Raw genomic sequence first — 72,089 nt, forward strand, 5'->3', positions numbered from 1 at the left:
ATTTGTCATTTTTATAGTTCTGGATTATGGCCATTCTGATGAATGTATTGTATGAATGTATTAGTATTGTATTTAATTTTTATTTCTTCTTAGCGGCCTCCAATTTTTAATAGTTGATCTTTCATGTTTTGAAACTCCTGAAGAATTATCAGTTATTTTCCAGACTATTCCTCAATTTGGTTTTCTCTGATGTTTGCTCATGATAGAATGACATGAAGCTATGCCGTTTTAACAAGAAAGACACAGAAACAATCTGCATCTTTTTCACTGTATTGTATCAGAGCTTGGGAGGTTGATATAATGGACTTATTACTTGGGATATTGATATTAAACTTGATTTATTCATTATAATGATGTCTGCAGAGTTTGTTCACTGTATATTAACAAATTAATCTTTATAATAAAGAAATATATTTTATGGAAAATCATTTGAGGCTAGTCAAAGCATTGTTTTTATTTCTACTTCAATCTTTGTAGTAAAGAAATACATCTTAGAGGAAAAACTCACAAGCTATTCCAGCCATATTTTTCTTCAGCCTTTCACCTAATTTTAGGATCTATAGGTGGGTTTATATATAACAAACCAGTATTTTCAGTATTTACTTTGTTGATCAAATTGTTCAAGCTTTGGCCCATTGTGAACTCCTTTAGTTTGGCTCCCGTGTTCCTTCAACATTCTAATCTCCATTTTTTTTATGTCACACATTTATTTTTTGGCAGCACAACTTGTTCTGGGCCCATTTACCTTAACAATCCACCTTAAAATATGACAGATTATACTCAGAGATAACAACTATTTTTTATCCTGAGCAGTTGTATGAATCAGGGGATTCTTTTATTTTTATCTTACTCCTTTTATTTTTCCTGAGGAACATGTGGGTGTAGAAAAAGTTGAGAATTGGAAATTCATGTTTGGATATTGCACATGCTTAACTTTAGCTTACTATTGATCAGTCAAGTAGAGTAGTTAAGCAGGGAGTACATTATTAATCAAGTTCTCATGGAGATGTTAGGGCTGCAGATAAACTTTGGAGTTATCGGCATATAAATGGTACTAATTGTAGGACTATGGGAGAGAATATTATTAGACAAGAGAAAACAACTGTGGATTAGGCACATAGCAATTCAATGTTTAGGAACTAGAGAGAGAAAGAAGAGGAGATAGCAAAGGATGATGAGAAGTTACAAATGAAACCTGAATAAAATGAAAAGTTTGATATACCAGAGCCAAAGGAAGAAAGGATTTCAATAGAAAATGATTAGCTTATGTTGTCAAATGCAGTTAAATGTCCAGCAAAATGAGCTCAAGGATAGAGCACTGGATTTAGCAAGATGATATTCATGTAACTAAGATAATATACTACAGAACTTATTCTAACTTTTTCATCTTTCCACTATCACTCTGATGTTCTGTTCCTTGCAAAAATAGCACATTATTATATTTTCACTTTCACCTCATTTTCTCTCCCATTTAAAGATTTCAAGTGGACTTAGGGATGTGCTGATAGGAAACCTACGTTCATAGCTCTTGGGGTGATAGGTTTTGTCCTTGTGGAAAATACTATCTCCTTTTGACAAATGCATGTTTCCTGAAAGCTTGAAAAACATAGGTCTTCTCTCAAACACCTACATAAACCAGGTTTATTTTTCCTACATTGGACAGCATTTTTTCATAGATTTTGCTTTATGTCTGTTTGTATGAGGAAGGACCCCCCCCCAAAAAAATGGAATTATTTTCTGGAGGTCAGGCCCCTTGTAGTGCAGGCTTGCCCTGCTAGATGAGTATTCTAGGAACCCAACTGTATCAGTGTACCAGCTAGTGTTTTTGTGACAGGCTGTGTTCAGCTTCAGTGAATCTTTTCTGAAGACTTTTTTAACATGTTTGCCCATTTTATGATGCATGATTATAAACACAACTGCCCACACCGTGCTGAGTGTTCAGGAGTTTATGACCAAAAAATGGCATGACCCATGTGCCCCACCCTTTGTATTCACCTGATCTTGCCCTGAGAGACTTTTTTTTGTTTCCCCCAATGAAAAAAGACCTCAAAGGGAAATGTTTTTGTTGATGTGGAAGATGTGAAACAAAAAAATGGCAGAAACACTAAAAGGCACCCAAATTGATGAGTTCAAAAATTGTTTCGAGCAGCGGGAAAAGTGTCTTGATAGGTGTATTGCATCAAATGGAGAGTACTGTGAAGGTGACTGAAATTTGAACATGTAAGAATAAATACACAATTATTTATAAATAAATTCCAATTTTGGGGGTCTTGCCCTTGTATTTCCCAACTTTATTGAGGACTCAGTTTGCTTTTCTGTTAATTTTCTTTAGCCTTATTTCAAAGTAGGTTTCAAAGAAAAGATAGTGGCAAAGTTTTTATAATGTATCATAGGGAGTGATAAAGGAAGCAAAAGAAAATTGTACATCAAACTTTGTCATGTTCATCTTCTACCTGATCTTTTTTTAAGAGTTTTACATTTCTATAGCCACCTGACATATCAACAGCTGTGACATGTCAGATCATTTATTACTTACACATTTTATTTATAAGAACATTATGATATATTTTAATATCAAGAAAGGCACTCATTTCTTTTTTATTTTAGTTTCCATAAGTAGAGTTGATATTTAGTTGATTTATCATTATCCCAGAAAAATGTTAAAATACACTTTTCAATTTCAAAGTAAAAGATATTAGGAAGTGCTAGAATTTAATAAAGCTCCATAAATATCATTGCTAGTGGTAAAAACACATTAGGTAAAGTTAGATACCACCTTTATTACAGGTAAATAATAGATGGAAATGTATGGCTTTGATGTTATAAAATAATAAGTTTACTAAATCCAGTTCCCAGAATTAGGACTAGCCTTATGTAGCTAGTCATTGATGGTGCTGGACAACTACATGTGCCCCATGCACCGCAAATATTCTACTTAGCTTCTCACAACTAACAAATCAGATAGCATACTCTTTAGGCAAGCAGATTCCACAGAAAGAGAAAGGGAATATGAGGGAGCTATTCAGGCCTATTTCCTAGCCTACACTCACTGAACAGAAATGTACTTCTCTTTCCATGGGTAACTGAGGTGGCAGATTGATAGCAAGCCTGTTAAACTAGTAATTATTCTTTCCACATTGGAGGACAAAAGAATAGAAACTATGGTATTTCTTCCAATAATTGAACTATTGGATATATATTGCACTTATGTGTTGATTTGAGATGATTTTAAATTTTTCTATCCTGTTTTTCTATCACATGATATTCTATCTCTTAACCTAACCAAATTATAAGACCTAAAAATGATCTAGAACATGTTTGTTAAACCATTTGGATCTGCCACCTATACTGACTTTCATTTTTAACAAATTGTGATTCTTTCATGAGCAATATGGTTTAGCACTTTCACCCTTCTTGAGTCATTTGTAACTTATGTTTTCTAAATATTTCCATCCATCTTGATACTAAAATCTATTGGCACAGAGTTGTACATAATATTTTCAATAATTCCTTAAATTCTTCCATATCTACATGCTATTTATTTTATTCTATTTTGAATTCCCATTGTTTAGGTGCTGGCATATAGTAGGAGATTAATAAATATGTATTGATTATATTTGCTTTTAGATCCCTATTCCAGCATCAGTCAAAGGAATGGTACACTTTTGATCTGTATGCTTTTGCATTAGCAGAGTTCTCAAAAAGGAAACATAAGATTTCAAACCTGGTTGTTTATCCTGCATTGTATTCCTGCTGAGTACTATGGTTAAAGGAAAACAAATTTTAATAACAGTAATTGTGTATAAGAACATAGAATTTAATAATAAACTATTTATGAAACCAATATAATTATGACAATACTAATAATTTATTTTCTGTCTACTTTATGTATTAGAAAGTAGTATTGAGGATAGATTCTAGACAAATGTGGAACATTTTTCTCTCTACCTTCAAATAAGAATGTTAAAATAAAAGTCACCTAATATTTTATTTCAAATACACTTTTTTTTGGAATTGTAAAGTTTGAATTTACTAGGTAGGAGAATATTTTTCTCTTTCTCTCTCTCTCCCTTTTTTTTGAAATTTTGTTTTACTACCCACTCCTTGTAAACCATAAATTGATACTGCAGGTGATGAAGATCAAGATAGAAAGGAATGCAGTTGAGATATTAGAGGAATAAGAAGTAGAGATGGGGAAAGGATGCAAAAAAGAAAAATATAATTAAGAAACCCCAAATCACTCAGATTTAAGCACAAAGTTTGTCCCATAGACATGGATGTATGAAGGGCCCACCCTGAAGTACTGCAGATGAAATCCATAATAAATTTTTAACATGGCATCAGTGATTAAATTATTGTATTTCACCTCCAAACTCACATTCTAATCTGTGCTTTTTGAGGTTTAATCTGGGGCTCCTCAGTCCACATTTCTTCATCACCAGTTGGCTCTAGTTAATGATGCAGACACCGTCTCACAGTGTCTGCGTCATTATGGGTGAAATGAGACATTCACATGGACTACCAAGTCCAGTAGAAGAAAAGGGACAGCATGGCTTTTCTCTCAAGGGGAGCAAAAGCCTTGGCCCTTGCCATAACCGGCCTTTATTTCTCTCCTCTGCACATTACATGATGGTCCTCATTTACCATGCACAGGTTCCCTTTAAGTGGTTACCTTTTACAGAAAACAAAGGAACCAATGCTGCTAATCACATCACAGAAGAGAGATATTTGCAAATGAAAAGGCAAAAGTGGTTGAACCAGTTACACTCATCCTTGGAAGGTTTAGCATGAATTTTAGGAAGTTACTTTGCAGTGAATGTCCTCAGTTCAGAGTGAGGGAGTTTTTAGCAAGAGCGAGACTCAAAGCGGCCTAGGCACATTGCAGGCCTGATTCCCCATGGGAGAACCTATCCATGGGCATGGGTCCTGTGCATATCCGAGTGGGAGCTGGGCCCACACCATGCAGAATGGTGTCCTACAAGATCAAGGTCTGGCAGGGTTCAGTTTCTGGTGACTTACTTCCTGGCTTGCAGGTCTCTTAATTGTATCATTCTCTTGTGTGCTTGCTTTAATCTCTTGTTTTGTACAGTAACATGCTGTATGGGCTTGTAGCCTAAGAGCAGAAGACTCTAGCATGTAGCCTAGGTGTGCAGCAGGCTATACCATCTAGGTGTGTATGAAGTGCACTCTGTGATGTCTGCACAAAGACTAAACTTCCCAGACACAGGGGTGGGATGCATAGTTAAGATGATGCTAAATAAACCAGTGCTAAACAAAATGTTTAAAAGATCCATGCATGAGTGGCTCACAATGTTGCTGGAAAATTCAACCAGATTTTTTCCAGGAGCACACCCATACCCCTAACCACTAGGTCTTGGCAAGATTCTGGAATCTCATGGAATAGCAAGTCCTTGAGAAGGAGCCTCTTTTTTTCCTTAGTCATCCATGCACACATGTTACCTGAGTATAGCTAAAAAATATTGGTCCAAGATAATGTTGGTGCTTTCAGATCCAGCAGCTCCAAAGCTTTATGCCACACTGGAGAAACTGGGATCTTTAACAAGATTGAGAAACCTGGTGCTTATGAAACCACCTCTCTTAAAACTTCCCAGAAACAATCCCCTTTCAAGCTAAGCATCTTTTTTGCATGGGAAAAGTGGTATAGTTTTCTGGGAAAGTGGTATAATTTTCACTCTTCAGGATACCACATAACACCCTTTTCTCTATCCTGGCGAAATAGTGTAAAGCACTCACCAAGGCACATCAAAATTATATTACTCAAGATTAAAGATAAGGAGAGAATCTTAAAAGTATCAAGAGAAAAGGAGACAGTTACTTGCAAAGGAGTTCCCATAAGACCTTCCGCTGATTTCTCAAAAGAAACCTTGCAGGCAAGAAGGGGCTGGAAAGGAGTATTCAAAGTCATGAGAGGCAAGGATCTATATCCAAGATTACTCTATACAGCAAAGTTTTCATTTAGAATGGAAGGGCAGATAAAGGGCTCCCCAGATAAGGTTCAAGTTAAAGGAGTTCATCCTTATCAAGCCCTTATTATATGAAATGTTAAAGGCACTTATCTAAGAAAAAGATGATCAAAAATATGAATAGTAGGACCTTGAGCCAAGATGGAGGAGTAGTAGATACACTGTGCCTCATCACACAACCAAAAGAAGGACAACAACATATTTAAAAACAAAAACCAACAAGAACTGCCAGAAAATCGAACTGTATGGAAGTCTGACAACCAAGGAGTTAAAGAAGAAATATTTACCCAGATTGGTAGGAATGGAGACACAGGCATCTGGGGCAGAGAGGATTCACAACAAGGTAGACCTGGAGGACTGGGATGGGAGAGGCAGCAGCTGGTGGAGCAGGTGGTCCCACACTTGGGTGTGGACAAACTGGCAGGAACAACTGGGGAACGAGACAGATTATGTAATTCGGGGTCCAAAGTGGGGAAAGAAAGCCTCAAAACCTCTGACTGAAAAAAACCTGTGGAGATTGCAGCGGTGGCAGAAACTTCCAACCTCACAGCAAGAGTTTGCTATAGAGACCCACAGGGTCCTAGAACCTACACTGTTGGGAGCCGACCAACAGCCGACCCTTGACACAGTCAGGGTGGATGAGATGCACTGCACAGCAGAGGCGACTGTGGCTGGATCTCCTATCTCTTCCTGTATGCCTGTCCCTGCTAGCAATAGGTGGTGGGATTTTTGGACACCTGTGCTTTATAACAAAAAATCTGCACGATGCTTTTGATTCTGTGCAAAATGACTTATTGACCACAGAATAGAAGTTTCTAACAACCCTAATGCTGCCTACTTCCCCCACCTGGAAAGTTGAAGACAAAATAAAACTATGAGCAGATCAGCTGCCAGAACACTGGAGGAAGCTGTTGCTAGGAATGCCGCTTAAGGAGTCACCACTTAAAAGCTCAAGATTTATTAGAACCATTACTCCTCCCATACCCTGGACAGGAATGTTTTTTGATGGGACCAGGTGGATAAAGAGGGAAGGAGTTTTAATAAATATAATAATCTCAATACATGGAAACAAATACAAAACATGGCCCCCCAAGATGTATAAGTCAACAGACCTAGGCAAAAGATCATTTATCTTACTTAAACAATCTAACCTTAATAAACAATAACTGACTTTTAAATCACCCCTTGAACCCTTTTAATTTAGACCAATTTATAGAACCTTAGTAGACATTTAGTTATTAATTGGCACCTGAAAGTTTGTGCCCATATAGCTTTGTTGGCTATCTGATTGATAACCCTCTTGAACAAAATAACCTTTGTTTAGCATGAGTGATCTATAAAACCTTCTGTACTTTTCAAAGTTGTTTCTTTGTTTAACATGTTTGATCTGTAAAACCTTCTGTACTTTTGAAGTTATTTCTATGGTAACCATTTCCGTTTTAATAATCACACTATGCACCTGCTCTATCGTGTTGTATGATCTCCCCTATAAAAATAAAGATTGATTCTTCTCAGGAGTCAGTCAGGCCTAGAGAGCCTGGCTGTCCTCCAGCACCCCACCTGGTGTCTCACTCCATTTTCTTCACCTGAGCCGTTCCTCCTTCAGGGACCCTGAGACCCGCCGAGGCTGGACCCTGGCACTACACAAACCCACCCACTTGGGAATCAACACCAGAAGGACCCAATTTGCTTGTTGGTAGCGGGGAAAGTGACTGAAAGTCAGCTGAGAGCCAAGCAAATGGCACTGTTTCCTCTTGAACCCCTCTCCCACATACAGCATCACAATACAGCAACCTGGATTGCCCTGCCCTGGCAAATACTTTAGATTCCTCCTCTTACTACATATGAGGTGCACCAAGACAAAAAAAAAATATGGCCCAATGAAAGAACAGATTAAAGCTCCAAAAATAGAACTAAGTGATAAAGGGAGAGCCAACCTATCAGATGCACAGTTCAAAACACTAGTAATCAGAATGCTCACAGAAATGGTTGAGCATGGTTGCAAATAGAGGAAAAAGCGGAGGCTATGCAAAGTGAAATAAAGGAAAATTTACAGGGAACCAACAGTGAAGGGAAGGAAACCAGGACTCAAATCAATGATTTGAACTAGAAGGAAGAACACAATGAATAAACAAGAATTCAAAAATATGTAGGAAAGGCTTAGGAACCTCCAGGATGACTTTAAATGTTCCAACCTCTGAATCATATGGGTGTCATAAAGAGAAAGAGGAAGGGCAAGAAATCGAAAACTTATTTGAACAAATAATGAAGGGGAACTTCCTCACTCTGGCAAAGAAAGAAGACTCCCAGGAAGTCCAGGAAACTCAGAGAATCCCAGAGAAGTTGGACCCAAGGAAGCACACATCAAGGTACAACATAATTAAGTTACCCAACATTAAAGATAAGAAAATCTTAAAAGCAGCAAGAGGAAAGGAGACAGTTACCTGCAAAGGAGTTCCCATAAGACTACCAGCTGATTTCTCAAAAGAAACCTTCAAGCAAGAAGAGGCTGGAGAGAAGTTTTCAAAGTCATGAAAGGAAAGGACCTTCATCCAAGATTACTCTATCCAGCAAAGCTATCATTTAGAGTGGAAGGACAGATAAAGTGCTTCCCAGATAAGGTCAAGTTAAAGAAGTTCGTCATCATCAAGCCTTTATTATATGAAATGTTAAAGGGACTTCCCTAAGAAAAAGAAGAAAATCAAAACTATGAATAGTAAAATGACAAGAAACTCACAGCTATCAACAACTGAACCTAAAAACCAAAACCAAAAACAAACTAAGCAAACAACTAGAACAGGAATAGAATCACAGAAATGGAGATCACATGGAGGCTTATCAGCCTGGAGGGAGTTAAGGGAGAATGGGGGAAAGAAGTATAAATGATAGGTACAAAATAGAGAGGGGGAGGTTAAGAATAGTATGGGAAATGGAGAAGCCAAAGAACTTATATTTATAACCCATGGACATGAACTAAGGCGTGGGGGCAATGCTGATGGGAGGGGGGTGCAAGGCATAAAGGGAAGAAAAAAATGGAACAACTTGTAATAGCATACTCAATAAAATATACTTTTAAAAAAGGAATATAAAGGCTTACAAAGTAATGGTAAGAACAGGAACTTATTCATAAAAACAATAATTAAAGGGATTTAGATAATTTCCCTTTCTTTAATTAATGGTGTCATTTGATATAACCTAATTACAGAAATAAAGTTCATTACTATGCACAGTCCCAGATACTGTGCAGCGTGTTTATGCCATGGGATGGCTATAGTCAGGTTCACCAGAGAGTTCTGTCATCTACACAGTTTCCCCATTTAAACGGAAAAAATCAGAGCATTTATTACGATGTAATCTTATGGTAGGTGTCAATGGAGTGCTTTGTGCAGTGACTGGTAGTAAATATTCAATAAAAGTTACTAATGTTTTTGTAAACACATCAAGGATGGTGAATTAATCCATAGATATTCAGGAAAGTTTCTCTTACTTTCTCAAAGAGTCAATTTTATATAAACATTATTAACTCTGAAAACCATGAACTAAGTCTTCACATGCTCCTGGTATGTTCTTTAGAGGCTGTTTTAAGTAATTCAGTGATATCCCTAGCATAAGAGCTCACAGAAGAGAATATAAAACAGTGTTTATACACTCTGTGAAATACAGACAACTAAGCAGTTGAGACCAGGTGCTAAATTATGTTGACAGGTGCCTTAGCAGCCTTTTCTGTATTCCATTTTACATTTGGCTTTGTTAACCTAGTTGAGGCTTTGTTTATAGAACTTGGGCATTTGTTTTTATGTGCTTGTTTGTCTTTGCTTCCTGACGCTTTTTCTTAAGCTAGGAGCTCTAAAGAGAATGGCACACATTTGCCCCACAATGAGGCATTTAGGACAGATAATAAGATATTGGTTAGTAAAATAGAAAAAGCCTTTCCCATCTTAGGCAATCAAGATGGAATTTCAAAACTTCTTCAGACAACAGAAGTTTGCTTATGGAATCAGATAACTTTTCATTACATCCAGCTAAGCTAGTACCCTAATCTTTACTCCATCTAAATATATTTCATACAAACAGCTAAACTTAAAAATGTTATGGAAATTATAACTTTCAACACAGTCCCAATGTTTTACTCAAAGGTGACAGTAAATTAGAAGGAAGTGAGATTGGTATATCCTATATTCAAAATGTAAAGAATGATTTTTCAACTTAAACTAGTATGTTGACACTTAGCATCATTAAAGGATACTTTTAAAAAGCATTAAAGGAATCTTTGCCTTAAATTTAATTAGATATTTTAATGGTTCTCATTACACATACACACACATTAGTCAAACTACCCATTGTTTACCCATATAAACATATATCCAGTGTGTTTCTAGATATTCAACAATGCTAGTATTGAGGACATTTCCTGGTGCGGGATCCAGGATGCCAGTGTCTCCAATATCTTATACTTAATGCTAACACAAGTATATCCAGACATCCCATTAGAAAAAATAAATTTTTTCTAGAGAAATAATCCATAGGAGAATAATCTTTCTGGACAGATTTAATTCAAATAAGACCTTAGTAAAGAAAAGGCCAATTCAAGATGTCAGATCACCAGAAATATTTAATTGTCTTAGTATATGGTTACATAGATGATTAAAAGTTCAAAACATTATCTCAATGAAGTTAATTATATAAAACTACATTTGACTACAGGAATAAAATAATTAAAGCTGACTTAGGCAGGTCACACCTAGATAAATTCTTCAGTGACCCATTATTTTACTTTGCTGTTTTTAAAGGCTTTCTCTTATTGTAATCTACTTAAATATTACTTTAGCCAACAATCCTTACTCACAGAGTGATAGTGCATCACCTGGATTATCATATATGAACAGGTTCACTTCTGATAATTGTTTTTCAAGCACAAAAATAGGTTTGCAATAAATCATGCACAATCTGAATTCCACTCTAGTTATAACTTTGGGCATGGCTTTTTGGTGCAACTAGGTAAAGATGTTAATGGCTGAAAACAAGTAAAACTTAACACATCATAGAGAAAGTTTTTGTTTTTAACAGTCTTGTTTTCAAGTCTGGTTTCAAGGGACATTTTCCTTAATAGATGCTGAGTGAAACTCACTGTCTTCAGCATAACAGCAGTGTATGTGAACAATGGAAAATATTTTATATCTAACATGGAGTTATGGCTCTGAATCACATATAAGAGCATCCTTCTTGGAACAATATAATGAAGAAATAAGGTTCCTGCCTAAATGAGGAGTGACCTGACATTCCCCCATCATCTCATGCACACAACTTTTTGCCTAGTGCTAATTCTAACAGTCTTAGTGAGAAATTCATGTATGCCTTCTTCTTCCTTAATCTTTATTTGAATGTAAAGCATGAAGAGCTCTGCTAACTTCAAACCCAACCATCCCTGTTTATAGTGCAGTGAGAACACTTCAGTTTTGTTTCTTAAATTAAATCAGTAGTGAACAGAATGTTAGTTTACGTATATTAATTAACCCCAAATTTTTGAGAGAAAGGTGAAGTCCAATAAATATATAATGGCTTATTTAAAAGCTCATAAATATTATATGCTATATTAACTATCATTAACTTTTTAATTATTATTTCTCTATTTTATTTATTACTAACTCTTCCTAATATTATTATTTAGCCCACTAAACCAGGGTCTTTCCAATGATGAGATGTGAAGCTGGCATCCTCAGGAATTCATTATTTTGTTCCCATAAAGAAATTTGTAAATGGATTATCTTTGTTATTTTAATGTCACCAATATTTTTCAGGTTATTGCATTGGTAGATTACAAAAAAACATTAAATGTGGAAGTTAGTTTCTGCATGAGATTATTCTGCAAACTTGTCACTTAACACTTCCACTCCCAAATTTCGTCTGTAAAATGTGATGTTTGGTTTAGACTAGTTCTGGGTTTCCTTGAGTGCTGCTCCTACCTTATTCTTAGGAAATGCAACAGATACCATTACTTACGATCTAGCTTCTTTCTTTTTTTCTGTTTTCATAATTATATTTTCTTCTTTATCCTTTTGCAGAGCATTTACTCCCATGTATGCTAGGGCTATATCAAAAAATTAAAAATTCATGTCCTCACTTTTCTTATAAAAAGGCAAATAAATCTAGTGTCCTATGATACATGATACAAAGAAACTCTGTAAAAAGAAGTGTAGTTATTTCATCTCATTTCAGAATGAAGTGTACAAATAATTATTCATAGGTAAGTAAAGACATACTAAGAACTAAAATGTAAGATACTATAGTATCTATACTTATATGTGCATATTTATCAGTAATTTAAATTAGTATACTTTTGTTTTATTAAGAAAACTCTTATTTACATCCCTGAAAAGTGACCCATTTTCAAAATTAGTTATTCATCTAGTCATCAGTCAACTATTAGTTATGCCGAACCCTGTGTTATATGCTCTTAATAAAGTATTGAGATGACCAAGCATACTCTCCATAGTCAGAGAATATTCTGTCTAATGGACAAGTAGACAAAATCAAATGAGAGTAGACAAAACCAAATAATCAGACAAGGAAATGTAGAATTAAAAACTATAATAAGACTCAAAAGACAGGGTACTATAAAACCATGAAAATTAGGATATGACCTACAACAGAAAAATTGGTGAAGATAATTCATAGTAGGGACATTTTACATGATCTATAAAATGTGAATAAATAGTATTGAAATAGGTGAGCATGTGTACATGCATATTTGGGGGATGGGGATGGGTTGAGGCCGGAAAGAAAACTCTGCAGGACTCCAGACCATATGGCATGCCCATCGGTCATGGGGCAGAGAGAGTATGAGGCTCCATCAGGCAAAGTTGACCTGGCCTGACAAAGAACAGTGAAGGCAAGTTTGGTGTAATATGCAAGAACTGCAATCAGAAGAAATTCAGAAGTTCCTTGCAAGAAAATAAAATATTTTTGATCTTCATTCCAAGAACAATGGTAATCTATTATTAAAGGATCAGAACCAGATGGGTGACATGCTCTCAATTTTGCTTTGAAGAGGATATTCTACAGTATGGAGAACTGATAGAAGACAGTAGAGAATGGATGTGTGGGAAGTTACTGGAGTAGCTTCGGTAAAGAATAATGGTAGCCCAAACTAAGAAGTATTTATGTATAAAACTCACAGAACATGAGGATGGTCTTGATAAGGGACAGGAGAAAGAGTTTTTAGAAGAGGATGGATTTTGACACAATGTTGAAGAATTAAACAAACAACCTATTATCACAAAATAATCAAGTAATCTTAAAGATTTATAAAATAATGGTTCATAGAATATCCCTAGTATTAATACACTATGCCCCGATTTTGTGTGTATGTGTGTCAAGATTTGTCAGTTTACTCTATTGTCAATTTCTATCTCCACACAGCTCTTCATAGATGTCATTAATATTAAAACAGATTTTAAAAGGCCATAAATGTACATAGTGATACAACAATTTAATCGGGGTGGGGGGGCATTTGATGTCACTGTGAAGGTTTCCTCTGAAACAATCTGCATTTGCATTTTAGAGTAGCACGCTTTTCCACATTCCCTAAGCTACTGACACCAACGTTAATTAGCCTTAGAACATCTAGATTGAATTACCTCCATAAGGCTAATGGTTCAGAAGAATTTTCTCTAGTAGTTTGCTCATATATAAGCTTTTCTCTTATTTCTTCTTTTTCTCTTTTCCCTTTTCACTTCTTTCATAGGAACTGTAAATCTGGCATAAACATTTGGGACACACATCTCATTTGGAAGCAAGAGCAGTTATCTGTTTAGATTCACTTCCTGATGTGCAAAATGTAGATTAAAGCACAGTAGTGGCTGACCAGCCAGGTCTAAAATTACAAAATATATTTCTCTGTTAATCAGAGGGAGGAAGGTGACATAGGATGAAGTTTCTTCTTAAAGTTGTAAGGTATTCAGAAATTTACATAAAAAAGCAGAAATGAACTGTACATTGAAATTTAGTTAATTCATACAATAACACACAACCCCTTAATATGTCAGAAGAATAGCTTCAATCTTACTCATCAGTTTCTTTCTGTTCTTTCAGTCACCTAACTGAAGAAAACAAAGGCAGACTTTGCCATTAGGACTCTATCAATGTAAGAGAGTATTCATAATTATTGACCTTAAGCTAAGAGATACTTCTTTCAAAAAATTTAACTAGTGTGAAATGATCACTGATGCCATATGTAATTCTAGTTATATTAAGTGTTTTTTCAGTTAACATTTATAGTGTGAGTTCCAACTCTGAAGTTAAGAAAATATTAAATGACTAAGAATTTAGATATTAATCAGGAGTAAAAATAAAATATGTGCACATATACACATCATAAAAACATAGACTTAGCATTTCAAGGATCAGTCCTCCCCCAAATAAATACTAAGTAAAGAAAATCAAATCTAGTAAGTTCATTTACTATTTCTACAACAATAAAAATTGATTTGCATTTACTCTTGTCACAACCCTTATTTTCCAAACCCAAAATTCTAATCCACTCAGTTATGTAGAGTCTAACCTGAAATGTACCAAAGTAGTAGCATGAAGAATTTTGCTTCCCCTTCTTCACTATCTCTTCTTAACACAAAGGCAAAAATTAAATTAGCCACCAAGGCCTGTTAATATCCCATTTTATCTTTACTGAGAGCATTCTATTCTGTCTTTTCTATTGCAACTATGTTGTTAAGATTATCAATTAAATTTTATTTATTAGAGAAAACTATAATTCCTAACAGTTTATTGTATTCTTCTGTCTACAATAGTATTTTCAAAATAAATGTTTATAATACCCTTTTATCACATCAACACTGTGCTTTATTAAAAAGAAGAAAACAAACCATGAACAAAAAAGTATAAACAAATAAATAAACAAAAAATCCTTTAAAAATTCTCACCTTTATAGTTTAGGTTCTTAATCTAAAACAAATTTTAGTAAGCATAAGAAATACCTGGAGATTTTTGATTTTTTATTTTTAAAAATATGTTATTGTTGTTCTATTACAGTTGTTCCAATTTCCCCCCTTTGCCCTCCTAGACCCAGTGCCCCCCCCCCACTCCCACAGTCAGTCACCACACTGCTGTCCATGCCCATGGGTCATTCATACATGTTCTTTGACTAATCCTTTCCCCTTCTTTCCACCATTATGCCCCTCTGTCAGACTGTTCCATGTTTCCATGCCTTTGGTTCTATTGTGGTCACTAGTTTGTTTTAGAGATGGTTTAAAAATCCAGAATCACAGTTTCTCAATAAATTGATCTGGTGAAGATCATAGAAATCTATACCTTAGCAAATACATTAAGAGTTTCTAACACAACTGGTGGTATTTGTACTGAGAAATTCAATTTTAAGTCTTCTTCTTTTCAAGTTTTGTTGAAAATATGCTCTAACCTAGCTAATAAAAATGCATTTTAATTTTTCTAACAGCTACCATGCTAGTCCATTTTCCTAGATTTTACTTTTCACATGTCCTAATCCCCTGACAATCTCAAAAACCACTCATTTTCTTTCTTTCTTTTTTTTGTAATCCTCACCTGATGATATGTTTATTGAGTTTTAGAGACAGAGAGAGAGAGAAACATCTATCTGAGTAAGCAACATTGACCAGCTCCCTCCCAGAAATGCCCCACCTGACTGAGGATGGAACCAGCAATCTTTTTTGGTGTACAAGAACACTCTTCAACCAACTGAACCACCCGGCCAGGGCACCACTCATTTTCATATACACTATAAAGCCATCCTTGATTATCCTCAACCAAAAGGAATCTTCCTCCATTGTACAATTGTAGTTGTAGTTTCATATGCACATTATATACTGCCTGCATGGTTTTATCTTACAATGTAACAAATTACCACAACCTTAGCAGCTCAAAACAGTATCTCTTAATAAGGCACAATTCTATAGGTCAGAAATCCAGCACAATGTCACTGGGTTCTCTGCTCAGGATGTAATTATCAGAAGTTCAATTTCACTTTCTAGGTTCACTCACATCATTGGTAAAATTCAGTTCCTTGCATTTTTAGTACCAACATCCCCATTTTCTGCTGGTTGCCAACCAGGAACACTCTTGATCATAGAGGGTGCACTCAGGTCATTGTACTGTACCTTCCTCCATCTCAGCAATATAGAACCTGTTCATGTCAAACCCATTTCACTCTCCTAATATCTCTGAATTTCCTCTTCTTTTAACAGTTGGAGAAAACCATCTGCATTTAAAGAGTTCACATGATTAGGTCAAGCTCACCTGGATAATCATCCTTTCTTAAGGTCAACTATGCCATATAATATAACCTAATCACAAGAGCAGAATCCAGTAAATTTATAATTTTAGGGATAATGCAGGGCATTTGCACCAAAGGGCTGGGAATCTTTAAGGACATCCTAGCATCCTGTTATTTGTTTCCCTGAGGCATATTTGCATTTCTCCTTCTTAAATATAAGTTCTTGGAGAGCAAGAATGATGCATCATATACTTTTGTATATCACAAATCACTTGCCCTAATTCTTTACAGAAATAAAGATTTAATAAATAAATGTTAAATACATGAGCTTTTCCTGTGATAACCCTTTTTCTGATGCATTAAATTTAAATTAATGGATAGCATTGGGCCTCACAAAATTAAATGTACAGTCACTCTCTTGAAGAAATTGAAGCAGTTAAGAACTCAATGTACTAAGTTCTTTATCTTCTTCATCTTAGTGAAAAATAATATCTTTCAAAGTTCCTTGGCATCTGAAGACTGCAAAAGAAACATAAAAATGAAACAGAGAAAAGACTTTTTAAAAAATGAACAGCTCATTAGAGTACTATGGGGTGATTTTTGCAAACAACATAATATATGACTAATTGAGGTTATTAATGGAGAGAAAAAAGAAGAAAGAGAAATGATCTTTGAAGTAATAAGGAGCTGAAGTTTCCTAAATTTGATGAAAACTGTAAACCCACATAATCATACAATTTCAACAACATCAAGTATAATAAATGCAAAGAAAATCACACAAGCCATGTCATAAAGGCATTTCTTATAATGAGTGGAAAAATAATGAAGAAAAGTATTGAAAGTATTCTGAGTATTACATAAAGTGGTATGAAATGAAATTTGTACATAAAATCCTTTCAACTATGAAAACTTGAAAACAACTTCACTGACAAATTTTACCAAACATTTCTGGAAAAGTACTCAATACCAATTCTGTACAACTCAATATAGAATATTGAAGTGAAAGAAACACTGGCTTACTCATTTTATTTTTGTGGCCACAATCAACCTCATATCAAAACCAGAAAAAAAGATATTGAGAAAAAAGAAAACAGTAGATTATATAACTCATAAATAGATGCATAATTTTTCAGCAAAATAATAAATGGAATCTAAAACATCTAAAAATATAATATCTAATGACAAAGTGAAGTTTAATCCTAAGAATAAAAGGTTGGTTCAATATTTGAAAATCAATCAAGTTAATAGTATATAATATCAGTAGATTCAAGTAACAAATTATATGATCACCTCAGTATATGCATAAAAACCCTATGACAAGATTGAATGTCAATTCATTATAAAAACTTTTTGTAAGCTGTAAGTAGAAAGGAACTTCTTCAACCCAATCACTACAAAGCAATTATGAAAAACTTACAGCTAATATCATACTTAAAGGCAAATGATTGAGTTCTTCCTTCTACCATCAACCACCAGATAAATGTTCACTCTCACCATTTCTATTCACCATGGCACAGAAGGACCTAGTGAAAGAAATAAACCAAGAAAAAGTAATAAAAGTCATTGACTTTGCAAAAGAAAACAAAATTTATTCACATACAGCACTATCATGTTTAAGGAACTATGAAGAATCTACAAAAGATTATAAGAAATAATCATTGAGTTTAGCAATGTAAGAGGACACACGATCAACACAGGAAAATAAATTTATTTCTGTATCTTGACATGAACAATTAGAAATCAAAGTCTGGAACATATTACCATTTATAATAGGATCAAATTATTGAATAAATCAATCATTGAATAAAGATAAATCTGTTAAAAATTGCTATTGCTGGTATGGCTCAGTGGATTGAGAACAGGCTCCAAATCAAAGGGCCACCGGTATAATTCCAAGTCAGAGCACATGCCTGGGTTGCAGGCCAGGTCCCTAATGCGGGGACCACAGCAGGCAACCACACATCAATGTTTCTCTCCCTCTCTTTCTCCCTCCTTTCCCCTCTCTCTAAAAATAAGGAAATAAAATCTTTAAAAAATACACAGGATATACACACTTAAAATTACAAAACACTTACAAGAGATATTCAAGAAGACATATAAAACAGAATACTATAATTTGTTCATGGATCAGAATACTCGATATTATTCCCATATCAGTTCACCATATACTGATCTTTAGATACAATAAAATCCAGATCAACTTTCTCGTAGGGTCAGGGTTTGTTCCTCCCAGAAATTGAGAAGCTAATTCTAAAATCCATGTGGACACACAAAAGACCCAGAACAGCCAAATCACCTTGGGGATAAGGACAAAACAACAAAGCTTGGACTTAAACTACTATATTTCAAGGCTTAAAAAGCTGCAGCATAAATAAGTGTTGTATTTGTATTAAGAGAGAGAAATAAATAAATAGAACAGAACAGAAAGCCCAGAAATAGACCCACATATATAAGTTCAAATAATCTTTGATAAGATGTAAAATTAATTAAGGGGAGAAAAGATTGTCTTTTCAACTTATAGTATGGAAAAAAGTTAAAATCAATAAGCAAAATATAAATTTCTATTTATGTATTACACCAGATACAAAGTTAATTTAAAATCAGTCATAGACCTACATATTATACATAAAACTATTAAATTTCTACAGAAAAATTGGAGAAAATCATTGTGACCTTGCAGTAGGCTAAGATTTCTTACAGTGAACAACAAAAGTATTACCATACTTATGGATTACCATAAAGAAAAAGCTGAAAAATTAAACTTAATCAAACTGAGAACTTCTGATCTCAAAACACACTCTCAGGAGAATTAAAAGATTGGAACATAAATTTGAAGAAAATATTTCCAAATCATATATCTGCTAAATTATTTTTTCTAGAATATAAAACTCTAAAATCAAATATCAAGAAAATAAACATGATAATAATAAAATGGGCAAAAGATATCTTAAGAAAGAAATAAGCACATGAAAAGATTTGACATTACTAGTAAAACCACCTGAAATTAAAAACACTCACAATACTGGGTACTATTGAGAATGTGGAGGAACTTTCATACACTTATGGTAAGAATGTAAAATGGTACAACCTCTTTGGAAAACAATTTGTCAGTTTCTTAAAAGGGTAAATAAACACCCACCAGATGACAATATATGATAGATAGATGATAGATAGATAGATAGATGATAGACAGATAGAAGATAGTCAGACTCCAAGAAAATGACAAGCCTACGAGATATGTATACAGATGTTCAACGTAGATTTATTTGTGGTAGCCAAAAATTGTAAATAATCTAAATTTTCAGTAACAGATCAATGTACAGTATTAAAAAATTTTGGCATCCCCATACAACTTACTACTAATCAACAATTAAAAGGAAAGAATTATTTATACATGTAATAACATGAATAAGTCTTAAAATACTTTTTCTGAGTGAAGAGGCTGGACTCTCATGAAATAAAAAGAGTAAATATTATATGACCCAAAGTATATAAATTTGTATAAAATGAACGCTAATCTATAGTGATCAAAAGTAAATCAAAAGTAGTTTTCAGGTGTAGAGGGGCAAGGAAATGCATGAGATAGGAAAACCCAAAGGGCACAAAGAAACTTTTAGTGATAGATGTATTTGTTATTTTGATTGTGGTGATGGTGATTATTTTATTCCCACATATATATATCAAAACTTATCAAATAGCACACTTTAAAGACAGGCATTTTAGTGTATGCCATTATGTGTCAATAAAACTTTTTTAAAGTGGGGCAGAGATGGAAAACTGAGAGAGATGGCCCCGGATGTGTGTGAAGTTCCTTCCAAGTGCGGGTATCCCTCAGAAAAGCAGGAGGACATAGGATGTAGGTTGAGTTGAAGAAAGTTAACTTGAGTGATCAATTCTGGGAGTCCCAGGGAAGGTAAAAGATATTAGAGAAACTTCTTGAGAACATCCAAGCTTTCAGCCATACAACATTAAGTTCTAACAAGTGAGCCAAGAGAAACTTCTGTTAGGCATTCAAGGATTTTAGACTACAGAGCCACGACCTGCTCAGGGTAGAGGGAGCAGGATTAGTGCTAAGAAGACCGCTCCTGTGGTACAGAAAGTAGGGAAAACAAGAGAAAAGCAAAGACAACACACCAGCAAATGAAAAACCAGGCAGCTGGGTTACAATACAAAGAGAGATCCCACAATTCCAAAAATCAGCAGCTTCTCTGTGAAGCTCCAAAAGATCTCTGGAATCTCAGTAATGCTTAGAACCTAAAGCTTCTGTATGGAAAAGTCCTGATCCCACTCTCAAATCATTGAAGCCAACGTTGAAATAAATCAAACTAAAACCTGATAAACTACTTTTTTTTCAGATCCCAGTTTAGCTGTGTGACTATGGAAAAAATGCATTTCTTCCTGGAGGTAAGTAAAATTCATTTCAGTCTCTAATCTACCTTTTGTTGTATTAAATACGGATCTGAGATCTGTAGTATAAAATCAAAGAATTTAGTAACATATTTTAATTAAAATACTGTAAAAAAAAGAGAGAATGTAGCTCTAGAAATATTTGAAGAGATAATATTGATCAACTTAATAATTTGATAAATGATATGAATTCTCAAATCCAAGAAGCTCAGCAAAGTTCAATCAGAACAAATAAAAAGAAGATCACACTTAAACATGAAAATGTCATTGTCACCATAATGAAAATTACAAAACTGAAAGAAAAGGTAGAAGTTAAAGCACCTAGAATAAAACGGCATACAATCTACAAGGGAAAAATAGTATGAATGATAACTTATTTACCCAAATAATGGGAGTAAGGAGAAAAGACAATGTAAATAAAATTTTAATGGGGTAGGAGAAAGAAAACATCAATCTAAAATTTTATATCCATTTTGAAAAATATTTTTCAAAAATTAAGATAAAATAAACCTCGGAATGAAAAAAAATTTGAGAGAGTCCATGTTGAGTAGACATGTTCTAAAGAAATGCTGAAAAAAACATAAAACTTCAATCTGAAGATAAATAATACAAGATGGAAACCCAATTCTGTAAGAAGGATAAGGGAAGGAGAGTTAATAAAATTATACTACTATAATGTTCTAAACTCTTTATGTAATAGTTTATTATTATTGGATGGTAGACTGCTTTAACTTAGGGATCCAAGAAACTACTAAAAATAAAACACAAAGAGGTATCACTAGAAAGTCGATACAAAAAACAAAATATTGTATTATATTCAAATCATCTAAGAAAAATATGGAATAAAGTAATAGAATAAAGAACAAATAGGGTAAATATACAACCAATACCAAGTTGAGACTCTTGAACCTGACACATTAATTATTAAAATAAATGTAAATGAAATAAAAACCCAATTAAAAGTTTAAGAGTATCAGACTAGATTCAAAAGTGTATTTTGAAACAAGGACATTGTTTAAATAATTCTGTAATAAACATAGGGGTACTTATATTCTTTCAAATTAGTGTTTCAGCTTTCTTTGGATAAATTTCCTGAAGTGGAATTTCTGGGTCATTAAGCATTTCCTTTTCTAATTTTTTGAGGTAACTCTATACTGCTTTCTACATTGACTGCACCAATCTGCATTCTCACCAATAATGCAAAAGTGTTCCCCTTTCTCCACATCCTTGCCAGCATTTGCTCTTTGTTGGTTTATTGATAGCCATTCTGACCAGTATGATGTGATAGCTCACTGTGGTTTTAATTCACATTTCTCTGATGATTAGTAATGTTGAGCATCTTTCAGTATGTTTATTGGCCATCTGCATGTCCTCTTTAGAGAAGTGTTGTTTAGGTCTTTGCCCATTTTTAATCAGTTTTTTTTTGTTGTTTCTAGTTTGTTTGTTTTTTTTTTGGTGTTGAGCTTTATAAGTTCTTTATAAATTTTGGACATTAACCCTTTATCAGATGTATCAGCAAATATGTTTTCACATTCAGTGGGTTGTCTTTTTATTTTGTTGATGGTTTCCTAAGATTTGGAAGCAGCCCAAGTATTCATCAATTTATATGACCTTATAAAATGAAAAAAAAAAAACACCCACAGTGATAGAAATCAGAAAGTGGTTGCTCTGGGGGGTATAGATGGTGAAGGATGGGGAAGTATTGAGCAGAAAATGCATTAGGGGATCTTCTGGGGCATTAGAAATGTTCTGTATCTGATCTGTGTGATGGTTACACAGGTGTCTACAATTGTGTAAGCTTATTTTATGTTAATTATACTCATTTTTAAAGGAAGATAGGATGATATAAAATGGCTAAAAGCAATGTAGATGTCTTTAATTAGAGAATAAATTGTTATATAATTATACAATTGAAAATGACACTACAATCAAAAGGCTTGAACTAGACCTACATGTGTGAACATGGATTGATCTCAAAAGCATAATGCTAAGCTATGAAGGGAGAGAGGGGAAGGGGGATAATTCTGTTACCTCTGTAAAGAATGCAGGGAGTCCGACATCGCTTCCCCAGACTGTGAAAGGATGAAACACACCATGTGTGAAAATGTACTCATGTGGATTCACAACCACTGGGTAAGCAAGGAGGAAAATGGAATTGAGAAGAGTTCACAGATAACTACAATGAATTTTTTAAGAAAGAAAAATATGATACAAACATAGCTGTTAAATATTTTAAAATCTTTGTGGTATATTTGAAAATAATGGAAATGCATGTAATTGGGGATTTACCAATGTAGGATTTAATGTTACTGATTTAATTCATATTTAACAGATAGCTTCTCTCTGTTTTATCTTATGTATTAATGAAAAATATTGCAGTACACTCTTTCCTTTGTATTTGATTAATTCATTAAATGTGCCTGTCACAGGAAACAACCTGAAACAAGTTATATGGCCAGCAGCTCACTAAATTAAACTGTGGTCTTATGAAGAGTGTGCTCAGTTTCTTCTAAATAAAACAAGACCAGCGGGCAGCATGAGTTTCTCCTAATGACAGAAAGTCAGTAACCACCAATTAATAATAACAGAACAGAAGACTGAAGAGTAGAATATGCCATTCATAATTCCTGGATATTTCCAACCATCCACCCTCAACAGATAATATCACCAAAATGATTCTTAAAGGGGTCATAAGACCATAACTGGAGGGTATATTCCAATTATAAACTAAAGTAATAAACACAAGGACATTTCTGGGAACATATCCCAGTCAATCTGAATGTAGCAGAGGAAGAGCTCTGCTGAAAATGCTTGCAAGGCTTTCACAGTGTTCAAAATAACAATGATTAAATAGGGCTTCCCCTGAGCTGCTTAATAGGTAAGGTGGAAGGAGCAGGAAATGGCTGTTTAATAATGTCACATAGAAATACTGGGCGTGAATTAATTAAATAGCAGTCCCTGCCCTTCTGAAAGTGCCACAGTGCTGCACCATGTAAACCTGTTTTCAGCTTGAACTCCAAAAAGAAACTGAATCTTTCTACCAAGGAGAAGCAAGAGAATTTTCAATAACCATTCTATTACCTCAGCAAAAAGTGGTGATTGAGCCAAGGTAGTGTAACAGCAGAGAGCACAGGAACAGTCTTCAGATTAGAGACACGGAGTGTACAGCGTTATGGGGCGAAGGGAAGACCACTCATTGTGGGTTTGTACCTCAGAACCTGCTCAAAATGGTCCTGTTCTATTGAACAAGGATCTGAGTTTCTTTTAAGGGACAACAAACCAAAACTTCAAGTCATGCAGTCAGGGCAAGCACATAGAGAGAGCTTTGGCCTCCAGCTGCACCAGAAACAAAGCCAAGTCCGGCTGTGCACCCCTTCCCTGCCCCCCAACGCACACATGGGATCAAAGGACCAGGATATAACTGGAACTTGAACACCAAAACCCTTTTAGAAGCAAGGGTCTGTTTCCAGGAAGACCTTGTGTTGATGTGCCTTTACCATAAATAACCAAGTTTCAAGGTCCTGCCTTTAAAATTTGCCCCACCATGATTAATAAATATTTGTTGATTCACCCACTCAGTTTATGGTAATTTGTTACAGCAGCCTGCACTGATGAGGACAACTAACATGCAAATAACGAAGTTACAATGGGACAGTATTTAAAGCTCTCTTTATCTTTGTTCTGGCTACATTTGTAAAAGAAGAAAACCACGACAATCCTGGTAACTTAATTGCAATAGGAGTCCATGAAAGAGAGAGAGAAAAAGAGAGTGAGAGAGGCTGTTGCAGTATATCACATATGGAACACTGACCTTAAAACTCAGGAAAATATTTTTAATCTAGGTATAGTTCTTCTGATCCATCATTCTGGCTATAAAATTCAAGGACTAACAATAGTCAATGTTGTACTAACAAAGTTAATAAAATTTTTAAATAACAAATAAGCTGTTGAGGAGAAAAATAAAATGCTATGCAAATGGAGAGCTTAATAATCATCCTTAGCTTGGAGACTAGCAAAGAGACGGAATGAAGCACTCCTATCTGAAAATTGCTGGAGACGGGGCACTGATATTAGCAGTTGGAGAAAACAATCTACAATTATGAAACTAATCATCCATATCAGGAAGCAGAGCTCTGTGGCCAGATGCTGGGTTTCAAATCCAGGTCTATATCTAGGCTGTTTCATAATTAAGGCACATTACATTGTCTCCCAAAACCTATTTTCGCCTCTGTAAAGCAATGTTAATGATAATATATCCTTCTGAGGGTTGTAACAAGGATCACATGAAAGCACATGTAATGTGTTTACTGTAATATGTGGAATATGATAATTGCTCAATGAATGTTAGCTAATATTAAGAGCAGCATGCTTGGCTCTCTATATCTTTTGAAATAATATTAAAGCGGCTCTCTCTAATTCTCTATGAATATAACCATTACATACAAAAATGCCAATATCTTTGACATGAAAGAAAATTAGTGGTGGAAAAAATCTAAGTAACAAAACACTAATTTTCTTCTGTCTCACACAGTTTAACAATAGGTAATAAGAAATCAAATTTAACAGTCTGCAGTGATCCAAAGTTCATACTTATATATAATCAACTTTAACTGCATGACTTACAACAGTTGAGGGCTTTTGTATTCTATTTTCAAGTTTTATAGTAAGTGTGTGTATGGAGGGTGGGGGCAGAGAAGGAGGAAAAGAGCCAGCAAAGAACAAACCGTAGGGACATTTCTGGGAGGAACGTGTATAGTTTTGGAAATGGAGTGTAATTCCCTCCATAGCCCCTTTTGGGAGTGGCTTCCTATCCTGTGACTGCTTCCTGACCTTTTCTTTCTGCAGGTACACACTGAAGTAATGCAGTTTAGAGTCATGCGTAGGACACATACCTCCTTTCTCTAGGACATGGGACCCCTTAAATAAGTCTGGGATCCAGGGAGGTGCAGTCCTGCTTCCCTGACCTGCTGCCCTGGGTGCTCCCCGTAATGTAATAAAGGCTATTCCACTCCATCCAGTCATCTTTGGGGATTTTGTGGCTTATCTGAATGAGCAGTCGAGATCCCTGGATTTGACCTCCTGTATTACACCTGTTAAAGTCATCCCACTGGAATTATTTTCTATCCCTTTTTCAACTTTTTCCTTTGCAAAATATATATTATAAAACACATTCTAAAATCAAATAAAAGGCACAGATGAAATAGAATGCCCATGAGCACCTGCCTATAAGCACAACAGGCCACATTTCAAGTAATACCTCAGATACCAAAGCAACAAGCTATCTTTAACTCGATTAGCAGGAAGACAAATGCTTTCCCAGAATTTCCTCCTTCTACCTTCTTATGTTATTCTCAGAAATCTTAAGAATAGTCACTGCAAACCTCTACAAGTCTCTGAATCCCAATTAGAATGTTTTTCTCTCTGGGATGGAGGGACAGAAAGATAGAAAGATCCTAGATCCCTCAACATGTCAGTGGGCCACTCAGTCCTGAACTCTATAATCCAAGACTACTCATTGCATGGGACCAATAAACCTTTTCTTGTCAGATTTTTCTATTGTTTGCTGCCAAGAACATTTCTAACAGGCAGAGCCTTTAATAATAGCATGTGTTCTTTTATACCAGAAATCTCTCCTTTCCAAAATTAGAAATGAGCTACTGCTTGGTCAGGAGGGTATTAAATCATGTGGTCACACAGGTGGCCAAGGTACAGCTAAGCACAACTTAACCTGTGTATTTCCAGGGAACATTCCAGGCCATGATCTGAGCTGGACTCAAGCTTCCATACTGCTTTCCTTACTTGAGGAAACAGGTTTGTAAATCCCAGTTTGTTGGGAACCGCCCTGACTGGTATCAGAAAACTGAAACCCCCGCCTAGGCTAGGCTAAGGGAACGCCCTTGGAACCCTGAGCCGGCAAGGAGACAAAAGCTTATCTTCCTGGCAGGAATGCTGTTTCTGCTGCTTTGTTCATAACTGAACCCCCAAAAGCTTGGTCGGTTAGCCAAAGACGGGTAAGATTCCCCACGGGGGAACAACCCAAGCCAGGCACGATCACTTTTGGGAGGCCCCCAAAAGAAGGACTTGGGGGGCTGCAGCAAAAGGGGGTGATGGACCCTCACTCCTCGGCTTTGACAAAGTCTGAGTTCTCAGCGTCCAGAAGAAAATCTCCTTATCTCTCGGTGGCCTTAGTTCCCGAGCTCCACCTAAGCCTGAAACAATGACGGGGAAGTACAGCTCGGTACTGGGAAGTGCAGATTTCCCAGGGTGATCAGGCCTAAGAAAGAACATGTAAATTACTGTGAAACCTTCTTTGTTTAAGAACACTCTCAGTTGAATGAGGAGGGTCTTAGGAGGAAGCTAGTTTGTTCCTCAGCCTTACAGCTCTTTGACCCCCAACTCAATAGACCGGCAGAGCTCTTTGTTTTATATATTCCTTACTTCCCCTAATGAGTATTGTACGTTACCTGAGTTATTATGCAAAATGAGCCTAATAAAAGCAGGTATGGACGGTGGATCAGCGCGCTCCCCACTAGGGGGGTGGCCATTCTGTCCCTACTTCCCCACAGAAACTGGTTTGTCTCTGTGCATGTGTGTTTTTTCTCGCGTATTGTCGAGCCATCCACAGTGTGCCGTGGTCACTGCTAGCCGGTGACCCACGCGCAACACCAGTTGTCCCTGTAGCAAATGCTGTCATCTAGCACCTCACTTCCGTCAAAACAGATTTTATAAACTAATCACAAGTATGAACAAGGTTCCTGGGACTGTAACAAGGTAGCTGTTTAACGGATTCCTGAACCTTCCATCTCATGTAAACAAGCTTCTCCAGTAGTATTGCTGGCTTGTCTCCTTCTAAACCCAAAGGGTTTAGTGGTAGTTTTAAATGACACCAACAAAGCAGCCTATTAGAATGTCAGTCTTGATCTTGCCTAATGAGAAGGCATCAAGTCTTCTAGGACTGGCAAGATGGAGAATGGCAGATAAAACCATTATTATAAGCATGTTTTTATTATACGATTGCACGTACTTTTTGATTCACATAATTTGTAATTATGGCTATAGTAACATGTTTTGCTTATACTTGATTTCATTTAATATTATTTTAGAAATATATATATATACACACACACACATACACACTTTAAGTATTACATATTATTTACAGGTGAGGTCTCTGTTAATCCAGAACATTTAGATCTTTACTTTGGAAAGTAAAGAAGCTAAAATTAAATACAAATAATAATTTTTAAAAAAACTTGTGACCTCTAATTCCCCCTCTAAAAAAATAGTCATAGGGTTCCCTCTTTCTTTTTCATTTTCTTATATAATAGGTCAGACTTTCCATTCCCCAGATAGTTGGTTTTTAAACTTGTGAAAATCATAGTTACTATTAATTTTAAATATAATGTTAGACTCCCATGCTCCAAATTAAGATGAATTATTTTAATGTAATTATTCTAGTGGTTTCAATATGGGATCAGTCAAAAAAAATAACAAAATGCAAAATTATCAAAATACTTGTATTTGGGCAAAATAAAGACATTTCTTAAATTTCTGTCGCACATTATGCACTAAAAAACAGCACCTATAATTCAGGGAGCACTCCTACTGATTTCTAGAGGAACACTGAAAAATTAATTCTGCTTCAAATAGAGGTAATTATTCAGTGATTAAGAGACAGAGCAATTAGTATAACAGAAAATTGCCTTTGTTTGTATAAGAGCTGCCAGTCCAGATTTAGGATTTAGGAAAAAAGATTTAGGGGAAAACTTTTTTGAAAAAAAAAACAACTAAAGTTTTAAGGTTAATTGATTCTAAAGTTAAAAATTCAAATCCATCAGCAGAAAAGTATAAAGTAATGCATCATAAGTACATCCTTCATTGTGTGGTTTGCACTGTGTAGAATAATCTTCCCCACATTCTCACTTGTCTGTGTCCTCATCATTCAGACTTAGGATTCACAAATGCCTTCTCTTCAGAAGGGTTCCCTGATCATCCTAGCTCAAGCAGATTGCAGCTCTTTACTTTGCCTTCTCTTACTTGTAGTATTTAACAGAATCTAAAATTGTATTATGATGCATTTTCTGTTTTAATTATATTTTATTGAGTGTGTTATTTCAGTTGTCCCAATTTTCCCCCTTTTCCCTCCTCCACCCAGCACCCCCCTTTCCTCAGGCAATCCCCACACCATTGTTCATGTCCATAGGTCATACACGTAATTTCTTTGGCTATTCCATTTCCTATACTGTACTTTATATCCCCATGGCTATTCTGTAATTATCAAGTTGTACTTCTTAATCCCCTCACCTCTGCACCCATGCCTCCACAGCACCCTCCCATTTGGCAACTTTTCTCTTAAGTAAGTCCCTTTAACATTTCATATAATAATGATTTGGTGATGATGAACTCCTTTGGCTTTTTCTTGTCTGGGAAGCTCTTTATTTGACCTTCCATTCTAAATGATAGCTTTGCTGGGTAGAGCAATCTTGGCTGTAGGTCCCTGCTTTCACGACTTTGAATATCTCTTGCCCATCTCCTCTAGCCTGAGAAGTTTCATTTGAGAAATCAGCTGACACTCTTATGGGAACTCCCCTGTAGGTAACTAACTTCTTTTCTCTTTGCATTCATCTTGTTTGGGACTCTCTATGCTACCTGGACTTGCATGTCTATTTCCTTCACCAAAGTAGGGAAGTTTTCTTTCATTATTTTTTCAAGTAGATTTCCAGTTTCTTGCTTTTTCTCTTCTTCTTGTGGCACCCCTATGATGCATTTTATTTTGGATTGGTTATTCATCTCTCCCACTAGAACATATGTCTCATGAGGACAGAGTATTTACCATGCCCCCAGCTGTATCTCCAGTACAAACATCATGCCTGACATACATTTGTTGGTCAGTGAAACATTTGTTGAAAAATAAATACCTAATACCAGAAGGAGCTCCTTTGTTTACCACGGTCCCTATATATAACTGAATTTTCCAGGGTTGTCTGAAAATAATGCATAGAATCAACGTGTATTATTTTACTGAGCCTCCACTAATAAGCCCAAATGAAATCTCCTAAGACTTTATTAAACATAATCTATTCTTCAGCTGTGATCTGAAAGACATTTGTTCATTCATGTCTCCTTAAAATATTTTGTGAACTTCTCAGTGGTAAGGTTTATGTCCAATTCATTTTTATGTCATTTTTATTTCATTTTTAAAGTAAAATTATATATGTATAGGGGATACAACATAAAGCTACGTACATATATAGTGGAATAATCTCTACATTGGAGCTAATTGACATATCTTCTCACATAGTTGCTTTGTGTGTGTGTGTGTGTGTGTGTGTGTGTGTGTGTGTGTGTGTAGGAGAGCACCTGAAACCTACTCCTTTAGCAAATTTCCAGTGTAAGTACAGAACACTGCTGTTGGTGGGAATATAAATTGCTACAGCCATTATGTAAAACAATTTATCCTTATAATTTCTTCAGTACTGAGTACTGCATGTAATATCAGTGCTTAAAAAATCACATTGAAAGCATAACTCAAAACATTAGAAGATGAAAACTCCAATGAAAAAATTCTTCTGTCCTTCCAAGAATTTAATATGGGCCTTTGTCCAGCATCGATATTGCCTGACCCTGAAAGCCAAGCACTTTCATATGCCCCACTGTGCTTTACAGTTCTCTGCCTGACCACCTCTATACCTGGGTACTCAATGCAGTTAGACTACTTTCACAGCACTATTTATAAAGCAACAGTTGCCACTTAGTATATTTTCTGTCCTTTTATATGTGTTTCTTCCTCTCACTGCCCACAAACCAATGTTGGTAATACAAACCACCTGGACCCCACTGGTGAACCAATACAAAATGCAGTCCTTTCCCTTACATCTGCCTACCCCCATACTCTAAGCTAACAAGCTTACTCTTCTGTAGGCCGCAGAATGTGACACTTGTGTAAAGTCCTAGCAAAACCCAAAACCTTTCTATATCGAGAAAAACACTGAAGGGAGGAGTTAAGTAAAACTCTTACTATGTTAATCCATTATGAAAACAAACTAAACTCTTAAGATTTTAATTGAATTTAATATTTACACATTTCTATGTTGTCACAAATCTGAAACAAAGCCACCATAATTAATCTTCCACCACTTCTTATACTCTATATTATATATTATCATAGATAAAAATGTACTTTCTGAGTGAAACCATTTCACATTTATAGTGTATGCCAGAACTACAAACAGAAGTTGGAGAGAAAGTTTCCGTAGTGACTTATTAATGTATAAAAGATATTCATATTTACTTTATAAAAGCCACATACCTAGTCTGTTTGGTGAATGCTATCACTACCTTTCAATAAACTTATTTTTCTGGAGAATAAAACAACTCTTTCTAGTTATTCAAAGAAATATTTTTAGTATATTACTATATCAACCACCTTTGTTCATACATGTATAAATAACCTCCACATAAATACTATCTTATTATCGGGACATGATCAATGTGTCACTGTATTTTGAATGATAAACACTATCTGAAAAGATATTAATCTGAAAAGCCCCATATTAACCTCACATTTCAATGATAACAGCAATTATATGTGTACTGAAAACAAAACAAAAAATAAATATGGCATAAAATATAAAATATATAATAAAATTAGTGTTCTAATTTTTTTCCATTTCAAACACAAGTATTTTCAATCAACTCTATAACAGTATAGGAGAGTGGGTGTAATGCAGACCAGGGGATTTTTTAAGTCCAATCTAACATCCACTCACAAGAAAATCATGGGCCACATACTTGACATCAGGTTCGTAAAAAATGGCACAGGAAACACAAAGTGTCAGGAGAACCATGACAAACATTCCACACAATGACAGTAGGTGTCCTCACAGCAGCCTATACAGCAGTCACGGCCTCCAAAGTGACAGTAAGATTTGGAAGGAAATGTTCACCTTGGTCAAGTACAAGAGGCAGCCTGGCTTAAAACCACATGTCCTACTGGAAACAATATATCTTGTAACAACATACAGGCATAACTTATAGGGGCTCCAGAAGCACATACCAGTGACAAGAAGCACCACACTGAAGTAAGCCCCCAAAATAGAATTCCCTTGTCAGTAATTTATAGTTCATTAACAGTTTCTCTTACTACAAATGTTATTTGCCAATATGTGGTCATTTTTATCATAAGCAATGTTGCTAATAATACAGTTTTTCTATCTCTACCAAGTTCCTAGGAGAAAAACTTGATAAACTGAATCATAATTATTCAAACAGGAAAAAATCAGACAATGAAATTCTATAGGTCAAACGCCCTCAGTTCTTCAATAAATACATCACAAGGAAAATTAAAAATTATAGATTGAATAAGAATAGACATTGATTCTTTAAAAATGGTCAGGACTAAAGTAGAATCTAGGGAATGCATACTATATTGATAGAGCATTAAGAAATGTTAAGTTATTGGCTACTACAAATGCCAGGATTATGGTTTATTGGAGGGGGGAGAACCATTTGCTATTGGCTCAGAACACAAAAAAGGGCTTTTAGGATGAGTGGAGAGTGCTACTTCTTTTTTTGGTAAAATATATGTCACAAAATTGATCATTTTAACCATTTTTAAGCATACAGTTCAGCAGCATTAAATTATGCACACTATTGTAAAGTCATCACCACTATTCACTTCCAGAAGTTAGCATTCCAAACTGAAACTCTGTCCCCACTGAACAGTAACTCCTCGTGCCCCCCTCCCCAACCCCAGGTAGCCACCCTCCTCCTTTCTCTCTCTGTGCATCTGACCACATGTAGGCAGCATCACACAATATTTGTCCTTTAGTGTCTGGCTCATCCTTGACGTTCATCCATGTTGTAGTCTGTACCACGATTGTGTTCTTCTAAAGACAGGAAAATTCCCTTGTGTGTATATATCTCATTCTGTCGATTCATTAATCTGTCGATGTACATGGGTTGCTTCCACCTTTCAGTTATTTTAAATCATGCTCTTGTGAACATTGGCTTGTGTAAATACCTGTTCAAATCCCTGCTTTAAATTCTTCAGGATATATACCCAGAAATGCAATTTCTGCATCATGTAGCAATTTAATGTTTAATTTTTTGAGGACCCATCGTGTTTTTAAAAAGTGCTATTTCTTGACCTGGGTTTTAGTGATAAGGGGTATCAGACAAAATTATCTTACTGCTTGACTGGGAAAGCTTTATGGTTACCTCCAGGGACACCTGGAAGTGTGGTACTGACAGTTGTCCAAGAATGTGTGGGCTAATGATTTATGAGGATATTTTAAATTCAAAACTCCCCAGTACATGTGAGGACCAGCTTGTGTATTGATGACTTACATCTGGTGTAACTGCCTAAACCGCCTGACTTGGGTAGCATTCCTGCAACCAGGGTTATTCACACACATCTTGGAGTTTCATAATCTGGGGGAAAATGCATCCCTTGTAACTAAGAAATGAACCTGGGAAAGTGCACCTAAAGTGTTGTGGGACCTTAATATTTGCATGCACTTATCGTCTCCTACCTTACTGTGTTTTTGCCTCCCATGAGTGGGTACAATAGGGTCTTGTGAGTCTTCTCAATTATCCAAACCTGTATCACTATTGCAAAAGAATACTTGCCATATACTCCACTGTATATTCTTATTCATATGGTTCACTTAAACATAAAAAAGGTTAACAACAGAATTTTCCACTAACCAGAATCCCCTATTGCATACTCTTTCCCAATCACTTCTCCAGCACAAATGTTAACCATGGTCATTGCTTCTGTACCTATTGATTAGTTTTGCTGGTTTTAAATCTCATGTATAGAATCATACAAAATGCACTCTTCTGTATTGCTTCACAAATATTTCATGAAATTTCCTGCTCTATAGTATTCAGTTATGTGAATATGACAAAATATATTCACCTACTCTACTGCTGATAAACATTTGTGTTTTTTTCCAGTTTCAGGCTATTATAAATAGTGCTGCTATGAATAGATTTTTTTATGTTAATTGTTGTTCAAGCACAGTTTTCTGCCTTTTACCCCCATCCCAACCCACCCCAGCCCAGTCCACCTTCCTCTGATTTCCACCTCCCCTTGTTATTGTCCATGTGTCCTTTATGCTTGTTCTTGCAAACCCTTCCCCTCGAACAGTAGATATTGATTGATAACACATGCATTTATTTTTTTAGATATAAACTTAGGAGTACAATTGCTGGATCAAATACATGCATATATTCTGCTTTTTTATGTCTTATTTAAGAAATCTTTGCCTACACTGAAATTATTTTCCATGTATTCCTCTAAAAGCTTTTTGCAATTCCTTTTATATTAAGCTCTCAACCCATCTGAAATTGGTGTGATATGAAGGTCAAGACACATTTACTTTTCTATAGGAATATCCAACTGACCCAGAAACACTTATTGAAGACTGTCCTCTTCCACTGCATTTTTGTAACATCTTTGTAAAAAATCAAGGGTGAGTAAGTAGGTAGGTAGATAGATAGATAGATAGATAGATAGATAGATAGATGGATAGAATAGATGTGATAAATAAAAATAGGTATAGCTATAGATACAGATATAGATATAAATACAGATAGATACTTTATCTAAAAGTTTTATTCTGTTTTATTGCTCCAAAAATTCACTATGTTAATTACAGAGCTTTATTATAATTCTTGATATGTGGTAGTGTAAATCCTCTGTTCCTCTTCTTCAGGATTGTTTTGATTATTATTGGCTTTTTGCATTTCTATATAAATTTTAGAATTAGCCTATCAACTTCCAACACACACAGCAGTAACTGTTGGGGTTTTAAGTAGGATTTCATTAAATTTATAGTACATTCTGAGAAGAAACACCAGTACAATATTGTTATTTGTTCCAAAAACATGGTCCGCATCTCCATTTATTTAAACTATCTTTAAGCCAGTGGTATTTCTTATTTTTGTAGAGTGCTTTCTCATTATTACTAGATTTATCCCTAATATTTGAGTATATCCCCTTTCTCCCTTTTCAAAATGCACCCTGCCGATCTATGTTCCAGCTCAATAAATTTATCTATTGAATGCTTAGGTTTAGTTATTGCGTTTTTCTGTTCCAGAATTTTCATTTTGTTCCTTTTTTGGAATTCAGTTCTCTGACAACACTATCAATCATCTTATTTATTCTCTTGAATGTATTAGTCAGAGTTATTTTAAAATTTGTATCTAAAAACTTTACTATCTAGATATTTTACAGATCTATTTCCATTCTCTGTTTTGCTTTTTCTTCCCCCCCCCCCCGTTTTGTTTTTTTCTGTTTGTTTGTTTTTTTGATATGCCTGGTAAATTTTTACTAAAATTAAATGTTTTGCCTGAAAAAATGTAGACAGTTAGGGTAATTGCACTACTTCCCCTTAGAAGGTTTACTTCACCCTCTGGGAAGTCAAGGAGGGACAAGTCCTTCCTATTTTTCAGGGACTGGATTGATTTGAGGTTGGATATATGTATTGTAACTCTCCAAGATTCCCAAATGAGTCTAGAGAACTTGGCACTCCTGTCTTTCAATATTTGTCTTCTAAACTCTCTGAGAGTGCATTAAACTATGTACCACTTTTCATCCTCTTTCTGTTTGGCTTTATAGTCTCTTTCTCTGCCTTTCTAAATCAGCAAATATGTAGGAAAGAAAATGTTGAGTCCTCTCTGCACCTGCCTTTTCTCCAAAACCTTGGCCCTTGCATCTTGGATCCTTTAGCGATTCCAAATATGAATATTTTATGCTTTAGGCCTATAAATACTATCTAACACTCATCTGGCTTTTCTGCTTCTTAGCTTCTTGCCTCTGTCCACAATCTCAGCCTTCTGTGTTTTACCATGAATTACTAAATGTCCTGAGAGAATAATCACATTCAAAAATATTAGATTTGCCTCATTTGGGATTGCCAGATAACACTTAGAAATCCTGCAACATTTGGGACATGCTTATCCTTAAAAATTGTTCACTATTTATGTGAAACTCAAATGTAGTGGGGCATCCAAGATTTTTATTTGCTAAATCAGGCAACCTTAATCTCAGTGCACATCCTACTCTCTATGATCTGGCCTCTCCAGATACAGCTGCCTCAGCAGTTCTCTGATGCCTTCAAACCAGTGGTGTCTTCTCTTATGTCTGTCAATTGATGTCCCTTCTCCAGTTGTTGTAAGCAGAGGTCTTATACAAGCTATTCCACTGTAGCCAACATTGGTCATTGATAATATTTTCTTAAAATTAAATAACATACTCTGTACAATAAGGATTGGTTGAACATCTGATAAAACAGGAATGAAAGGAACTTTATGTACTTAACATTTACTACCTATGTAGATGAATATTAATTTACATGAACAATATTAATTACATGGTGTAAAAAATATTTCCCAGCCCATGTACATGATCTTGTTATTACAGATTTAGTCACCAAAACATTAGCACATGTTCTCGAGTTAATGGTTTATTTGATTTTTGTGTGTATATATTATCTAATTTCTGAACAACAAATACATAATGTTCATGTGGTAAATGATTCTTAATTATAGAGAAAATAAGAAAAGCATTACTGAAGCACTTTCAGTTTATCAAGCATGCAACATAATTATTCATCTTTACACACTTGTTGATTTTATCCTCTCTGGGCTCTGCTCTGGAGCCCTTGTGTTATCCTTCCTTGGTGATTAATTCTTTCAGATATGTACTTCCAGAGATGCTTTAGCTGAAACCCCAGCCTGTTTTAGTTGAGTACATATTTTAGTTTAGTTTAATTGAACTTATATTTTCCTATAAAAGCCTAAACTTGTTCAATTATAGTGTTTTGTCTGAATGTCCTCAAGATATTTAAGGCTAACTAATCAGTTCTATCTATACAGCATTTTTTTCATAGTGCTTTTATATGATGCATAGCATTGTTTCCCCAATTTTTTTGAGTTGGAGATAATTTAATTTTCTTTTTTTCTTCTCCTCCACCATTTCCCCTACCTCAGCCATCCCCACTTCCCACCCTTGATCCTACCCCTCTTTGGTTTTGTCCATGTGTCCTTTATACATGTTCCTATAAACCCTTCCCTCTTTACCCTCATTATCCCCTCCCATTTCCCCTCTGGTTGCTGTCAGTTTGTTCTTAATTTCAATTTCTCTGGTTATATTTTGCTTGCTTTTGTTGATTATGTTCCACTTATAGGTGAGATCATATAGTATTTGTCTTTCACTGCCTGGTTTATTTCACTTAGCATAATGCTTTCCACTTCCATCCATGCTGCCGCAAAGAGTAGGAGCTCCTTCTTTCTTTCTGCTGCATAGTATTCCATTGTGTAAATGTACTATAATTTTTGGATCCACTCATTTACTGATGGACACTTAGGTTGCTTCCAACACTTTACTACTGTAAATTGTGCTGCTATGAACATTGTGGTGGATAGGTTCTTTTGAATTGGTGTTTCAGGGTTGTTAGGGTATAATCCCAGGAGTGGAATTGTGGGGTCAAAAGGCACTTCCATGTTTAGTTTTCTGAAGAAATTCCACACTGTTTCCCATAGTGGCTGCACCAGTCTGCATTCCCACCAACAGTGTACTAGGGTTCCCTTTTCTCCACATCCTCTCCAACACATGTTGTTTGTTGATTTGCTTACTTATCAGCATTTACTAGATGCTTAATATTTAATTAATATTATCAATAAATATCAGTTGAATGAATGGTATGAATTTACTATTTAATGAAAGAAAAAGTCTTAATAGACAAAAAGGCTAATCATTCAGAAAATCCCCCATGAAAAATGATTTCTTTCAAATCAGATTTTGATATACAGGGTCTGGCAGAAGTAAAGCCTGCTTGAGTGTGGTTGGTAGTCTAATAAATATGGGTGTAATAATTTATAGTTTTAATTTGAACATTTCACCTAAAATGTTATACGGTGTGCTTAGGTGTGATATTGTTATGTTACAGAATTACATGCTTATGATTCTTCAATAAAAAAGGGGTATTATTTGTGCCAGACCCTGTATATTAACTGACAGGGAGATGGGGATTCTGAGAATTTCCAGAAGAGCAGTTATTTTACTTTGCCATTTCAGTTCAGACTTTTATGTTTTAGCAAACTATGTTCCCAAGGGCAGGATTGATAAAGGCTTACAAGTGATAAAGGGCTTTACACATGACTAACTAGAAGGTCACCCAGTGAGGCATGACATATTTATGTTTCTTTTTTTTTTTTCTTGGCTTGTTTTGTCATGTCTGTTGCTCACTTCTGGGATTTTTTTTAAATTTAATTGATTCACAAGTGCTGTCTCTCTAAATTTGGTACATTTATTCTTTGATATTAAATTGCTTATATTTTCTCAATTTTCTATTTGAAATAGAAATATACAAATATGTTCTTAAAAATCAGCTATAAAAACAAAAAATACATACAAAGGAAAAAAGCATATCTTTTTAAATATTGGCTTATTTCATGTTAATATGTATTTAGGAATACTTATTAAGCAAACACTATGTATTAGGCATTGAGGGGAAATGACACAGAGGAAAGACACAGTTCCTGTGTTGACATCACGGAGCCTGCCTTCTAAAAAAGAAAACAGCATTTTAGGTTCAATACATATTTCTTAGAAAACATTTTGTGCTCTGCACATATTCTTGGAAGAATAATTTATATTTCTTAAGCTATGAATACATTTTTAATATTCAGGCTATTTAAATATATATAAATAAGAAATTTCTAATATGTGAATTCTATATTTATTATCAAAACTTGTCCTGAAATATCAATATGAACATGCATGTCTTAAATGAAATATAAGTCCACTAATAGCTGATTACATGACTTGGACCTATTTAAAGTTATTCTGGCACAAATGAGACCTTTGACAAATTTTACATGATACTTCTAATTCCTCTAGGGAATTCTTCCAAAGTATCAGAGTTAAGATTCAGATTCCATATTCATGGCCTATTCAATAAAATATTTTAAAAGGAGAAAACACAGCTTTAATGTAAAAGAATTTTAAGAGAGTAGGAGAACTAAAATATGCTCAACTTCAATAACATTATTGGAAAATAACTATTTCAAAAACAGCTTATCTGTTGCAAGGCACCAACCAGCAGGATCTTGATTGCCATAAGCAAACTTATAACTGCTTTCAGAAGATAAATTGAACAAAAAGAAATTAATTTCAGTTACACAATAAGACTCATCATCTTTCTCAAATGAAGCATCTTTGGTAATATAGTTCTTGTATATTGTGTTAATAACAGGGATTTGTGAGCAAATACTGAATTCCTGCCTTGAAAAGTTCATCATTAGATTTGGACTGACATCTTCTAATCATTTTAGGATTTTATTTGCTTTCATCTTTTGACCTTTAGAGCAGGGCTATGCACTCCCCCACACACACAATGGCAACAGAAAATATTTCCGTATTTTCTTATTCATTCAATAGTAATATAACACTACAATCTTTCTAAGCAGCAGCATAAATATTTAAAAAGTAGTTTTAAAATATCTTTTATCTTTTCTATCTCACATATAAGAAGGAAATGAAATACTGCAAGATGCACATTTTATTACTCCAGTTGAGTTCATGCCCTTAAAACAAGGTTTGCAGGCCTAGAATTCTAGAGGACAGGATACTTGGTAGAGTGGCTATGAGTGAGCCTCAGTAGAGAATGATGCAAACTGTGGGGAATTAATGAGAATTTCACCAAAAAACAGTTGCTCCTCAGTTCAAGGGATTTTTGCCACAGGAGAATGTAAGCTCAAAGTTGCCTCAGTTTTTTGTTTGTTTGTTTGTTTTTTGATGTAGCAAATTATACAAAATCTCCAAATGTTTAAACACTATGAAGACCAAATAAGAATACATGTGTCCCTGACCTAAGTTCACTACAGCTTTAAAGTGAATGAAGAAGTAGCTATGTCTGCTTCAAATTGAGTCTCTTGATCTTGTGTTTGTTGTACTTTGAACCTCTTAAAAATCAAAAATAGTTGTATAAACCTATTAATATAGATAACAAAATAATTTCATATAAACTGTCTCATTGAAAGTCTCCTGTGAAATTTGAGATGTTACAAAAAATAATAAAATGAGAAAAGTAGCAAGCTAAAATGATAATTATAAACATTAAATATGAAGGAGCATGTAAGTGATACAACCAACCTCCCAATTAGCAAATGAGGTCAGTCTAGTCCAAGATAGTGACATATTAATTGTCCTATTTTAATAATAAGGCATATTTTATACACTGAGTAAGGTATGTGGAAGCTATGGTAACCAACAGAATCTTTTGATGAGAAAAATTATTACAGTTTTTCTTCAGGGCTCCTAAGGATTCTGCACAAAAGGCATAGTTCTGGGTGTGTTTGCTTGTTTGTCGGTTTATCAGATTGGTTTTGAAGCCTCTGTCTTGGGCATCACTGTAGGAAATCTACAGGACTTAAAGGAACCAATCCACTGATTTCTGGTTTCCCGGAACCTCTATTTCCAGGGCTAAGATCACAGCAAATGATAGAAATGATTATTCACTATTTCTGTGATAAAGGAAAATCTGGCAGAAATGAACAGCAAGTGAAAATAAAATATCCTAGCTTGGAAAAAGATCCTTGATAATTGAAGAGACACTATTTTTCTATGTATCTATGACACAGTTATGAAGGTACCACTAATGTACATGTTTCCCTGTAACCTTTAGAAAGCCTCCCTATAAGATGTCTATGTTTTTTTATGTTTTAAAAAGACATTACATACAAAAAATTACAACAGAATTTTTGAAGTAATTCTTATTTTTTTCAAATACCTTTTTATGCTACATAACTAAGAGGTTTCTACCACAACCTCTTGATGTTCAGAGAAAAACAAACAAATAAAACAAAACAGATAAAAACACAGAGGATCAGAAACAAAAGTAGAACTGGGTTTCCAAACAGCAACCTTAGTTCTCTTTCCATAATGACTGAGCTGTCTCTTCTTAGCAACGAATTGCTAATGCTCAAAGTCACACCTAAAACATGACTTCACTAATTTGAAATAATTTTCATCCCCTTGGACTGCATTTCAGAAACTAGCCAACAAAAATTATTTTAGTCTAAGATGGCCCCTATTAGTCCTTAAATATTTTACTTTATTTTCTCAGAAAAGAAATCAAAACTATATTTTAATTCAGTTGCACAAACATCAAATAGGGTAGGGAAAAAAGTAAACTACGATCCTTGGCCCCAAGGAGTTTGACATCTTAAAAGGAATTTCAGTACCTGATAAGCATCAATAGATAATGTGTAGATGTATAAAAGATATAGCAAGTGAGTGGAGAAGGCAGAGTAAGTAATTCATCCTAGGTGAAGAAAGAGCCTCTAAAGTGTCTCAAGCTAAAGAGTGACATCAGCAAAAGTGGACAGTAGGCAGCTCCAGGTTCCATTTCCCCATAGAAAAATTGAAAAAGCAAGCAAAAACTGTTAGCACCAACTTTGTCAGACTGTACAACAGTCAGAGGCATACAGCAACCAGGTGTGTGGGGAATGAAGAAAAAGACCGTGTGTAAATGGCAGGAAAGCTTTGGTTCGTATTTAACCCTTCCGTGAACCCCTCCCCCAGTCAGAGAGAAGTCTTGAAACTGATGAGAATGTAAAGTAGTGCAACTGCTGTGGAAAACAGTTCAGCAATTCCTCAGAAAGCTAAATATAAAATTACCCTTTAACACGTCAGTTCCACTTCCGGGTACACACTCAAAAGGACTGAAAGCCGGGGCTAAAGACATAGTTGCATGCCAAGGTTCACAGCAGCATTATTTACAATAGCCCAAAGGTGGATACAACTCATACTCATCAACAATGAATGGATAATAAAACCTCATGATATGTGCATGCAATGGCATGGTATAATGCCATAAAAACAAAGCTCTCATATGTGACATATTATGGATAAACCTTGGAAATAATCGTACTAAGTAAAAATATTGTATAGTTTCACTTACATGAAAAATCTAGAATATACAAATTTATAGAGGCAGAAAATAAAGTAGATTGGCCAGGGGTTGTGGGGAACTAGGCATGGAGAGTTACTGCTTAATTGTGACAGTTTTCTGGTTAGGATTATGAAAAATTTTGGAAATAGACACAGAACCGGTTTCAATGACCATAATGATGATGTATTTCTTAAGAGCAAAGAAAGAAACTCAAATGTTTATTGTATAATTCTTGATTCCTTTGAATAATTACTTTGACTCTAGAACTATAAAAATATATATATACATATAATATAATATATACATATAAATATATACATAAATACATCATATATGCATGTATGAACATACATACACAATTTCAACACTTGTCCTTAACTTCTTCATAGATTAATTGTAGGAATAATTGTCCTTAAGGAAAACTATTTTTTCATTTATGTTTGGATGTCCAATAAACCTCTATGCATATAAATGAATTATTTAGCTCTTGATTTGTCAGGGTTGTCTAACCTTTTGGCATCTCTGCACCGTACTGGAAGAAGAAGAGTTGTCTTGGGCTATACATTAAATACATTGTGATACATAATCACACAAAAAAAATCTCAATGTTTTAAGTAAATTTACGATTTTGTGTGGGGCCACATTCATAGTCATCCTGGGCTGCCTGTGACCGATCCATGGGCCTCAGTTGCACACCCCTGAAAAATCTAATACTTTAGGATTAAAAAAAGTGAAGATATACCTCAAACTTAAAGACATGACTTTTCATCCTAAATCATAAACCCTGATTATGAGATGTAAAAGTTTGATTACCTTTAAATTCAATCCCTAAACATTATTTCTAGGATGTAGAGAACAATCACTGTGTTTCTATATGTCACATTATTGGATGCTATTCATTTTCAATCTGGAAAGTAATTTTGACACCCCAGTCACTGACTCACATCCAGGACCTTCATTTATTTCCAATCTCACTGCCATTCTAAAAATTGTTTGCTAACCATACTAAATATTACTCTAATTAAAACTGTAACCCTCTACCCCTTTCCAAATATCTTAAGACCATTTCCTTTATCATATCCATTCATAATAAAACAGTTTTTAAAAAATAATTGCAAGTGGTTTAATGGAATTATTTACTCAAATGTGTTTTTTAAATTATATACTATTGGAATGTGACCTTACCTTACAGTGCGTCAGAGTAAATGACTTTACAACCAAATAACTTTATTTCTGTTGACTAAATATGGTTCATCTGAACAAATTCAAAATATTAGCTTAAAGTAAATTCAATATCACCCCTCTTTATATCTAAAAAAAATATTAATTACATTTAATAAGTGCACATGGAAATGGAAAACAATGTCTTCCATTTTAGTATCATGAGGATGATGAAGTTATCCAGAAAAAAGAACAAAATACAAATGCTTTTAAAGCTCTATTTTATGTGATATTACATAATCTGGTCTCTACTAAGCAACTGAGACTTATTAACTTTCAGCCAGTTTTTCAGATTCCCTATTTTTTAGACATGTACAAATGTTGGAAGAAAAATAAAAATAATTTACATTATGTTAAGTATATATGATGAAAATACCAATGGTTTTAAAAAACAACACATTAAATAATCATCCCAGAAGGAGATAAAATGATTACTATTTCTTGTAGGTAGCTACAGAATCATTTTTAAAAAGACTTTTAAATTGTAAATCAAGTATTGCAGAGTCTGAACATTAGACAGGATCTAAGCAGATAAATCACTTTACATAAATATTACATATGTGGATCACAAATGAATTTAATCTGTTTTACCTAAAATTAGTCTAAAAATTCACTTGCAACTCTCATCATATGTAAATATAATGTTCTGCTGCCCCAATTACAACTTCTATCAACATTAGCAGGAATGGCATGGCCTTGCTAAAAATCAGCATCATTGTAATTGTGAAAATTAGCTTCTGTTTCCTAAGCTACTTGAAAAAAAAAAACAGATTTGTAATAGAATCTACTGCTGATGTTTTAAAAAGCTGGAATTTTTCAGAATAAAAGATAAACAAGTCCTTCATTTCCAGCCCTTACTTGGTTTTACTTTGCACACAATGGAAGGTGTTATTTCTTGAGCAGTTGATCTTTTAAGCTTGCACATTTTTCTGCATCCTAAAAATAACTTACCTATATAAACATGAAGAAAAGCAGCAGGTTGTTAAAAAGAACACTTCCATGGGTTATTTCATCAGTTTGTAAAATAAAGTCATGCTTTGTTAAAGCACAAAATTGTTGTTTCACTCATTAAAAAATACAGAGTGGTATTGTGATGAGTAGTAGAAGAATTAATTTTTTAACCAACTGGATTAGTATTAGGAATACCAAACAAACGCTGACAAAGAATAAGCCTCATTTATGATCCACTAGTATTTGCAGGTCATGGGTTGAATGCAGTAGAGTTAGATTAATGTGAAGATTGTCACTGAGTGGGTTAGCTTGTCAAGAAGTTCTTCAAGAACTGAATGAGCACGGGGGATTCTATTTTAAAGTGTATAATTCTTCCTGATTCATGAGCACTCTCGTAGCTCTTCAGCCAGCATTTGCTCCATTGTTTACTTATTCCCATCCTGCTTGTTTCCCCCCCAAATCTATGCCCCAAAATAATATACATTAGACACACTAGAGGGAAACAATGTCTTCCATTTTAGTATCATGAGGATGATGAAGTTATCCAGAAAAAAGAACAAAATACAAATGCTTTTAAATTTCTATTTTATGTGACATTACATAATCTGGTCTCTACTAAGCAACATACAGGAAAATATACAAAAGATGGAGATAGTATGAGAAAAGTAATATTTAAAGAGAGTTTACTAGGAACAAAGATGAACTTCACAGGGGAGGCCTAAACAGCTAGAAAAGCATTGATTATGGGATAGAAGAAATTAGAAGATGCATAACTAAAATAGTGAATGTGACACTACATGTTACACAGCATCAGGTTTTTTCACCTCTACTTTTTTAATTTAATCTTCAAAATAGCCATGAAGTAAAGAGTTTGATATCATGTTACAAATAATAGAAATGAAACTTTGAGGGAAAAGTAACTTACCCAAGGTGTTCTAGTTCTGAAGGACAGATTATGAAGTCCTGTCAGGTCTTTTCATTTTAAATTGATGAAAAAGTAACTATCCTACAGTTAAATGGGAATAGATGAGTTGATGAATACTATTAAACCTGGTAGGTTAAGCCACAGTTTTATTCATGTAAAACACAGTCCACTAAGAAGATAAGTATTCCTGGTGTGATGATTAAGAAGTGTGTCTCATTTCTTTTACAATTATTGATTGGTAAATAAAACGCAAACAAATAGAAAAAATGAATTGAAGTTAAAATTTGATAAAAGAAAGAATTGTATAATATTCTTTCACTTAAATATTCATTCAACAAATACTTTCCAGTGATGAGTTGTAGTTTAGATATCATTGATCACAAAGGCAAAGTACTGTATTGAAGGCAAAAAAGAATCGGGCTTATTATTAGCAGTAAAACTAGTAAACTTGATGAATTCAGATGTAAGTTGGCAAAATATTGTAGGGAAAAGTAAAATAAATAAATGTATAAACAAGGAAACCAATTAAAAAATAAACTGCAAGGAAACTAAAGCACATTTAGCTTATTATCATAGTTATAGAATAAACAAATGTTACTTTTGAAGTTCAAACAAATGGAGCAAATAATATAGCTAAAATTCAAATGTCCAAATACCTTCTGTTTACTCTGACCCCTAAATTATACTAAAAATATTCCATGTACAAAAAAATTAGTATTCAGAGTCATGCAAATTTAGTACAAATGTCTGGGGACAAGTGTTAAACAGTGGGCAAAGATGTCACCCCAGCAGGCTTGTACTTCAGTTGTGCATTTGTATTGCTAGAAGGGACCCTCTGAAGCCATTGCTCCATAAAAAGAAATTCTAGATGGAACAGAGTAGGTGCATCAACACACATAAGACCCTAGATCCTGCCCTTGTGAAAATTAATTTATTTGGAGGAGAAATTGACTAGTGGAGTCAGTTTCTTTTCCAGATAAATTAATACATATACATATGTATTAATTTATATGTTTAAATTATTTATTATATTTATTAATCTTTATGTGTGTGTGATTAAAAATAGAGAAACATCCTGCCAGATCTTGTGATAAAGAATTCTAGGGAAAGGGTGGGAGGAAGAGACATACATAGATGAGTTTATCACAAGACCAATTTGAGAAGATGACAATCAGAAATTATGAAAGGAGGGACTTGTCATGTAAACAATTCATGGCAAAGCATTCAAACATACACATAAACAAGGTGTGAAGAAACTTAAGGCAAGAAGTTTAAGATTTTCTTGAAGCCGAAAATGTTTCTATGTGACTGAAGATTGGAGAGACTTGCTGGAGGTAATATTTTTAAGTTAAGGGGTGTCGAGGTTATTATACAGACCTTTGTAACTGAGAAAAGTGAAGCATTATAATCAAGTGAACTGTCTAAAATCAAGCTAGCTAGACAGAAAATTAGTTATCACATAGGCCTCCTAATTTGTCACTAAGAGCTTTTATTTCCCATATTTCCTAGGTCCTATCCATAAATTGTAAAACTCAAACATATATTTAGAAAGAGCAGAAACTATTCAAGGGCTGACATTTGCCTGCTGATGCTGATAATCAAGTGTTCCACACAAAGTTCGTGATCTAATTAAACTGTGGTTATGCAGTGGTCACTGTTTTCTAGCTGGCATCATTTTACTTTCTATGATTTAAGTGCACTAATAATATTAGAGCTATTCAATTTCCTTAATATCAATGTTCTATAATTGACAAACACAACGTTCAAAATAAAATACATATTTGTCCATTTTAATGTCAGTAACCTAGAACACAAGACCATTACATTTGTAACAACAGATTGTAACTTTTCATTATGCAGGTACAATAGAAATCAGCTAGCAGGAGGCACTAGAAAAGGACCTGAGCATTTCCAGAATGTGTGCATTAATTAGCTGATTTACATGGCAGCTAAAAAGGCACATGGGGAATTTGGATGGGAGATTGAACTCTGTCTATATTTGCTATTTGGGTAATTTTAATCTACTCTCTCAGACTGGAAGAACCTCAGAGAATCTCAGTGAACCTCAGACTGAAAGGACCTCAAGGTCCTTAGGCAAAAACCTCAACAAGAAGACATTGGCAGGAAGAAATTTTTCACAGAAGGTTGAAAATCTTGAGATGCTAAGTACAGGTTGATGGTTGGTTCTTGAATATCGCCCATCCTTACCAGCTGTTAAGGTATGTGAAGTTTGATATATGTATTTTATGTACATTTATAATATAGTTGCCCTTTTTATAACATGCTGCAATTCCTACTGACTGTATTTTTTTGCATTTAGCTCTTGCTAAATATATCTTTGGAGATATGAAATTACTTACTTCTTAGTTCAAGAATGTTAAGACCTGAATTGATTTGAGTTTCTGCCCCTTGGTCACTAAACAACATTGAGTAAGTCATTTTTCTTCTCCAATGTTCAATTCCATTATTTGTAAAATAGGATATTAATCTCTGTAATCCACAGATATTTCAAGATTTTTTAAAAAAAATCCCAGGGGAAGAAACCAAATGTAGTTTGTAAGAACTGCAGCTGCTTTCTGAAAGACACCATTTTTACTTTGTCTCTCAGTCTTACGTTTGGTTCAATTTGTCGCTGATAAAAAAGAGGGGCAGCAACCACAGAAGTCTCACGCCAGACAGTTTTCATTACTGTGATTTTTCTGAACAGCCATGATTGTGCCTTGATGCTTCAGTCCTTAACGTGTGCTCCATGCAAATTATCTCTAAAGATATCTGGAGGAGAAATAATATATTCACATGCGGTATGTGGTAAGATTGAAGAATGGACACTACTGTTCGTTTTCATTTTCATCAAAGTGAATTAGCACCAGAATAAAACAGAATCACGTGACTTCACAAAATCAGTAGTCCAGATAAGAGAGATCAGGGAAACTTTAAATTACTTTCAATTCAAAATGCTTTTAGGTGGCAACAATTTTTTGTAGCTCTAAATTATGTAACATAAAATATCTCTTTAAATGTATAATTAAAAGAATGTACATGCCTAATGTTGATTTTTGAGAGTTGAAGATCAGTATTTCACTATAGTTTAAATTGCCATCATTTTGATTACTGGAGAGGTTGAAGATATTTTCATATGTTTTATAATTTACATTTTTTTTCTCTTTAAATCTATGTTTGTATCCTTTGCTTATTTTTTATTTGGGCGTTATTTTTCCTGGTTTATGACTATTTTTATTATAGATACTAAATGCAAAAAAGGGAAATATTTTGCCATTATGAGTATAGGTTTGTCAATTTTATTTATTTTTTATATTTTTATGGACATTTTTTATTTGGTGTTTATATAAAACACTATGTACCTGGTACTCTGTGATCTTGCTAATTTCACTTATTAGTTTTAGAATCTTTCATAAATTCCTTGTGACTTTTTACATGTATAATCATGCATCTATAAATAATGACATTTTAAATTTTATACCATTCCTTTCTTTTCCTTATCTTATTATCCTGGTTTATTACCAGGAATCCCAGAACAATATTGAATATAAGTGATGAGAAAAAATATTTTTGTGTTATTTCTGATATCGGGGGGGAAAGTTTACTATCTCACCATTTAATAAGTGTGATTTTTGCATATGTCTTTTAGAAGGTTGAGGAAATTCCCTTCTGTTTCAACTTTCCTGAAATGTATTTCATAAATTGATATGGACTATTGATTCTCCTCCCTCCATTAAAAAGTCCAATTATTTTCCTTTTATTCTGTGAATGTGTTCAATTGCATTGAAGGTTTTCTCATTATTAATTAACCATGATTTCTGAGGTAGATTCTACTTGAACATGATATATTATCCTTCTATATGTTAGTGAAATTAATTTATTATTTGTTATTATGGTTGAGGATGTTTGCCCCATGTGCCTATATTTTGAAAATGTTTATTATCATCAGATTTTTAAATATCAAAGTTATGATTTCAGAGTTTTAATATTATGGTTATAGTAGCCTAATATATGTAATAAGGAAAGCTCCATCCTTTGTTTTCTGAAAGAGTGATGCACTTTTGGTATCATTTCATCATTAAATGTCTAATAGAATTTAGGAGTAAAACCATCTAGTGAAAATTTTCTATTGATTTAAATTCAGATACTGAACACAAATTTTCTCAACAAAATGTATCTTTCAGTTATCTGTAAATATGTTGATTTTTCCTTTACTTTTGGGGTATATTTTTAATGGACATACAAACCTGAATTATAGAGTTTTATTGTACTTTATGTTAGAGATATTCTATCTTTGTTTTCTCTCCTCCATTGTTTCTTTTTTTTTACCCTTACCTGAAAACATTTTTGTCACTGCTTTAGAGAGAGAGGAAGGAAGAATGAGAGAAGCATCGATATGAGAGAATGTTGCGCGTGGGTCACCGGCCAGCAGTGACCACGGAACGCTGTGGATGGCTCGACAGTAAACACGCGAGAAAAAACAACACATGCACAGAGACAAACTAGTTTCTGTGGGGAAGTAGGGACGAAATGGCCACCCCCCCTAGTGGGGAGCACGCTGATTTACCGTCCATACCTGCTTTTATTAGGCTCATTTTGCATAATTCAGGTAAAGTACAGTACTCATTAGGGGGAAGTAAGGAACTATAGAAAACAAAGAACTCTGCCGGTCTATTGAGTTGGGGTCAAAGAGCTGTAAGACTGAGGAACAAAATAACTTCCTCCTAAGACCCTTCTCATTCAACTGAGAGCATTCTAAACAAAGAAGGTTTCACAGTAATTTACATATTCTTTCTTAGGCCTGATCACCTTGGGGAATCGGCACTTCTCAGTACCGAGCTGCACCACCCTGTCATTGTTTCAGGCTTAGGTGGAGCAAGGGAACTAAGGCAACCAAAAGATAAGGAAGTTTTCTTCCAGACGCTGAGAACTCAGGCTATGTCAGAGCCGAGGAGCGAGGGTCCATCACCCCCTTTTGCTGCAGCCCCCCAAGTCCTTCTTTTGGGGGGGGGCCTCCCAAAGTGATCGTGCCTGTCTTAGGTCATTCCCCCGTGGGGAATCTTACCCATCTTTGGCTAACCGACCAAGCTTTTTGGGGTTCAGTTATGAATAAAGCAGCAGAAGCAGCATCCCTGCCAGGGAGATAAGCTTTTGCCTCCTTGCTGGCTTACAGTTCCAAGGGCGTTCCCTTAGCCTTAGCTAGGCAGGGGTTTCAGCCTCTGATACCAGTCAGGGCGGTTCCCAACAAGAGAAACATTGATCAACTGCGTTCTTGAACATGTCCTGACCACGGATCCAACCTGCAGCCCAGGTGTGTGCCCTGACTGGGAATTGACCCCACAACCTATCAGTCCACAGGCCAATGCTGCAGCCAACTGAGCCACACCAGCGAGGGCTGTCCTCTATTGTTTCTGATGTCTTTCATTTGTTTTTGATATTGTACTTGATTGTTTTTGAAATACATGTTTTACTGAATAGAGAAACTGCCCACCCATACAACTTACTATGTAGGTGACCATGCTTGGTACTATATGAGTCAAATTACCTCTTTTAGTTCATCTCAACCCTTAGTGGTGTATAGTACAAGCGATGGTTAATGAACTAAGGTTAGCAAATCCATAGGCTTTCAAATGAGGAAAGCAGATGTTGTGAGTAGTAGCAGTAGACAAGAGATAGAATACCATAACATTCAGTCAAAGTCGAAATTCATGTGCAAGTTGAGCCATGAGAGCAAAAGAAAAATATAGTAAAAGCTGTAGTGAAAGCAAACATGGTATAGTGCCTACAGTATTCAGAAACTGTTCTAACTCCTTTAGATATATTAGTTGGTGTAATCTACAAAGCAACCAAATTAGCTAGTTTCTCTTATTAGGTCAGTTTACAGAAACCATGGCACTGGTTGCTCAAGATCACATAGGCAGGGATTTTAACTTTAGGCATTATATTAGATTGAACTCTACAGTACTGCCAACACTTCATTTTTTTTACATTAAAAATAGTGTTTTTATGTGCTTTCATCTGATAGCCTCAGAGCTCATGCTATATCCTAAAGGCACAGAAAGGAAGCTGGTCATTAAAAAATGAAGATTGGAGGAACAGATAAAACATGAGGAAAAGACCATCTGCCTAAATTCCATTTCCAGTGAGACCTATTTCACAGGAGTTGCCATCTGAAAATTCCTGTGAATTCCTGTTGTGTTCTTACGACAAAGCCCACTTTACTGGCTGGTTTATATGGTCTTTTTCCTGCCACTAAGAGATTCCTAACTAAATAAAATAAACAGAAATCATCACAAGCAATGTTGAAACAGATATTAGAGTTGTTTTCCAGAATACATACCTGTGAAATGTAGGATGTGTTATGTGCCAGAGAATAGGAACAAGAAGAAAAAAGAGAGGAGAGTGGCAGTATTAAGATTAAAGGATACAAAGTAATCAAAAATTTAGACAAAGAAAAGCCTTCCTTGAGCAAAGCTGACTCCATTTAGATCCTAAAATTTGGTGTCTCTAAAGGAAGTCCTCAGAACTCCTAAGTGATCAAAGATATGAATAGATTCTATTCTCCTTTATATTAATATGCCCTTCACTGAAACTAGATATGATTTTTTATTTAAAATAATGAACTTAATTAATTACTGTTTCTCTCCTCAAAAGACATACCTGGTCATTTTTTATATTGTTTGGCAAGAAGTACATTTTAAGGTGTAAATTAACAATAGCACCATTTTCCACAGAACTTGTCAGGATGATGTATAGCAACACAAAGTAATTGAAAACATACAGAATTAGTAGCAGGAAAGCCCAGCTTCTAGCTTAGATAGTATTTTTTGCAAAAACTAGCAGTAAATATTTTTAAAAGTAAGACTGTATTTCTGAATTTCCACATCTTTGCTCTAAAATTTCCAAGGATAATCAGGCCAGATGAGTGATTATTACTAACTAAAATAAAGAATGCAATTTTTAAAATACTTTCAAGAAGTAATTAATTACTTAAGTCCAGAATGTTCTAAGTCTGTCTCATCAGTGAATTTCCAACATTTAGGCAAAATTATAGATGATGTATTATAGAATTATATACCTGAAATCTATATAATTTTGTTAACCAATGTCATTTCGATAACTTCAACAAATATTTATTCAGATAAATTATAATCAGTAGGTTCACTGTTCAGCATAAAATAAGGAAAGTAATATGAATGGAATATATATACTGACTGAGCAGGGGAATCGATCTTCCTCCCTGGACTGAAACGCTATACCCTCAGTTCTCCTGGTTCTCAGGCCTTCAGACTCAGGCTGGAAATACACCACTGGCTCTCTTGAGTCTCTAGCTTGCCAAATGCTGATCTGGGGAGTTCTCAGCCTTTGTATTCATGTAAACCAATTCCTTATTTTATACATATGTACATATTAATGGTCTGCTTCTCTGGAGAGCTCTAATACACCTTTTTTTCATTTCTTACCAAACGTATGACATAGTAGGTGAGATTTTATCTGCTCTGGCAATAGACACTATGTCTTCATGCCTCAAGAGAAAGCCTTTCTCTAAAGCTTTTTACCACCTCTAGAGTATAAAATGACTCTGGGCCAAAAGATTAACACAATTGGTTTAGTACAATGCTATTTTCCTGTTTTACCCAATGTTTTCCCCAACATAAAAGAGTAAAGAATGTAAAATTATTTTTAAATTGTTCTCTTTAATATGTATCATTAGTATGGCAATAATTAAAACTTGTATTTAATTACTCACTAAAATTGTTGTCCAAAAAACTGAAGATTGTGATTTCCAGTGTTCAATTTTCATAAGGCACCAAGGTCTTCACTGAAAGAAAGTTGTTCACCCATGAGAAAAGAGATAAGAATGTAAAGTTGGTGCAAACTAAGACTACCCTGTGTCAGAGAGGGGAGATGCTGAACACAGCCTCTCGTTTCATCTGTCCCCTCACCCAGCCTGCACAGACTCATGCCTGAATCTTCGGGCAAGGGGCCTGTGATAAAAGAGCATGTCCAAATTAAGTAAATTGGGAATTTGAAAAGCCAAAGTGACAGCAATATCAACTGCCTGTGACTTCAGCAAAAGGACAAAATCTCTCAACACTGGTAAGTGTTGATACTTTCAATACTTAAGGGCACCATGCAGGACCCGTGGCCCGTGGATCAGCCTGTACTGTGCTAGGTGTTAGCAGCCCTAAGCCAGAAACTGGTGGTCTCCAGCAACCAGCATGGACAACTGTTTTAAGATTGCATAGGTAACTGTCCTGGTCAAAAGAGCAGAAAAATTATGGACACAATATTAATTCCTAGAGGACTAGAATGCAAATCATACTGGAGATCTGCTTTGAGAGGGCAGTTTGGGGGACAACTAAGTCAGAAGCAGAGATGTGCTGATTGGTGTCTAGTTGTAATAATACCCTTTGCATCCCTGAGGCAGGTTAGTAAGAATCTAGGAAAGTTCCTTGGCAAGTGGAATGGAGAAAATTAGACAGGTAGTTAGCCCAGCAATTTATATCCAGCTAATATATTGCAAGATCTTATCTTCCCTAAACAAGGACACTTAGGAGGAAATGGTTTATACATTCCAAACTTTGCTGAGGCAAGGTCAGTCCTTGTCCCTTTCTGGTGACATTCTTTGAAAGTGAAATTGATCAAACAATGACCCTGACCCCTCTATATGCTCATTCTGATGCATCAGCATATTAAAGGACACACCTGGAGAGCTGATGAATGTTCTATTGAGATCCTCCCCTGAGACCTCCCCTAAAATTTCTGCCTGTAGAAAAGAAATAAAAACCCATAAGACAAAGCAGCCAGTGTACACTCTCCCTTGAGCACATCTTCACCTTTCCCCCACTTCCTTCCTCAGGCATGTGTCTTTGCTTTCTTTCTCCTAAGTTCTAAAGGTTTCCAGGAGACTTGCAACAAGGGGAGCAGTGGGCAGCAGCAACTTGTCCCAGGCTAACACCTGCAACCTGTCTCCATGGGCCCTCCTTTTGCCCACATGACTTTAGTGAGTCCACACAGCCCAGCTGGCTCACTTCTTCTACCTCTGTGACTTTCTCCCTAAAGGGCCAAAGCAGCCACCCCTAGGCTCATTCCTATTTCTATATTCTTGCCTCTTCTATCTTAAGCCCTTCCTTCATTTCACTGTAGCCAGTTTGAACAATTGTACTCTCAAATTCACCTGGACTTGTACTGCAAAGTCACTCCTGAGCAAAATCAAGAACCCACACCTTACAGGCAATGACAGGGCAGACCCACTTTGGTCCTGGTCGCTGTACAGTGACATCGTCAGGTTAGGGTGACCTGATTACACCCACAGAAATGCCCCAACATGCCCTCTGCATCTTCCTCAATGCTGTTTGTAAACTCAATGCCACCTGACTTATACAGCACACTCCTCTGCATCTTCCTCAGTGCTTTTTATCAATTCAATGCCACCTGACTAATACAGCACACTGTTATTTTCAGGAATGAGAGAGAATAATAGAAGTCCTTTTCACTGTATGTTTCCTGCATCTAAACCCGTTTCCAAACCATATCTGGTGGTTTAAATGAAGTCTACTCTTTACTTTTCAAAAGTGAACTTTCTATGAAAAATTCAGGCACAAGCTTATGTATAGAAAAATTTTAAAATATAAATTAACTTTGAATAATGCACACTCACACTATACTATGCAAGATGAAACTTTTCCACTTAAATTTCATGAAAGATTAAGGCAACTGAAAAAGAAATGTGGATAGACTTAAATAACAGTTTGCATTTAGATGTTAGAAAACAGTAAAAGAAAAGGTTTCATATTCTTTTCATTTGCATATATATGTGGGTAAAAACAGGCATTTCAATAAAACAATCTAGTGACAAACATTTTTTCATAGATCAACCAATTTCCTTCTCCCAGTATTTCTAGACAAAATATGACAAAATTTACTTCCCTACCTCCTGCAATTTTAGGGGAAGAAAAGCTGTTTTAAAAAACACCTATATGCAATCAAGTAGATGTTAGTTAAAAAATAAAAGTCATCGTCTCTTTCCCATATCAAATTCAATTATGCCTCAATTTTAAAAGCAATATACATTTCTCTTAAATTTAAGTCCAACATCAAACCTTTAAAAACATAAACTTATAGATTGAGCATTAACTTAAAATATTTTAAAATGCAAATAAAATATAGTCAGCTGATATTGATAATATTCATATGAGGAGCCAATTAACAGGATTTTGTTGTTTGTTTTAAATATTTTAGAATTGTAGAATACTAGAATTCTAAGATAATTTCTCAGCAATTTCCGATTTCCTTTCTCTCACCATGCTTCCCCTACCCCACCTTTCTGACCTCTGCTAAATGCCAAGATAGTCAGTCAACAGGCTACCTTTGGTGACATAATTGTGAAAAATGTTTTTCAAAATTCTTTCTGACAGTTATTGTGAGGTTACCTTGAAAGTAAATCTAAAAAATTTCCCTGACATGATGTTATGTTCTAATGGACTTAAATTATCCTGCACCCAAAGTTATGCTCACCTCACTTTTTATAGACTATGCTGTACAAAAGAAATTGGTATTCTTCCCAAATAATAACACCATGGATATTTAATGAACATCTATTATGCTCAAGACACTGTTAAATATGAAAACAGACTCATAACAAAGGAAAAATGTGAATAATCAAAAAGGATATCTGTTAATCAAAAAGGTCATGTACTCAAGTCTCAGACAAGCATAATTATATGTTCTTTGAAAGTGTCAAACCCACCAATTCACATACCATTTTACCAAATTATTTTTCTACTGAAGGTACGATTTGAACCAATTTGACTAAATGTATATGCAAGCCTTAAATACTAATGAAACTAAATGAAACAACATAACTTTTATGTTATTCCCAGTGTAATCTGGAGATTTATTGTCATAGGCTAAGCAATCACTAAAAGTCATTTAATAGGTTTAAGGAATAATTGTCTTAGGAGAGATATTACACTTAGTTTCTTGAATTCAAAAGTTTCATTAATATTCCCAAAATATTTTAATTTTAGTCCCATAGCATGTAAAATTGCTTGTCCTATCATCACCACCACATACTCTAATTTAAGTGAATCTCTAGTTTCAAGAATTCTCCCTGAAACTTCTACCTCACTACCTAGCAATATTATCACAGTGGTATATATCTGTCTGACAGCAAGTGGTCAGCATCTGTTTTGGACACAATGGAAAAACAAACACATAAAACAAGACATATCTAGATTATGATCAACTCTGCCACATATGTTAATAGGCCAAGTACATAGCATAAATCAGCATTTGGGTATTGTTTCACTTCACATTTCTTAGTATGTCAGGTGTGGCAACACATACAGGGAGTGTATAAAAATTAAGGAGAGAGTAATCAAATGTAAGTATTAAACTGAAGTGTTAAACTGCAATCTAATGTCCAGAGTAGACTTAAAAGCCCATTCAATATCATAAGAGCTTTTAAATATTCTTAATAAAAAAAGAGCTGGTTGGCAAGTAAGAGTATTTGTCAGGTTTCTCCAGAGAAACAGAACCATACAAAATGGTGTGTGTTGCAGGGGGCGGTGGGGAGGGAGCGGGGTGGAGAAAGAAAAAGAGAGAGTGAGAAATGTAGGTACTGGCTCATGAAATTTTGGAGGCTCAGAAGTCCCACGATCTGTCTGCAAGCAGGAGAACCAATGAAGCCCATGGTGTGATTCAGTCTGACTTCAAAGGCACGAGAACCAGGACCTTTAATGTCCACTGGCAGAAGATAGATGTCCCAGTTTAAATTCAAAGAGTGAATTTACTCTATATTTTCTTTTCAGGCCCACCATGGATTGGATAGTACCCATCCATCTTGGGGAGGGCCATCTGATTTAGTAGTCTCCCAATTCAAGTGCTAATCTCTCCAAGAAACATCATCAAAGACATATCCTGAAATAAACTGTTACAGCTATATGGACAGCCCTTAGCCCAATCAAGTTGGCACATAAAACTAATCGCCACAAAAGCTTATAAATTATTTGCAAATAGGCCTCAGAGAATTCTCAGACTGCTGACTGGTCCTGTATGATTATAGTCTACACAAAACTACTGAATATAACAGTGTCTAGTTTTCTGCCACATTTGAATCTCATTGATTCCTTTATTCATCCCACTTTCAATTAAGGAGAACTCTAGAATATTTCTTGAAGCAATCTGGGGAAAGACTGGGCTTCTTTCAAGGACGCTTTCACCAGTGAGGTAAGCCAATTTTTTTTTTTGCCACTAGAGTCACTTTCGCTTTCTATCATACAGCTTTAAAAGATGGCTGTCACTAAACCTTTCTCTCATGGACACACATGCTGTTCTACCCATCAAAGAGCAGAGTCTGCTTACCCTCCCTTTGGATCATGTTGCCCTTGTAATTTGACTTTATTAGTAGACTATAGCAGACGTGATGCAGTGCTACACCCAGGCCTAGCCTATAAGAGGCCTGGCAGGTTCACTCTCTCTCTAGAGAAGCCAATCATCTTGCTGCAAAGGTAACTGTGTTGTGCTACTGAGTGAGGAGAGAACAGATAAAAAGAGAGGCCAAGCGGAGAAAAAGTAAGCAGTCAACAAGTCAGTAAAGCTTTATTACACTTTTCGGTAGAGCCACAAGGTAAATGCAGGTAATTGAGGGATCCCAGCCAACCAACATCACATAAGAAGAGCCTCCCTGAGTTCCAGAATGTAAAATCTTAAGAAAAAATAAACATTTTTCGATCAGTAAGTTCTCGGGTAATATTTTTCTATAGCAATAATTTAAACATGCATCTATGGCAGAGAAGCCAATACTTATGATAATGGTATTCCAAGGTTTTGTCTCTATGCCTTGAATCAAGCCAGGCATGCTTTTAGTTTGAGGAATGAGCAAGGACAAGGAATTTGAGAACATAAAATCCACATGCCAAGGCCTAGATGTGGATACACAATTGGGAGACCAAATTAAAGGAACAGTCATTCTTAACTTTAATATTATCAAATAACTCTCTCTGAGAGTTGGATTAATTTATCCCTCCCTCCCTTATGTTGTTTCTCTCAAATGCCAGAGCTCACAAACACTTCCATGCACGACTCTCTGAGGGCTACAGCCACCCACAATCTTAAAAATTCTCTCAAGAGATTTCTCTTGGGATTTTGTTGCTTTCAGAAGTGCAGAAGGGGTTATATGCCACTAAACTAATACTTCTTTCCTTGAAACATGTTGTTCTTTTGATATTTTAAAAAAACATTTTATGAGACAAGAAAATATTAATGCTTCAAAAGTAGACAAGATTCTAAAACATTATTTAAATTCATAAGAGTCCTTCAAAGATCTGACTCTTTTGCCAACTCTCTTAACATTTATTTTTATGTTCTAAATAAAATGCTTCTTTTTCTGTTGGCTTTTTCACTCTAGCTATTGCTTTTTTTTTCCTTTTCTTTAATTTTGTTGTTGACACTATTACAGATGTCCTTATTTCCCCCACCTCTGCCCACCTCTGCCCAGCTCTCACCTCCTCTTCCCTCTGGCCATCATACACCACATTGTTGTCTGTGTCTATGGGTTATACATACATGTTCTCGACTAATCCCTTCACCTTGTTTCATCCAGTCCCTCCTTCCCCCAACCCTTTGACAGCTGGTGTTCTGTGCATCCATGCCTCTGTTTCTGTTTTGTTTGTCAGTTTATTTTTGTTCATTACATTCCATATATAAGTGAGATCATATGGTATATATCTTTCTCTGACTGGCTTATTTCACTTAGCAAAGTAATCTCCAGGTCCATCCATGCTATCACAAAAGGTAAGCTTTCCTTCTTTTTTATGGCCATGTTGCATTCCATTGTGTAAATGCACCACAGTTTTTTTAACCACTCATCTACTGATGGGCACTTAGGCTATTTCTAGATCTTGGCTATTGTAGATAATATTGCTATAAGCATAGGAGTGCACATATCCTTTCAAATTAGTGTTTCAGGTTTCTTTGGATATATTCCCAGAAGTGTTCACTGTGTCAAAAGGCAGATTCACTTTTAATTTTTTAATGTATCTCAATACTGCTTTCCACAGTGGCTGCACCAGTCTTCATTCCTCCCAACAGTGAGCTAGGGTTTGCTTTTCTCCACATCTTCTCCAGACCATAATTTGTTTGTTGAATTATTGATGGTAGCCATTCTGGCAGTTGGGAGGTGATATTTTATTGTGGCTTTAATTTTCATTTTTTATGTCTATTGGCCATCTGTAAGCTGTCTTTTTGAGAAGTGTCCATTCAAGTACTTAGCACATTTTTAATTGTATTGCTTTTCTTCCTGTTGTTGAGTTGTGTATTTTGGAAATTAACTCCTTATCAGATGTATCATTGGAGGATACATTCTCATATAAGGCAGAATCCCTTTTCATTTTGTTGTGTGCTTTTTTGCTGTGCAGAAGCTTTTTAGTTTATATGGAACAACAAAAACAAAAGACCCTGAATAGCCTCAGCAACCTTGAGAAAGAACAACAATGTTGAAGGGATCACAGTACCTGATGTCAAACTATACTACAAGGCCATTTTAATCAAAACAGCCTGATATTGGCATAAAAACAGGCATATAGATTAATGGAACAGAACAAATAACCCAAAATCAACCCACACCTATATGATCAATTAATATTTGACAAAGGAAACAAAACATATAATGGAGTAAAGATAGTCCATTCAATAAATGGTGTTGGGAAAATTAGGCAGGTACATTTAAAAATGTGAAACTACACCACCAGCTTACACATAAAAGAATAAACTCAAAATGTATTAAAAACTTAAGTGTAAGTCACAGAACCATAAAAATACTAGAAGAAAACATAGACAGTAAAATCTTAGCCATCTCTCATAGGAATATTTTTGCCAATATGTCTCCTATGGCAAGGGAAATAAAGGAAAAAAGAAACAAACGAGACTCTGAAATTATGAACATCTGACTCGTTAAATGCTTCTATTTCCCGTATGTCCCTATGTATAAAACAAACCTCCTTAACTGAATAACAAAAGCCCTGCTTTTCTCATGTCTCACCTACCCCACTGCAGTTTTTTAACCAGAGCCACTCTAAAATAGAAATAATAAAAAAGAGCAATAAATACCATGGAAAAGATTAGGAAAAACTTTGAGCAGGATTCAAACACAAAGCCCAGGTACTCAGGATTTCCTCAGACAGAGGATGGGCCAGGAGAACTGCTCTCATTCTGGCAGCCCTCATTCTGATGCCACCACAAACCTAGAAGAGAGCATCAAACAACAGTCTCTACTATTATACAGAAAGGGGCAAAAGTGTAAATAGAGACCCTATCTCTGGACATGTTGAAAGCTGAAGTTTGAACAAGAATAATGAGAATCATCCATCATACCAGGACCCACACTAAATAGAAGACTCAATATCCCACCATTGGAAGAATTTGAAGTTTGTGGTATATAGACTGTACATACCGACTGTAATAAAACCAAAGCCCAGGACAAGTGCTGAGTAGATTGACTCAAGTTCCTAGACTGCCTTAAAAGTGAAGATGCACACCCATGCCTGGGTATAAATACTATAGACATTAGTCCTTACTATACTTCAATAGCTGGAATTCAATTGATGTCTGGCATTCAATATGAAATTGCATGACATGTAAAAGCAAAAGGACAAAAAATTTTTATTCAAGATATAACACAATTGAGACAACCTGTTTCAGAAATTACCCAGATGGTGAAACTATCAAATATTTTATTTTTTTAAAGATTTTATTTATTTATTTTTAGAGCAAGAGGAAGGGAGGGAGAGAAACATCAATGTGTGGTTGCCTCTTACGTGCCTCCTACTGGGGACCTGGCCTGCAACCCAGGCATGTCTCCTGACTAGGAATCAAACCAGTGACCCTTTGGTTGGCAGGCTGGCACTCAATCCACTGAGCCACACCAGCCAGAGCTAAAGATTTTAAAATAATCTATAATTAATATGCTAATTGTTCTAATAGAAAAGGTAGATGACATACATGAATAGATGGGCAATACCAAGAAAGAGATGGAAACTATTAAAAATACCTAAATAATAATGCTAGAAATAGAAATTTATGTATACTGTATCAGCAATGAAGAATCTTCTCGATGTGCATATTAGCATAGTGGACTCAGATGAGAAGAAACTTAGTGAAGTTGAAGATATATAAATTAGAATTGCCTGAACTGAAGCTCAGAAAGAGGAAGGAAGGAAAGAAAGAAGAAAGGAGGGAAGGAAGGCTTTTATTACAGATGACAGTAATAAAAATATTCTATTCTTGTTTACAATAATTTAAAGTATAATTGACTTTAAAAAATAATAATATAAGAGTTTTTAACATGTAAAATTAAAATATGTGACAATAATAATGTAAAGGATAGAAGAGAGAAAATGAAAATATGTCATTGAATTTCCTTATATTATTTGTCAATTGGTATAATATTTAAAGTTTGGCTAAGTTAAATAAGTATATTGTAAACCCAAGAAGATATAACTAATAATCCATTTCTGGAGATAAAATGTAACCATAAATGTTCTCCATTAATCTAAAAAAGAAAACAGAAATTGTTTTTGTGTATTTAAAATAAAAATGAAATGAAAACAATTTTAAAAATAAGTAAAATAAAATATGTTAGGCACTGTGCCAACATACAATGACAGACAAAAGAAACAAGTTCCTTTCTTAATAAAGCTTACATTCTGGTGAGATAGAAGAAACAATCATGAATAAATAATATACTAATACTACGCAAAAGGAAACAGGGTGACTGATGGCATTTAAGAACTCTCTTGTTAAACCAGTAACCTTTGCCTTACTATAACACTTAAAAATTACAGATTTTTTCATTTCATTATATTTTCAGAAACAGAACATGGTAATAAGAGTGAGTAACTTATTAATAATAAAGAGCAATTCCCACTCAGAACAGGAAAGTCTTTTTATTCCTCTTCATTTTTACTACATGCTACAGTATATTGATAAATAACACTGTAAGATATAAATGCTAAACTGCTATTTGAAAATGAGTGGAAATACTCTTCAGATAATAGATTTCTTTTTCAATATCCACATTAATCTATTTTTCAAATAAGTTTAAAACAAATAGCAATATGATAAAAGTTTTAGCCTTAAAGAAGGTTTAAGATTATTTATTTTGAATGCCAACACTCTAGGTAAAATATAATTTGTAATACAATCTTCATTTTTCTATATAACCAAAACTCTAAAACTTGTTCCCAAAATTTAACAAATACTTGACATTCTGACCTCATGATTCTCCAGTGAGTGTGGTTATGTATGGAGTAAATGAAGGTAAAAATATGTTTCCAGAGCTTTACAGATTTTTTTTTCAAATAAACTCTTTTGCCTCTCACTTTGGCTTTTTATGTATTTTTTATTTTTTTAAAGATTTTATTTATTTATTTATTTTTAGAGAGGGCAGGGAGGGAGAAAGAGAGAGAGGGAAACATCAATGTGCGGTTGCTGGGGGTCATGGCCTGCAACCCAGGCATGTACCCTGACTGGGAATCGAACCTGCGACACTTTTGTTCGCAGCCCGTGCTCAATCCACTGAGCTACGATAGCTAGGGCCAGCTTTACAAATCTTAGATAAATATTTTAATTATGAAATTTGCACTTTGATTTTATATAACCCTAAAAGGGTCACATTGAAAATGACAGTACTGTATAAAGTATATAAAGTTTATTTTTGTTTCTAAGGTATAATTTATGTACTGTAAAATTCAGTTTTGACAAACATGCAGTTATACGACCACCACCACAGTCAAGGTAAGTAACAGTTCCATTAGCCCAAGAATTCTCATATGCCCCTTTAAAGTCAACTCCTCCCCAACCCCAGCACCTGGAAACTAGTGATCTTTGTTTCACCCCTTATTGTTGCCTTTGCAAAAATGTCACATAAAGAGAATCATATACTATGCAGCATTTCTATTCAAGCTTCTTACACTAAGAATAATGCATTTCACTTCATCCACATTATTATATGCATTGGTAATCCATTTGTTTTCATTTGAATAGTAGTATTTCAACACGTAGATATACCACAGCTTATCTATATATTCCATAGTTAAGGGACTTTGGGGTTGTTTCCAGGCTTTGGCCTTTATGAATGAAATCACTAAATATCCAACTACATGTATGCCAACATCAGTCTAATTTCACTTGGGTGTACACCTACAAATAGGTTTACTCCATCATAGGTAAATGTATATTTAATTTTAGAGGAAACTGCCACACTTTTCCAGAGTGACTGCCCCATTTTTCTTTCCAACCACCAAATTATAATCCCAGTTGCTCCATATTCTTATTGGCACTTGGTAAAGGAAGATTTTTTAAGCCATTCTAATAAATATTTAGTGTTACTATAGCCTTAATTTTCATTTATCCAATTACTAACCTTTATATATTCTTATTTACCAACTATTTATCTTCTTTACTAAAGTGTCTGCTTAAGCACTCTCCCCTCAGTTTTTTTACAAATTGAGACATTTGTTCTTATACTTTTAATTTAGAGCGTTCCAGCTACAATTCCTTACTTAGATATATAGTTTGGGAATATTTTCTCTCAAGCTATGGCTTGTCTTCTTATTCTATTAGTTTATTTTAATGAGCACAAGTTGTAAATTTTTATGAAATCCATTTATCTTTTTTTTTTGCTTTAGTGTATCATGCTGCTGGTTTTATAACTTACAAATCTTTGCTACCTATAATGTTTAATTTTATGAGTCAACTTGTTTAGAGCATAGTGCCCACATATTTGGTCAAATATTATTCTGGATATTTCTGCAAGGGTATTTTTTGGATGAGGTTCCCATTTAAATCAGTGGGATTTCATTAAGATGGATTGCCCTCTATAATGTTGATGGGCCTCACATCCAATTAGTTGAAGACCTGAATAGAACAAAGATTAACCTCCCTCAAAGAAGAAGTGCATCTGCTAGCAGGCAGCCTTCACACTTCAACTGCAGAATTGGCTCTTCCCTTGATCTCAAGCCTGCTGGCTTACCCTGTAGATTTTGAATTTGCTAGTTTCCATAATTGTGTGAGTCCATTCCTTAAAACAAATCTCTCTAAACCTAGAGAGATAGAGATAGAGATATCTCGTATTTGTTCTGTTTCTCTGGGGAACCCTGACTCATACAACACCCGAGTATGCTTTGCTTCCTTTTTCTCTTGTCTTTTTTAGAATTGAGTACATTTTACAATTCCCTTTTGTCTCCAGTCTTGGCTTGTTTCATTTTAGTGGTTGCCTAGGTTTTACAATGTAGGTCTTCAATGATTAGATTCTTCCTTCAAATAATATTGTAACACATCATACGTAGTATAAGGACTTTCTAGCAGTCTAATATCAATTATACCAATTATTCATTCCCATACCTTGTACTGCTGTTGTACAATTTACTTTTATATATGCTGTGAAAACACAATACATAGCCACTATTTTTGCTTTATATAATCATCTACCTTTTAGATCAATTTAAAATAAGAAAAAATAAATTTTATACCTGTGGTTGGATAATTGTCATTAATTTGGGGAAATTCTTTAGCATTAATTTTTCAAATGTTTTTCCACCCATTTTTCCTTCAGGAATTCTAGTAACCCATGTGTTTGATTTTGTTACACAGCTCTTGAATGTTCTCTTCTGGTTTGTTGTTTTTACTTTGTTATCACTTTCTGTTTTGGTTAGATAATTTCTTTTGACCTAGCTTTGAGTTCATTGATTCTTTTTTCCCCTCTGTTCAGTTTATTGATAAGCCATTTGGAGGCTTTCTCATCTCTATTAATGTTTTCCATTTTTATCATTTCTATTTAATTCTGTATTATTATAACTCCTATATATTTTGTTCAATTAATCATCTAATCTGACTATACATACTATCCAGTTTTTTCTACTAAAATACTTAAATATCCATATTTATTTTAAACTCTCTATTAGTGCTAACATCTCTCTCATATTTGAATATGGATCTATTGGTTGCTTTGTCTCTTTAAATTTGTTCTTCCTTCTTTCTATACTTTGTGATTTTTTGTTGACAGACATATGCAATAATGGAAACTGAGATAAAAAGGATTATGTCTGGAATTGAGCATATCTTTCTGTCCTTCTGCTAAATCTTTAGTGTGGGTAGGTAATTCAATCTTGTCATGAGTGGAGTCGGATTTGGAATTTGTTATTGCTCTGATTATCCATAGTGCACCATAGACTTCAAATCCCTCTAATGTCACCTTGTGCTTAGGGTAAGGGATGATTCACCAGAGAATATACCTAGTATATAGCTGCACCCCCAACTTTAGGCCTTCCTTTTGTTCTGAGCCTCACAGAAAGCCCTCGTTCATGCTCTCTCTTTTTCCCCAGCAATATGTTTCCTTTACTTGTAATTCAATACTTGTTTGCAGGCTAATGGTGAGATTCTGGGGAGGGCACACTCTTTCATTTTGATTAAATCTCAGTTTTAGGCACTATGTTCCTGCCTCAGGGGTGGGGCCATCTCAGTAGTCCTGCCCAACCACCAAATGAAGCTCTAAGCCAAGCATGCATCCCTGACCTCTCAATGTTAAAGGGATTTATTTATTTTTTAACTAAAAGAAGAAAGATTTTGACTAAGCATTGTAAGCTGCACTTTATAGCTTTCAATACATCACACCACAACCCATCAAATCCAACAGCGGTTCATGCTTGTATAACCCATGAATTATGGCAAAACTCCCTTCAATTTACAGTAAGGTGCTACTCAGGTTTTGTGGGCAGGGATTAAGTAATCACATTTTATTATTGGTAGAGGGCCTTTTCATGTTAACTTTTTCTAGCTGCAAAGGTTTTCACAACTGTCCTAATAGTAGGAGTATTTGTTTCTTTCGTCCCAGTGGTTCTTCAGGACTTTTGTTTCTAGGGAAGATAGCAAAGAATGATCCAAATGGGTCTTTGAGCCTTTTCCAGAGAGGTGTTAACCCTTCCCTCAGGTCTGCTCCAGGAGCTAGATCCACATTCTTAGATCTTTTACCTTGCCATCTATATTTTATGGTAAGCAACCAATGATTTCCATGGGTTACATGCTGGGAGTAAGTGTGAAATCCCCTTGTGTCTGTGGCCTCCAGAGTTACTACATTAGCTTGATACTCAGCACTTGGCCTTCTGTATTTGTTAAGCCCTTTAGCTGAATCCTAACCGTCGCCTAATGGATATGCCAAAATAAGAGCTTTTATCCCTTTTTTATTCATGTATCTGTCCATTTCCCAACACTATTTATTGAATGCCCATTTGTCTTTAGCCCGTTGTATGTGTTTGCTTCCTCTGTTGAATATTAATTGACTATAAGGTGTGAGCTTATTCCTGTGGCCTTTATTCTGTAACATTGATCTATGTGCCTGTTTTTATGCCAGTGCTATGCTGTTTTGATTACTATGGCCTTGCAGTATAGTTTTATGTTAGATAGTGTGATTCCTCTGACTTTGTTCTTCTTTCTCAGGATTGCTATTGCTATGTGGGGCCTTTTGTGGTTCCATGCAAATTTTTGAAATATTTGTTCTAGTTCTATGAAATACATCATTGGAATCTTGATAGTAATTCCATTGAATCCATAGATTGTTTTGAGTAGAATGGACATTTTAATGATGTTAGTTCTACCTATCCATGAGCACAGAATGTACTTCCACTGTATCTTCTTCAATGTCTTTCTTCATTGTCTTATAATTTTCTAAATACAGGTCTTTTACATACTGAGTTAGGTTTATTCCTAGGCCACATTCTTATACCACATACAAGAATAAATTCAAAATGGATTAAAGACTTAAATGATAGACCCCAAACAATAAAAATCCCAGAAGAAAACATAGGCAGCAAAATCTTGGACATTGTTTGTAGCAATATTTTATCAGGCATATCTCCCCAGGCAAGGGAAATAAAAGAAAAAATAAACAAATGGGACTACATCAAACTAAAAAGGTTTTGCACAGCAAAGGAAAAAAACGATATAAAAAGACAACCCACAGAATGGGACAACATATTCATTGATACATCTGATAGGGGTTAATACCCAAAATTTATAAAGTACTTATAAAACTCAACACCAAAAAAAATCCCAATTAAAAAAAATAGGCAAAGCACCTGAATAGACATTTCTCCACAAACAACATACAGATAGCCAATAGTCATATGAAAAGATGTTTGACATCACTAATCATCCAAGAAATGCAAATTAAAACCACAATGAGATATCATCTCACACCTGTCAGAATGGCATCATTGATAAATCAACAAACAACAAGTGCTGGTGAGGATGTGAAGAAAGGGGAATCCTTTTGCACTGTTGGTGGGAATGCAGATTGGTGTAGCCACTGTGAAAAGGGGTATGAAGATACCTCAAAAAATTAAAAATGGACCTGTCTTTTGACTCAGAAATCCCATTTCTGGAAATACAGCTGAAGGAATCCAAAACACTAATTCAAAAGAACATAAGCATCCCTATGTTCATTGCAGTGTTATTTACAATTGTCAAGGTATAGAAACAGCCCAAGTGTCCATCAATAGATGAATGGACAAAACAACTATGGGACATTTACACAAATGAAAACTACTCAGCCATAAAAAAAGAAGAAAATTTTGAACTTTGCAATAGCATGGATAGACCCAGAGGACATTATTCTAAGTGAAATAAGGCAGTCAGAGAAAGAGAAACACCATTATGTTTCACTAATAAGTGGAATCTAATGAACAAACTGAACTAACAAGCAAAATAGAGACAGACTTATAGATGGAGAGCAGGATGACAGCTATGGGGTGGACGGAGCAGTGTTAGGGGACAAAGGACTGAACGAAAGGGAAAAAGGACTCATGGACACAGACAACAAAGAGCGTGGTGATTACAAGGTGGAGGAGGGTATAGGGGTACTAAATGGTAAATGGAAAAATTTTTTAATTTTTTAAAACAGAGTTTTTATCCCATCCCTTCACCGAGGCAACTGTGTATCCTTAGATTGTAGGTTAGTTGGTTGTCCTGTGACTTCATTCAGCTCTTTATAGGTTCAAAAATTTGTGAATTTTCCAACTGTTCTGAGTTCTTGTTGTTATTTTTGCAATTTGGGAACAATGACCTTTCCGGCTCTTATATCCTCACTGAAAACTTGAAAACAAAACACTTGTATAACACAAAATATATGTAAAATTCACTTTTTCACTCAGTATATACTAGCATGTATATTCATCAGGGTACAGTCAAGAAAAAACTACACTAGCTATAGATAGGAACAGATAATATGCCATATATAACAACCAATGCAAATATGTGATATGTAGTACGCAAAGAAAAGCATAAAAATTTTAAACAGTTACTTACAGGATAAATAAAAGGAAACCCTGAGGCAATACATAAATGGAAACTAGAGGAAACAGCCCTACATGCCTAGGGATAGGGGAATGAAGGAGGAATTGTTTCATCAGAAATGACGATGTGGAATTGAGGGCTGAGATCTGGAGCTCAGCCATCTCATAAGCTCACTGCCAGGCTGCTGCTGGTACTTCTGAAGGGCATGATAGGTCAATTCTGGATTTGGCAAGAAAAAAATGAAGATTGGAACCAACTGCTGTTGTTCATATGAGGGGACAAGTCCAATGAAAAAATCAAACTAGAAGCAGCAGCTTCTTCTGTTACCTATTGCCTTCTGGTCTCTCTCTAGTGCTCCCTACTGGTATAATTTAATAGTTTCTCCCAAAAGAGAAATAACAGTTTTCAGAGTCCCAGCCACAGCATCAGAAAGCATATAAAAGGTATGTTTGGAGTTAACAGAAAATAGCCTAATAACTATAACAGTAGGAATCTATCTTCAATAGGGTGAATAAATTGTAAGTACAGAATTTAAAGTGTTTTCAATTTTACAAACCATGCATCATTAAATAGCAATATCTCAATTGCAAAAATTATTCATCTAAATAAACTCACTTCTGTAGAACTGGTATATTTTCAAATTTCTATTTTCAGAGAAATGATTGCCAGTTCTAAAGCCTTACAGCTAAAGATTATTCTGATGGACTGCACACTCCTGACAATGATGGAAGACAACACTTTTAAAATGTCTTTGTTTTGCCTAATTTCAACTGAGTTGACAGTTCCATGAACTAGGGAGTTTCCATATAGTAGCCCAGAACATTGATTACTCCAGAAAGTATTTCTTTTAGGAATATATACTTAGGTGAATTTATAAAATTAAAAAATATTTTATCTGCCATAGTTAACATGTTATATTTTACATGCTTATTAAATAGAGATCAAAGTCTACAAAAAAAAAGAAAAAATCAGTAAGTAAAGAAAAAGAAAGTAATAAGTGTTGGAGAGGTTGTAAGAAACTCTCATTCACTGCTTGTGGGAATGTAAACTGGTACAGCCAGTATAGAAGACAGTATGGTGGTTCCTCAAAAAATTAAGAATAGATACATCTTTTGTATCTATTCACAAAGATATATTTGCAAAGATATTTTCAAAAAGATATATGCACCTCTATGTTCACTGCAGCACTATTCATGGTGGCCAACACATTGGCACAACCAAAGTTTCCTAAGATGGGCAATTGGATAAAGAAGATGTGGTACATATAAACTTTGGAATACTACTCAGTCATAAGAAAAGATGAAATGCTGCCATTTGCAACAATGTGGATGGGCTTTGAGAATATTATGCTAAGTGAAATAAGTCAGAAAGACCTAAGCACCATATGATTCCACTTATATGTGGCATATAAAACTGAAACTCACAGAACAAACAACAGTATGGTGGTTATCAGATGGAGGGCATGAGGGTAATAAGGGGTGAAGGGAGCCAAATATGTGGTGCCAGAAGAGGAACTGACTTTAGGTGGTGGGCACACAATGTGGTAAACAGGTCATGTATCATAGAAATGCACACCTGAAAACTATGTAATCTTATTAACCAATGTCACCTCAACAAATTTAATTTTAAAAAAAGAAAAAAATGCACTCTTAGGATGGGCAATTTTATATTTCAAAGAAAATACCATACTAATTAATAACTGGAATTCTTGCCAACCCCTATCAAACTGATAGATTTTTATGGTACACATTTTAAGATCATTTTAATTTCTAACTTTCATATGATAAAACTAAGACCCTAGTAAATAGTAGATACTTAATACCTGTTATTTCAAATGGCTGCATCAATGAACTGAAAACATATCTAAGAAACAAGTAACTAAAATTAAATAACCTCTGCCCTGAGAAACTTTTAGAAAGACTAGATTATCAAATAAATTCTGTCCTTTATAGCATTGATTAAACTGTGTTTTCCCAAATAAGATAAGTATTTATAACTAATATCTACTATGGAAAACATCACCTTCTGTCTTTGAAAGCTTATGGAACTTCTTAATATTATTGATATGAAAACACAAATTTTAGACAGATACCTACATAGATGGATATAGAAATGGATTGAGTAAAGTTTCTTGATTCTTGAATATTTCTGAATTTCTGAGTTGGCATAGATACAAAAGGGAAAAACATGACCTCTTGTTAGTATGAGCAGGTTAGATCTGGAGAGCAAAACTTGAAAATGTGACTATGTTTAGCTCAGATTAATGAAATGAGTTATCCTGAGTATATAAATTCATGATAGATTTGAGAATAGAGCTTATGCTCTTGAGAGAAAGATAAATTGCAAATTGCATATATTACATCAATATTGAAAACCTAAGTATAAAGAATTTTTCTTTAGAAATTTTTCTAATATTCTCTACCGTAGTTGATCCAAATTTTCTTTGTTATTTTATTCTATTTTAAAAATATATCATTCTTTCTTGGAGACTTTTTTCTTTCATCAAAAGCCAGCATAACCAGGAAATTGGGTTCTTCCACTGAAGACACTTATCAAACAGACTTTCAAATTGCTTTGGCTCAGAGACAGAGTCAGTTTCAGTAAAAGTACTATTTATTTAAAAAGGATATATCCTTTTTAAAATTCTGATTAGAATGTATTCCTGAGACCTTTGAAAATGTATCCACAATCCAAAACTGACACCACTATTTTATCTTAACAATATTTTTGAAACATTATTAGATATATATACACACACATACATACACACAGACAGTATTCAGATTTTGTTCCATCATTTATCACCAAATAACTTTTAATATGAGCAAAGGGTTTTTTCCTGAGTATACATAGACAGCATTTTTTTTGTTTGTTTCCTCCAAATATAAGTCCCAGGTAGACACTTGTGCAAATTAAGTTTCCATCTTCAACTTAGTAACACTCCATCTCAAATCAAAGCCTTAATAACAAACCATAATTTTATTTGTGGCTCAACATTAAGAGTATAGATTTGAATAGAATCAACTATCTTTCACTTTTACCAAATGAACCAAACTGTATATAAGAGCTCCTATCGATACCTGATAGAATTTCTTCTATTCTGGTACCTCCCTGATATATTAAAAAAATGTTCTTATTTTATTTAATTTTTAATATTTTTAGCCAGCTTTCATAGTTATCCTCAGCGGGAGTGTTGGTATGTGTTATTTGCCTGTCATAAAGAGAGTAGGAGTCCTTTGATATATTTCTCTAAATATTTCACCCTCATATTTCTCTGTTATTTTTCTAGAACTATTATCCAAAGGCTGATTTATATTTTGAGTTTTCTAACTTTATTATGATTTCTCTCAATCTTTTAAAATTCATTCCACTAACAAAAGGATGCCACAATTTTATTTCTCAATTTTGATTCTGTCTCTCCTTCCTCCTTCCCTCCTCACACAATACACACGCATATTTACAACTTTCTAATTTTTAAGTTTTTAAAAAATTGTGTTCCCTATAAATAAATAGCCTTCCTTTTTATTCATAGATGCAATAATCACCATCTCACTCACAATATAATGAACGTAATGAATTCACAGGGTTGTGAACATTGCCACACCCCCAAAATTGCACTGAACTAACATACTAGGTGAATTTATGAAGTCTTTCTAAATTTCATGATCTTTCACATCTGCTATATAACACATGTATTGCTGTTGAGAAGTAGATACCATGATAGGATCAGAAGTCTCAGGAATTTATGAGGGACATGGCCAGGAAAGATAAAAGAAACAGGAGAGGAGGAAGAAATATGTATGGAGAGCTTCCAGGCCCAGATGCAAGTCTAAAATCTATAAAGGAGAGAGGGAAAATTAGGCATGAAAGCTTCAGAAGGCAATGAAATTCAGAGAAGGTGTCAGCTAAGCTGAAAGGGAGTTACCAAGAACAAGTTGTCTTTTGGAAAAGTCAAAAATAAAGCAGGAGTGGCTGGGCTCTGGCACCTGCACTATGCTCAGTGCTCAGCTTGGAGATGCCTA

This window comes from Phyllostomus hastatus, unplaced genomic scaffold (genome assembly GCF_019186645.2).
Source record: "Phyllostomus hastatus isolate PE091 unplaced genomic scaffold, TTU_PhHast_1.1 phas_contig_38, whole genome shotgun sequence".
NCBI lineage: Eukaryota > Metazoa > Chordata > Mammalia > Chiroptera > Phyllostomidae > Phyllostomus > Phyllostomus hastatus.